Below are 72,089 nucleotides of genomic sequence, written 5' to 3'. Positions count from 1 at the left end.
GACACCATTTCTGAAGTATTGAATATGAATAGTTTAGATTCCTGCGCACTGATTTTCTGTCTAGATCCAGAAGTATATATGTCCAATATTTTCTTAATATGCCTTGCTTCTTGTATATTGTAACAACCAAATAAAAGTGTATCATCTGCAAATAAAGTATGGGTGATAGAAATTGAGGTATTAGGGATGCATACCCCCTTCCAAAGACCCAGACTCAATTGCTTATTGACCAATCTGCTAAAAGCTTCTGCCATGATAATGAAGAGAAAAGGTGATAGTGGGTCACCTTGTCAAACTCCTTGGGTGGCTCGAAAAAAACTAAATGGATTACCATTAACAATAATTGAAAAATGTGCCCCAGAGAGGCAATTTTTGATCCATTTGCACCACTTATCCGAAAAGCCAAACTTTTTAAGCACTCTCAAAAGAAAGGACCAACATACTTTATCATATGCTTTCAACGTATCTAATTTAACTATAAAAGCAGGGGGCTCTGAAGAGTTAATTGAGTGCAAAACTTCATGGGCCACAAGCGTACCTTCTAATGTTTCCCTACCAGGAATAAAACCTCCTTGTTGAAGAGATATTACTTTAGGTATCAAGGATTTTAACCGGAGATAGATAACTTTTGTGAAAATCTTGTACACTGAATTACACAAGGAGATAGGCCTAAAATCTGCAAAAGATTGAGGGTTATTGGATTTGGGGATAAGAGCAAGATGGGTTAAATTGAAGTTCTTGAGAATAAAAGATTTTTGTCTTGACTCCTCCAAAGCCATTAAAAGATCAAAGCCTAAAACGTCCCAACACTTTTGAAAGAATAGTATGGTGAAACCATTAGGGCTTGGAGACTTGTCAGGGGCCATCGAAACTACCACCTCTTGTAATTCAACAAGAGAGAAAAGTTGCATCAGATAATCATTATCACGTTGTGAAATCAAACAAGGAATGGAGTCTAGCAATATGTCGACACTGGACTCCTCAGGAACAAAAGGAGGGGAGGGAGAAAGAAGATTTTTATAGAAGAGTTCACCCTCTTCCCTAATTTCTTGTTCATTAGTTAATTTTACCCCCGAAGAAGAGGCATTTATAGAAAAGATAGTAGATGTAGCTTGCTTAATTTTTGCAGATGCTTGGAAGAATTTAGTATTTTAATCCAATTCTTTTAGCTATAGTTCCCTTGATTTTTGTCTCCAATATTCCCCCTCTCTAGAGCACAATTCTTTCCAGTAGATTTGTAAATGCTTCTATTTTGAGAAAGTTTCTGGATTAATCCCCATAGAAAAGATAAGTTCATTGATGTCCTTTAATTCCTTCTCTACCTTTGTTTTTTCTGAAAAAATATTTTTGAATACTTCCCTATTCCAGACTTTGATATTTGCTTTTACAAACTGCATTTTCATATAAAGTTGAAACATTTTGTTCCCCCTGCAGAAGGGGGCACTCACTCACCATTGACGAAGCAGAGCATGAAAGTGTGGGTGCCGAAACCACATTCTTTCAAACTTAAAAGAAGATCTATGATGAGAAACTTCATGTTTATCTAGGCATAATGAGATAGGAAAATGGCCAAAACCAGAGAACGACAAAATTTTAGAGCTGAAAGTATATTTCTGAAGGATCCATTCATATGAAGTAAAAAACCTGTCCAATCTACTTGCAATTTGAATGGAAGTTCTCCGGTTTGTCCATGTAAATTGACCATTAGAAGGTGAAATGTCAGAAAGGGCATTATCAGACACAAAAGATCTAAAGTCTTCAATCACCTTAGAAGCTATAGGATTGCCTCCTTGTTTCTCATCCTGAGACAAGATGGCATTAAAATCACCTCCTAAGATGATTTTCTGAATTTCCTGTTGTTGAATCTGACAAGTTATAGTATTCCAAAGAGCATGTTTCTCTTGAGGAGCTGTTGGGCCATAGATATTAAATAGAACAAAGGATAAATCAAAATTTTCAATAAGAATAAGATGTCAATTTGTCCCTTGGCTCAAAGTTTTTGATTTGATTGTCCTGGTATTCCACAAGGTTAGAATACCACCGGAAGCCCCTACTGCAGGAATATGTATGAAATCCCATAAAGTTCATTTTTTAAAAATCTTTTGAGAGGCTTCATCTGAAAGCTTTGTTTCTTGTAATAAAATGATGTCTGTCTGGGAGGAATCCAACTACTGCTTGATATGTCCCCTCTTGTTAGAGACATTGAAACCTCTGACATTCCAAGATATGATCCTCATTGCATCCAAGAAGAACAACACGTTCTTCTCGGTCTTGTGTGGGGTGAAAACTTATCTACAATTGTAGTCTGGATACCTGTTGCGATCTCTTCTCGGGTTTTAAGAATCTTTAGCTTCCGACCTCTTTATTTTAGGTGTTTTATATAACAAAGGAGATGAAGAAACTGTTTGAACAAGAGAGAGATGTTGAGCAAAATCAAAGTCAAGCTATGTGGGAGGCTGAAAGCGCTGATATGAATTATCTTCAGCCACAAGGTGTTCAACATGACTAGATTCTAATAAGGATGAGGAAATGGGTGGTGAAGTATTGATAACAAGAAGCATAGCATCAATAACAGGGACTCCCTGAATTTCCAGAAATTCCTCAAGAGCAATTTCATCTATCAAGTTTGATGCAACAGAGATAAGGATATCATGTGCCATTAATTCAATATTTGGAGTATCCGATGAGGATCCAACAATGGGAGGATTGTGATGAATCACATGGAAAGGTTGGCAATTAAACATCAAGCTGTCAATCAGGTTGACCTTTGCATTCTGTGATATATAGATTTCTTGGAATTGAGTATCTGAGGTTCCCACAGAAGTTAGACTCAAAAGAATGGGTTGCCTAAAGAGAGAGGAATCAAATATTTTCTTATACAACCAATCAACCAGGATTGAAGAGTAGTGGATCTTAAAAGATACTTTCTTGTATCTACCCCCAAATTTTTGCATAGAACTTAAACCAGAAATAGCCACTTGATAGTGAGGAGATTTCTTCAAATTGGAGGGCTTTGTTCTTTTTTCTGCTGGAAGTAAAGCGTCGGTCATAGAGCCCAAAAAGGATTGAGAAGGAATCAGAGAGAGAGGAGGAACGTCCTGAAACTGAACACCTTGGAAAGGTCGTGCAATATTATCAACATTGTTCAGAGGTACGGAGCTCTCTGTTGAGTCAACTACACTTGTTGTCCCATTTGGTGTAGAAGGAGATGGAGCAGATTGATAAAGGGATCATTTATGGTAATCAGTCACAAAGTCCATGCAGACCCTAACAATATCAATGCCCAATCCCTGACACTGTGAATTAAAATGACCTAATTTATCTATTCGGTCATCAATATCTCTAGTACCTTGTATGCAAATGTCTTGATTCTATTTCCCTATGGAGGAAGTCATTATAATGGACTTGGGGAGTGGCTTTGTGAGGTTTAGCAATAAGCATACCCTGACAGTTAAATGGGCAAGTTCATATGGGATAAGATCATGCTTGACAAAAATACCCATTTGGTTAGCCAAAATTTCCACAATATCTGGATCACGATATTCAAGCGGGAGCCTCGGGAAAGTAATCCAAAAAGGCATGAAAAGAGGGGGAACTGACTCTAGGCTTAAATTTGGGACCCACGGCAAAGTGATAATACCAACACCCTTACATAACCATCCCTTATATCTATGAACACAATTTCTATGTTCTTTAGAATAAAAAATGGCAATAAAAAAGAGAGACTGCTTATTCATCAAAAAAATATCCTTCAAGCCCAGCCAATTCTATTTAGCCCAAAATGAAAGTTGCATAAAGGAAATAGTAGAATGAAGTTTACCAATGAGGGTTGTGGCGCGTAGCAAATCTATTTGAGGCTGAATAAGGCGGTCTAACAAAACGATCTTATACACACCTTCAGATTTGTCTGATTTTCCAGTATTAACGACAATCTTGTTCTTTGGCGAGACTGGAGCCCGACTACCCTCTTTAGTTGTATCATTTAGACATTGCCCATTACCTTCTACATCCAAATTTTGTGTTTGTGGATCGGAAAAAAATATGCAAGGGGTTTTCTTTCTCCATCTCTATGTAATCTGTTTTGGTTTGAAGGGTGCTCCTTGGCGCAAGTTGTTCATTGGGAAATTGTTTGGGGTTGAAAGAAATTTGGGGTTTATCAACTGGGTATTGTTTGGCCAAGTCACATATGATGGAAGATTAGCAGGATTAGCCTGCGATTCAGATAGAGAACGATATGAGACCGGTGGTGTCCCCTCGCAAATGTCAAACGGGGGCTATGGTGTTCGATCTAGTCGCTATGCAAAACGATGTTGCAAGAATCTTCTCTCTCCCCTTATCCTGAAGTCTGCCTGAAACCTGCTGGACTCTATCAAAAGAGCGTCTATTCTCTGATATATCATCGTATAGCTGCCACGTAGCCCGCCTAACTCCCACAGGTCCAGGTCCTAGTAACCCTGGTTGCATGTTTCGCTGCATCACTTCGAGTTACTCAATGCTCAACTTCCTCTCACCATGCACGATCTCGCTGCCTCACGGTGGAATTCAACTTTAAAGTGCCAATTGTAGTTTTTTGTAAATTTCTAAAGCCCTTCCAACAATAAATCCATTTTGTGCATATCCTACAATTTTGCAGTCGACAATAACAGATCTCTGAGGCATTTTGTCAAACATATCACGTGCATAGTCTTATTGTCATATATCTTGATCTGGGGTATTCTGTCAAACAGATATGAGGCATGCTTTTAACTTGTAGTGTAGTTTTGGACATCTTCCTCCAGTCGGTCCTCCCTTTATCTGTAGCTACTGTTTATCCATAGGCATTCTGTCAAACAGTTATCTCGGAATTAATGTCCTAAAAAACAATTTAACGGGGTAGACAACAGTAAAAGTGACGAAGGCGATGGCGGCAGAGTTTCCGGCACTGAATGGGTTGGGCATGTCAATGGCGGTGCTGCAGTTCCCTGAGGCCGGACTGAATGCTCCCCACACTCACCCTCGCGCTTCAGAACTTCTTCATTTTCATATCTTATGTCAATGGCGGTGTTGCAGTTGCTGTTAAATATGGCGATACTCCAGTGAATTTTACGAAGTGCAAATGACCCAAACCTCGAACAAATTAGGCACCGCTCCTTGCAACCGTTTATGGCTCCCTCCCCCTCTGAAACGATCCAAGCCCTAAAAATCTATGAACCAGTATTGTAAACCCACACCCAAACTCACTACCATGCAGCAAAAATCATCCAACCAGACCGCCATGCAAAAGCTCAAAGCCCTAATTATAAGGCTCGTAGACTTTTTCCTCCCAATATATACATATATAATATTATATCAACTTATAATATTTTATTAACCCATAATTTCATTTGATATAGTAATATGAGGTTAATATTAGTTGAGTAATATGATTGACCTAGTTAGTGTACTGGAATAGATCAATCATCTCTGGTGTCATTGTTGGAGTGATGTGGGTGTTTGAAGCATCACTTGATTTAGTTCTTAACCATAAGAAGGGCCGAGGTGGTGAAAAACGTCCTCTGTCCGACTTAGATACAAAAAAAGGAAAAGGAGTTGAAGTGGCCTTGGTTTTCTTAATGACATAATATTAAGCAAAATTTTGTAATAAAATAGATAGTTACTAGTGATCAATAAATTACTTAAGCTTAATTGTATCCAATTTATCTTTAATAATGACCTATATATGTACCTCTAATACTTTTTATACAATCATATTGTACAAGAGTAAGATTTTTTAATTTATTTTTAATAAATTCATCCATGATTAAATTATTTTCTATATGCATTTTATTCTCTCCCTTATTGAATGTAAGAGGCCACAAATTTATTTATTTGTCAAGTGAAATTAAGTAAATGCAAGGGCCCACGCAGAATAATAATTGTAGTATATAACTATAATATGGTATCCATTGGTAAGTAATTGCATTGAGGAAATTGGTATATATATTGTAAATAATAGAGGTAAATTATTACATAGCAGTTGTTGTTTAAATTATTTTAAACAAGTACCAAAAATAAATAATCTATTAACTTGAAATCATACTATGTCCATTTCATTAGGTTGATGTCATGTATACTAGTGGCCAAAGGTTTGGCAAGTAACATCATTTTGCGTTTAAATAGTTAAAGATCATAATAGTTCAATAGGGTAAACCAAGGTATTTCGATTAGAATGTCATAGCAATAAATTAATAGGGTAAAAGGATCTATAACATCATCACAATTTTTATGTCATTAAAAAAGAGCTATTCAAGCTTTGAGATTAAAATAAAGATATTAAGTCTTGAAATTTTATTAGGTAAATTGTTGCTAGCTAAGTTCAAAAAATTAAACATATTCAAATAAAAAAAAATAGTATAAATTTAATACATTATAATATTCATAAATATTGTCAAGAGTAAAATGTAATAAATCTTTATCTATAAATATAAGATCACAACTGACATAAGAGAAAGTTTTATCTGATTTCTATTGACAAGTCCTAATGATGATGATCCTCAATGTTCACCCACACCATTCCTTTCATCCACATTCTATTAAATACAATTTAGATCTCAAATTAATAACCATGACAACAACAAACAAATGATCTACAAGATGACATACACATTACACATTCCCAATAAACATTATGTAGATCTCATCCTAAGTATCTAGATCACAATTGTCAAACACATAACAATAATATAATTATTGCAAATAATAAATAATATGCCATCCAAATGATAAATTGTAGAAAGCAAAATATTTAAAATATCAAAAAATATTTGATACTTTGGACGACGATGAAATACCAAGTAAAAATAAACCATAAACTAATAATGCTTTAGAAGTTTCACTATAAGTATATCTCGAGATGCAACCTTTGTGGCGAGCTTACAAGTTACACTTCATAAGCCAATCTCTAACCCAAATGCCATGCTTATGAATTTCATAACTCAATAAGAAACAATACAAAAACACATCACCATTGACAACTAATTCAACACACAAAAATAATAATAAAAAAAGCGAATCTCAACCAATAATAATTTAATAATTTGACAATTTGACAATTTGACAATTGTTGTTCCAACTAGAAATAGCTTATTAGATTTCTTAAGAATAAACCACAATAACTAATCATGAAGAAATAATAAACCTTAAAAATAAACATTTAATTTGAATAATAACCAAGATCAATGTCACAATAATATACTATCAATAATAAAATATTCATGATAACAAGTATAATAAACATACAAATACAACAATCATGTAATAAAATATACAAAACATGAATACATCCCATACTACATGACTACTCTCTTTCCTATTCCTCCAAACACTTGCTTACTCAATCATACCTTTGGCTACAAAAAGCTAGGTCCACAAATAAGGTACTCTAAAATTTTAACAAATTTTTCATGATATTTAATTTGATTAATTAGCATGACTATAATGAGTCAAGACTACAAATACATTTAATGTGTTTGATTAATTAACATGACTATAATGAAACAAGACGAGGAATACATAACTCCAAAATTTTACCAAACTATTGTGGACCTAGAATAAAATAAAAAACTTAAGATATTAACACAATATTTTGAAATCTTAACACAAAATATTTTGCTTTGATCAAAGATTTATATAAACTATTATCTACCATCATATTTATTGAAGAATATAAAAGTTTTAAAATAAGAATTTTCATAGTCCTTTGGTTTTTTGATTTGTTTAAGATGAACTGCACTGAATTTTTGTGGGAAGATAAATACTTCCCATCAGAATTTTAGGCCTTATTTTGAATTTTATTTTGAATGATCAAATTAAATTAAAAAAATAAATTTCTAAAAGAAGATGTTTACAGATTTATCCTCACTCTTTTAGCAGTAGTGCATCTGGGGACCATACAAGGTGACTGAGAATATGATGGGTGGGCATGAATTGAAGACATGCAAAAGCTTGGGATAAGAAAGATGATGAAGAAAAGGAGCAGAAGGAAATCTTCTGTGCTAAGCTTTCTTTAAACTTCTCTGTTTATATAAGAAACCGGTATTCAAACAAAGAGGCTCTTGATGTTTATCTTCAGAAACCAAAAAGTAAAGAATGATCCAGTTGTTGACTGCTGTGGTAGTTATGGAGTGCATGATTGCTATGCTTTTGACAACAGATGTTCCACCAATCAGAAAACTAATGAGAAGGATTGATTATGCAAAGAGTAGTAGGTTGTCTGCTGTGATAAAGACTGTTGCAGGTTCAGTGTTTGTAGTCTTGCAGGTACAATGTTTGGTGTCTAGTGTTAGCAGCATTATGACAATACAGGGTCACAGCAGGGTGGTTGGTGCAATTACTCTCAGTGATCAGACTCTCTTGAAAACCCACAAGCTTGAGGCTTCTCTAATGGGTATTTCTATCATCATGCATTCATTTCTCTTCAATTTTCAACTTTCCTCAGAGCAAGTTGTTTTAGAATGCACCAAAAGAGTCTCTATTTCAACGGTTTCTTATGAGTCTTTCTGGTTTTATATTTTTCTTGATCAGTCTTTCTGGTTTTATTAGTATTGTGCACGGAGGTAAAAAAATCCCAAAATGAAAAAAAGTACAATTTTATCGTTTTTGTGTGTGGGGGCTTAAGATTTGGCAGATCTTCAAGTTTTGCAATGTATTTGCTTTGGGCTTTTTACCATCTTCGTGGCTTATTTGTACACAGAAACTACTTGCCATTGGAGTTTTAAGAGTTGACTTGAATAAGTTTAGCATTAGTTTTACATATATATATATATTTTTTTCAAAGTTTTGGTCAACCTTCTTTAACTCTCTTTTTGAACTTCTAAATGTTGGGTGAGTGTGGATTCAGCTTTCAAATCTTCCTTTTCAATTTTGAGAAGATTCTTGTTATGAGGTTATTGGTAATGCTATCATCCATTTCTTGAAGATCAATTTCGTTTTTTTTTACATGGAGCATTTTATGTTTGCTTGTACCTTAGTCGACACTTAGTAGACACAGATATCTCCAAACCTTTTCATGGAGATATTATTTTTATAATGAAGATGGGCCTTGAACACAAATACACAATATCATTTAGAAGTTCCAACAAGATCTAAGTGTGTCAAAAAAATCATGTGAAAAAGATATGCTCTATGGTACAAGATATGTTGACGTATGTAAGAAATCAACCCACAAGATTAAGGTTTTGGTAGAGTTACATTCATCTTTAATATGCGGGCATTTAGGTTCTTGAAGACTTATCATATAACCAAACAAGATTTATGTTAGGAAGGGATCAAAGGGGATGTCAACATAATTCATGACAAAATGCACCCAGTATGTCAATGAATAAGGGGGTAGACAATTAAGACTTCGAGTCTTCTATGATCTTTATATATTTTGAGCCAAAGATGACAGGAGATATCTATGGATTTCATCATTGGTCTACCCAATATGAAAGAAAACTATGTCATAGTTGTTATGAATAGACTCACCACGTTTGTAATTTTTGTTCTTTGTTAGATTTGGATATGTAGCAATTATCGTAGCAACAACTTTTATGGATACCATTTAGAGTTTGCAGAGGAACCCGAAAATCATAGTAAGTGATTGAGATATATTTACTAGTAAATTTTGGATTGATTTATTCTCTTATTGGGGTGCTTAGCTCAACCATAGTTTGTTATATCATCCTCGATTAGATAGTCGAAATGAGCACTAGTACATTTGGGGCTCAATTCTGACGGTAGTTCGTCGGAATTTCGACTACAATTCGTTGGACTACCAACAAGCAACGCCATCAAAAACTTGTAGTCGAACATTTCAACGGTGCTCAAGACCATCGGAATTCCGACGCCATCGAAGACTCTTCCGACGACGACCATGACTGCACTTAGCCATTGGTAAAACTCGATAAGTCGTCGGAATTCCAACGGCTTCCAAGTAATGTTCCGACGATGAACATGACCGCCCATTTGGCGAGAATGCCATCGGATATACACCATCCTCATTGGATGTTTTGTGGGGGTCTATCGGACTTCCAACCATGTCCAGTGACAACCAGGGCATCCACACCGATGATGATGTTGTATGTGCGATGGTTCGAGAGTCGAAATAAATTGGGTGGGCATTGGAATTCCAATAGCCCCCACACTACTTATCCGACGAGGATGTTGTCGGGCATATAGCATCCTCGTCGGATGCTTGGTGGATGGAAATATTTGCATTTATTGACCAATATGATAATACTAAAGATTTATTATTTTGTATCAACCAACCAAACGACAATAAAAACAATTTGACAATCTTAGAAGCATGCGATGGTTCAAGCGTCGGATGCTTGGTGGATGGAAAGATTCGAATTGATTGACAAATACGATAATACTAAAGATTAATTATTTTGTATCAACCAATCACATGACAATAAAAGCAATTTGACAATCTAATCTTTCCACTCGAAGACCAGCCTCAAAAAACCATGTATGATTGAAGAATTGTGTCCCACGTTAAGTTCTTCAATCCCATCAATATCCACCCATAGGTGGCATACCATAAGTTGGCATGAGAGGTATTCCCATTCCACTCATACCTAGCTGAAAGCAACCCCCCATGCCAGGCATTGGAGGTGCTGGCAAAGCAAGGGGAAGAAGCTAAGCATACATATTCTGTAAACAAAATAGGCACATATTTATTTCTGCAGAAGATTTTAAATGTTTATTAAAGAGAAACATAAAATATTCACAGAATCATCAGAGTATATCAAGAACCTGAAGTAGGTATGGAAACACAAAGTCAATCATATTATTCATCCAGACAAGTTCCAAAGCCACATCTGGTCTGATCAAGTCATAGCATATGAAGCAAAGCATTCTTTCTTGCCCTACAATTCCAAATGCAAAAGTAAGCCCCATTTCAATGCCCCATTTCAATGCCCCAATCCAAAATGAAAATTCAAAATATACTTTAGCCCGTGAGAGAGAACAACCAACTATATGCTTTACCAATTGTATACATGTTCCACAAAATAAACCAACAATTCCTCTGCAAGTTCACGATCACCCGATTGAGAACTAGTTTCCATTGCATCCTTGTGAAGATTATCCTTTTTAGACAATGCAACATGTTAGCACATAATTTTTCTGTAATTTCCTTGAAAATGCTATTTTTCTATAATTTCCTTAATTATGCTCTTAAAAATGCTATTTTCTATAATTTCCTTAATAATGCTCTTAAAAATGCTATTTTTCTATAACTTCCTTAATTATGCTCTTAAAAAGACTAATTTTCTATAATTTCCTTAATTATGCTCTTAAAAATGCTATTGGAGGTGTTGGCAAAGCAAGGGGAAGAAGCTGAGCATACATATTCTGTAAATAAAATAGGCACATATTTATTTGAATTTTTAAAAACCGTCAGTAGAGTATAACAAGTGCTCCTTGAGGCTCAATTAAGCAAAATGCATTCCTATTGAGCAACAAGATCTTTCTCTTCTTTCTCCTTGGATTTCTCTTCTTGGACAACCTCTAACTTGTCCTTAACAAGCTCATCAACTTTTGTTGTGTATTCTAGAATGAACTTTGAAATTTTTTTTTTTGAATATTAGCTATTTAATTCTGCAGAAGATTTAAAATATTTATTAAAGAGAAACTTAAAATATTCACAGAATCATCAAAGTATATCAAGAACCTGAAGTAGGCATGGAAACACAAAGTCAATCATATTATTCATCCAGGCAAGGTCCAAAGCCACATTTGGTCTGATCAAATCATAGCATATGAACAAGCATGAAGCAAAGCATTCTTTCTTGCCTTGTAGTTCCAAATGCAAAAGTAAGCCCCATTTCAATGCCCCAATCCAAAATGAAAATTCAAAATATACTTTAGCCTATGAGAGAGAACAACCAACTATATGTTTTACCAATTGTATACCTGTTCCACAAAATACACCAGCAGTTCCTCTGCAAGTTCATGATCACCCGATTGAGAACTAGTTTCTATTGCATACTTGTAAAGATTATCCTTTTTAGATAGTGCAACATGTTAGCACATAATTTTTTAAATTAATTATGCTCTTAAAAATGGTATTTTTCTATAATTTCCTTTTATATATTCAACACTTTTTCCATAAGAATAGTTACTGTTGGGTTTTATGTGTAGGTGCAATCTTGTAGTGACAATCTCCATCCATTTGTGACTTCTCTCCATAGATTCAACCATCAGGTGGGCATATTGAGGGTGGCATTGAGACAAGATGAAGCACTCTGGGTTTCATTGTGAGGTGAGGAGGCCTGGAAAACAAGTTCTTGGGATTGATCAAAGTGCACAAGTAATTATCAGAAAGGGTAAAGCTCACATGTAGAATAGAGTTTTTGTTTAGATTGTATTAAATCCTTTATCAATTTTTGTATCTTAAAGAAGGAGTTGAAAATGATTGAAATTTCACATTATTGGTATAAGTTATACCGATGAGGGCACTTAAACTAACAAAGACCAATTTTGCATCGGGATACCATATATCGATGAGAGAGCATAGCAAGCTGGAGTTGTACTCATCGATAAAAGTTATACCGATCAAGGAGCAAAGTTGAGGAGAATTGATGCATCGGCAAAAACTATACCAATGACCCATCGACATAGTAAACACTTGCAACAACAGTGGAGAATTGTCTTGCCGATAGTTGATGAGGGTATCGGTAAGACTTATACCGATAAGAGTGGCAAAAAGAAGAGTCCATTGGTATAACCAAAGCAATTGGTATGTGTTACTTTGAGCCACCCCAACATCCAAATAAATCATCAGTGAAACATATACCGATGGAACATACTTTATCGGGAAGACTTTGCTTATCGGTATGTTTCATTTCGGATTAGCCCGATACCCGATCAAGGAGCAGACTGGTTGAGCAGAGCGAAGACACTATCGTGAAGACTCATGGCAATGAAGTCGGTTGCATCGGTATAACCAAAGCGATCGGTATGTGTTACTTTGAGCCACTCTGACGCTCGAAGAAATCATCGGTGAAACATATACCGATGGAAAATACTCTATCGGGAAGACTTTGCTTATCGCTATGTTTCATTTTGGATTACCCCGATACCTGATGAAGGAGTGAACTGATTGAGCGGAGCGAAGACACTATCGAGAAGACTCATGGCGATGAAGTCGGTTGCATCGGTATAACCAAAGCAATCAGTATGTGTTACTTTGAGCCACCCCGACGCCCGAAGAAATCATCGGTGAAACATATAACGATGGAACATACTCTATTGGGAAGACTTTTCTTATCGGTATGTTTCATTTTGGATTACCCCGATACTCGATGAAGGAGCGAACTAATTGAGCGGAGCGAAGACGCTATCAGAAAGACTCACGACGATGAAGTCGGTTCCATCGGGAAGAGCTATGCCGATGGTGAAGCCCATCGGGGAAATAATGCCTATTGCGATAACGATAAATGAACTCACCCGATGCCCAATGAGAATATCAGTTTGAGATATACCGATGAGGAGGAAAAAGAATCACCGGCTCAGGGTATCCCGATAAGAGAAAGTAAGATGTCAAAGTAGATAAAGGGTTGTTCAGAGAGCGCCAAAAGGGAAATATTCATCGGGGAGACATATGCCGACGTAGGATCTTTCAATTTGAAATAGTATGAAATCAGTAAGGGATGAAGGCATTGGTCTGTTGTTGATCTGATATAATTAAATGAGGTATTTTCAAAAGCAATCTTCATCAAGGAATCATACTTTTAATTTATACAGGCACAACTTCATAAACATTTATAAGTAAGCATTTCATAATTTTCAGCAAGCAATAAATATAACCAGACAAAATTCAAGAATCATTTGCCTCCTCGAAGGGTCACTGGTTTTTTTGAAAATTCGCTATAAAAAAGCCTTTAACTAGAATTCAAGAAGTTCATGTTTCTCAACCTAATTAAAATTGAATATCATTAGAAAACTATTCAAATGCTAAATTACATCCCACTTTAACTTAAATGAAATAACCAATAGAGAAGTTCCTCTCACCCTCTGAGCAAGCCCTATCTGATCAAAGTTATCGTGCATATCTATAGATTCTCGAAGCCTATCATAATCTTCCTCTTCTACATAAATTTCACTCAAAGCCTCATTATCAACAACTACATTGTTTCTCTGTACTGTAACCATGTATGACTTCACAAGACAGAGATGTCCAGCGTGGATAACAAATACAACAGAACAAAAGATACTCATGATTTTTTTCCAAACCAAATAGCTGCTAAAGAGAACATCTAGAAAAACTTAATACCCAAGTGAAAGACATCTCGGTAATCCTAAAAACAGTAACAGAATAAAAGAGTTGAGAGTCATACCTTACGCATGATGTCAACCACTCATGTGTGGTCTACCCTAAGTGCAAAGACATTCAAGAGGTCATTAATAAGATCTGGGTGTTCTTGCAAATAAAAGTGTACAACTTTGTAGTACAATTCAACATTGGCCACTTTAACTACAACATCTTTGAATTGCATATGATCCCATGCCTCTGGAGAATGGTTCATGATAGTAGTGGCAACATTATCATATTCATCATCTTGAATATATAAATCTGTTAGTTCCTTCCAGTGCTACTGCTCATCACAAACACGGATATGAGTTCATCAAAGTGACCCTTGTTTTGATAGTAATCACTGACTTCTTCCAAGTCATCCACCTGGAGCAAAAAATAAATGTAAGAACACAAAAAATATAAATTTCTCACCTTCACAGTTACACATAACATTGCAGATGAACCTTCCCAGAATATCATGAAAAAAAAACTTAAAAAACAAACCACTTACTTGTGGTGTTGTTGTTCGTGTTGGCTCTGTTGGACCCTGCAATTAAGATTCAATATATATTATTCAATAAGATTAATTGTGCAACATAATGAAATATTGAAAATTTTGTTATCTTATTGAGCTTCACTTAGTTTCGAGAATAGTTTAATATTCTCTACTTAACATGGCCTACCACGTGAAGGTGGAAGCTTATTTGGCCCCTCCCCCCCCTAACATCACTCTAAATTCCCCGTTAACATCTAACATTCATTCATTGTTTCATCCATTAATAAAATATAACATTCATTCATTATCACATAACATTCAATAACACATAACATTCATTAACACGCAACATTCATCAATATTAATTAACACATATCATTCATGAACATTCATTAGCACATAATTACATTCATTAACACATAAAAATTAGTCATTATCAAATAATGTAGATTACAATCATTTTTTATTTTTTTTATTTTTGAAGCTATGTAAAGTCTAAGTGGAGCATCGTTTTCTTCATCATTTCCCCCCTCTTCAGTTGTTCTTCCCTCTGCTCATGATCTCGATGTATGCCTAGTCCTCTTCTAAAGACAAGGACGTTAATGCAAAGGGGGGTCCTCTGCAATAACAAATAAATGGGTTAAATTCAAATCATTTTTTATTTTTGTGACAAGTATTTCATTCATTTAAAGAACATAACCGTGGCGCTCTTTACCTGATGGGGTCACATCATCTTCGAAATCATTTTGTCTAGCCTCAACCTCAACATGTTGAACACCCTCTAGATCCTCTGGATTTGAAATACAAAAGGTTACATTAATCAATACACCAATTGCAATTAAATATGTTTAAAGGAATAGTAGTGGTCCTCTTTACCTGACTGGGGAACATCACATTCCTAATGTTGTCTACCCAGATCATGCTCCACTTGGTCACCACCGACTACATGCTCTAAAATATTAACAAAAAAGGTTACATTAATTTCTACACCAATTACAATTTAAGATGCTTGTTTGTATTAGTAATTACATAAAAAAAATCGAATAGCAAATGAATACCTCCACTACTAGGATGCACATCTGGACCTTCATGTGGAGGTTGTGTTCCACGATTATCAGGTTGCATTCCATGTCATGTGCATTGTTATAATTGCTTGCTTAATTAAAACAAATAAATTCACTTTAAGTATGAACTTAACATCAAATAGATTATTGGTAAAGTATTCAATTTGAAATTATTTTCATATAGCTTATTTATCTGTGTGACGGATGCACCAGAATCTCGTGTTTGCCCACTCAATTCTCATAATCGTTTAGCCACGACTGTATAGCCTTGCTGGTAGGCAATTCTCATGTCATCTTGTGTGGGCGATCTATTGAATTCAGAGCCCTGCATTTTTGCTTTGTATCATGAATTTTGCTTGTATTGTTTGATAAAAAAAAATTGTTTGCAATTTATAAATATTTTGATGCGATATTTCATTTACCGATACTTACAATTCGTACGACAAGTTTCATATAACCACCAGAGTCGAGTCTGTGTTGCCCGTGCTTTTCTTGTCTTGCCTTGGTTGCCTTTGACGTGTCACTCAGTCTATGAAAAGTTTGAAATATGTTAGATTATATAAATATAAAGAGTAATTAGTACATAATTACATTCTTAATAGTATCACATACCTTCTTTTGGCATTTGGTGGTGCATTTCCTTTTTTCCTTTCAATTCTCTCCTTCGCATCCAAAATCAAGTCCTTCCACTCCCTCTCTGGAATCATGGGGGGACGCTTGTACTTTATGTTCTTCTCTAAATGTGTCCTATACTGGTCCCTCACATACTTTAGATATGTGCCAACTTTTTCAAGGAGCTTGGTTTTGTCGAATGTGTCATTTCCGAACAACTCAACCATACAGTTTGTGAGTTCATCTTTTAACCTGTTTTCTTGGTCATTCCACCTTTTAAGAAAAAACAAACCTATTAGATTCAGAAATGAACTGAAGCTAACTTTAATATAGTTCAAGAAATGGATCAAAGGAAAACTATTCTAGAAATGATGTGAAATAAAAATAGTGGATTAGGGTTAGTTCACATATGATGTTCCAACTTTTACATATGGTGGGCCCAAACCTTTGCAATGCAATGTCATTAAGATTTTTATAAAAAATATCATTTCTTGCAAAAAAATCATGGGATAATTAGTCCAAAATGAGTGATCATTAATAAAATTATAATTACACTATATATAATAATAATTTTAAAGTACCTGGAACCTTTTGTATCTTCAAGGGAATCAATTCTTCGTCGCTCACCACTAATGTGGTCTGCAACGTTCCCGTACTAACAATACGGGAAGATCCAAGAAATGATGGCATGTTATCACTAGTATTCCCCTCTGGTGCATCCTCATGTGTATCTCCTGCTGCAGAGAATGAATCCACTATGAAATGCCCCCAAGAAAGAACACTTCAAGGGAAATAAACACATAACAAAAGAGAGAGCAAAAGAGGGATCTACCAACAGTGGGCGGGTCAACATGACAAGCAGTAGAGGACGTCTGCATGCTACCTGTTGCCGACATTTTAGTCGACAATATAGATTGGGATAACCTTGAATGAGGCGACCTTTCCATAGGAACATCGGCAGCACCTGAAGAATAATACATTTAATATATGAAAACTGCAAGAATTGTAAACAAGGATGAACCTTTATTAATATTTTTAAATAAATATGAACCTTTATTAAGTGTTTGATGCTAATCTTAATGATACAATGGTATGAAGGAGAATAAGGAAGGTACCTTTTGATGCAGGACAAAGGTATGGAAATTTGTGACAAGAGGGCAGTGTAAGTGATAAACTAGTATAGTCCTTACAAAAGATAGTCTATGGAATCTATTTATTTAGATTGCTTCAATGTGCTATCTCATGTTGTCAAACTTCACATTGTCTTATTGGTCTTTGTAATGTCCCTACTTTGAAATATAATTTAATAATATTAAATTAAAATACAAGTGATCAGATCAGATCAAATGAGAACTTCTAATTGTGCAACTAAATACTTTATTAATAGTTTAATAAACTATTATTACAATCATATATACACACAAAACTTATTATTATTCATTTTAAAGAGAGAGTAGTAGTATAGACAGGGAAAGGCATGTGTAAATAACACTAGCATTTAAAAAGCAAGTTCACAAGTCCAAAGAAGGAGTAGTTTTAATGTATAGAGCATGTTCATCACTTGCACTACCTGCAATACCCTGATCATGTCCACTAAGTTGATGATGACACATGAAATTCTGTAAAAACAACATGTACATATTTTAGTTAGTGACATAATAGAGTATTAAATATAAACCATTATTGAACTTTTGTTATAATTAAAGCTTTCATTACTACTTACTCGCATGTTTTCTACTGCTTACATCAATTGATTCAACCTATCTGTTATCATCAGTCTGAGGGGTCATGCATACCAAAGCAACAATCTCTTTATTAATTTTTGTGATCGACATTTTTATAACTTCTACAGGGTTTGTGGAAATTGTGTAGTCCTCATCACTTAATACTGTGTTGAGGTGCTGATGTAAGGGAGGTTACTTTCCCTTTCCTCGAACATCCGTCTATAACAAGAATATTATTAACACTATCAAAATTACTCCAAAACACTCGAGAAAATAACATAATAATGTAACTGTTTGCTTCTATCTAATTTGTACAATTACAATGAGGTTTACCTTCTCGGTAGAAGTGTCGGGACCTACATCTCTGTCTGTGCTATGTGACAGATCCAGGTCACCCTGTGACAAAGAAAATATATAAACACCTTAGCGAAACAAAACCAATAGACAACAAAAAAACTTAATAATAAGATGGTATATTGGAGTCATTAATTGGAGGTTGGTTTAAATGGTATATAGTATGTACCACCCCCATGTTAGTAATTTTGTTTGTATCTATACGATTCAAATTGTAATCAATTAGCATCTCTTCCCCTGCACTTATTGATTTTATCGCACATACGAATACACGATTTCCCTTGCGCGCCTCAAATATGCAATTGGGTTGCTTATTAGTTGACCCAAGTCGAGTACTATTTATAAAACCTGCAATATTTCCTATTGCTTTTGGCTTTCCATCAATGTATACAACCACTTATTTACTTTGATCATTATCTTTCTGTTGTATATAATTTGCTAACAGTGCATACCTACGCATACTTTTTTTATATCGAACAATTTGCATCCAATTTTTGTAATTGTAACAAGGTCCGACATACTCCATCAATTCAACAACTTTGTTGTAACAAACCTTTATGTCGTCCATGGAAAATAGGCCCAAACCATGTAACAACGAAGGTGCTATGCGATATATCCTCTCGTTAACACAAAAATTGATGTTTATTGAAGGAAGTTCCTTGGGTACCCATCGTTTCTGTAGATGTTTGTATCTCAAGGGCACCTCGATGTCGCCTTTGGTCTCATCATCATAAGAACATGGCCCCCCTTAAGCAAGGAAAAATTCCATGCATTTATTGAATTTTTTTCTAATCTTTTGACCTTTAGTTGATCTCCCTATTTTAGACCTAGTACATGTCTCACTTTCATCGACTATTCCTACATTTCCCTCACTTGAGGAAGACACATCTGACAAATACCTATTTGGTGGTACTTGCACTCCATCAAATGAGAGAGTTAGTTGGTAATGAGAGAGATATTTTGTAAATGAGGGTAATGTTGATGAAGAAGTTGGCCTTGAAGTTGACGTTGTGATTAAAAATTGAATAAGTCCAACTAGGGCCTCAAGTGTTGATAATTGTATTAGATTTGCTGCTAATGTCGAGGTTTGAAGAACTGAGGAAGTTTGTATTCCTAGTAATTTTTTTAAAATAAACTATTTCTATAGGGTGTATTGACTTATACCTGTCGATCCATGAAAGGATCCTCGTCAAAGGGGTTCAGGTTCCTGCATATGTAATTCAATTATCTTATGTTAGCTAAAAATTACATGATACGTATACTAAAAATTACATAGTACACAACATCAACAATATGCAATCATCATAATCATTGTATATTTTTTTATTCCTTACCTTTACTTTATGTAGACTGTGCAGTATCCTCAACTAAAGGGTTGACGATGTCTATAGTCAATTACCTATTTACACCAAGGGTGGCAGCATCACACAAAATATATACATGAAATCAACACCAACAATTGAGCATCATAAACATTACATTTGTAATTTGATAAACAATAAATACATATGTATCATGAGCATCATAAGCATCACATGTGTATCATCATATATGTAATTGAGCATCATAGGCATCACATGTGTATCATCATAAACATGTAATCCATCACATATGTATCATAAATCACCATCCATCACATAGCTAATAGACAGTCCATATTTCGTAAATAAACACAAAGTTCAAAAAATGTCAAATGTATCATCATAAACATGTAATCCATCACATGTATTTTAAATCACCATTCATCACATAGCTAATAAACAGTCCAAATTCCATAAATAAACACAAAATTCAAAAAATGTCATACATTTCATTCATGTCATTGATCTTCTTCTTCATCCAACTCATCATCATCATCATCATCATCATCATCATCATCATCATCATCATCATCATCATCATCATCATCATCATCACCACCACCATCATCACCATCACCATCACCATCACCATCACCATCACCATCACCATCACCATCACCATCACCATCATCATCATCATCATCTACTTCTTCGATATCTTCTTCTTCCGTCTCATTATACTTTATTGGCTTTCCTCTTGGATCATGTCTAACAACAAATGACCAACCCAGTTTACGTGGAACCTCTGAGTAAAATAACTGCTCACATTGGCTTGGAAGAACATAGGGCTCATCCCCAACTAGCTCAAACGACCTTGTATTAACCATTGTAAATCCATTATCATGTTCAATAACAGTTCTATCAGGATCATTTTTATTCAGTCATAGCCTATACCATTTGACGACGAACATAGCTAATTTGAAGGAATTAAAGTCACACTCAAGTATATCATCCAAAATGCCATAGTATCTATTTTGAGACTCTTGAGGATGTATGTCGTTTCTAGATGAAATATTGGTCACCTCAAAGACTGCAGTTTTCCCAAAATCACAAGTTTTCTTCGTGTCATCCAAATTTTTGATGAGAAATTTATGACCATTGCAGCACATAGCCTTGTGGTGTTTGACCTACAATATGTCTAACATGTTAAAATTATTGCATCGTGAGTTGATAAACATATGAGTGATTAAAAAAATTATACGTACCTGTTTATCTCTTAAACCATATGCTAAATCAATTTCCCTTTGCATAACATTGGAATCTCTATTACGATGAGCTTCTTTAACCAATGAAGCCACACCTTCCCATGTTAATGTGCGACCAGAATGTTGACATTGTTCAATCCACACCATCATCCAATCAAGATTGTTTGCAATATACAAATGTAACACATCCCACTCCCGACCAACTATATAGATAATTAATAGACGACTTACAACCGATTTATTTAGAAGATTAAGAATTAATTAACTACAATAACATCTTATAATTACCTCTCACTTTCCTCAATCTACCTTTCCCCATCAAGTAATCCCCTTCAAATATATTAATGGGGTTGGGATCTCAAATGCGATCTACGTGGATCTCTGCTGCAAACTTAGGAAGATATTCAACAATGTACACCATAGTCTGGTATACCATATATCCCTCCACCATAGAACCCTCAAGATGTGCTCTTTGTCAAACCAAAGCCTTCAAAAATTTCAAGTGTCTCTCAACCATCCACATTGACCTAGTGTGTACAGGTCCACACAATTCAACCTCCTCAACTTGGTGTATGAGGTAGTGTTCTTGTGCATTGAAAAAAGTTGAAGGTAGACACTTTTGCATTTGACACATTAAATGATGAATTTTTCTCTTCCAATATTTAATATCTTCTTTATGGATTTCTTTAGATGACAACCACCTAGAAGAGATTCAAGACACAAAAATATATAAACGAGACTTTAGAAAATAATATACAATATTACATAACAAGTAAAACAAATCACAAATATATTATCTATACAACAAATTGAACAAATATCACTACTTACCTCATGTATTTTCCAAGATCATATATGACTTGCTTGACATTATTGTCAAAGTTGTCTGGGAGAGATAGAGGTAGAACGTACTACAACAATTATCAAATGATCTTTTCATTATTTTATAACATAATACAATGAAAAGTACATGCGCAACATATAAATATTTAGTAAATAAACAAGAACATGAATTACCTTAATGAAGGTATGCCAATCATGTGTTTTCATCCCTGTCCCAAAGTCACTTTTCTTTGATATGAGATTGTTTATGTTCGCAACAAATCTAGTGGGAAATCAATTTTTTCGTATGACTTCTTTTATAGCATTGCTTTGTTGGTTCGTTAATAACCAAGGAAGGGCACTTGCATTAATCTGGTCTCCATTGCTATTTGATTGAATGACATTTTTCATTGCATGATTGGATTCCTGAATGTCACTACAAATTTTGATAATTTTTTCTTTGCCACACCTTCCCTCCAATATTTTCCATAATGTCTCTGTTATATTCTTTCCAATATGCATAGTATCAAACAAATGCACAATTTGTAGTTGCTCGTACTAGGGAAACCTACTAAATTGTCTCGGATAACTTTTTAGTCCCTTTGGAAGATGGTCATTAATGCCTTGACTACCTTCACAATCATCAATTACATCATTAGTAAACAAAACACAATAGAAAAATAGAAATTACAAACATAAACCATTAGATGGAATGACAATACCTTGACGATTAATTCTATTATATTCCAACTTCCATAGGCAAGGTGTCATTCTTTGTGGCTTTGATGTAGTCTCTTCTTTCCCATTGAAAATATGTTTTTTCGGTATTTCAATACTTATGGTTTCTGTGGAGGAAGTGCATATACTCATCAAACACCTGCTTTCCTAAACTTTTTGAATGACGGGATTTCATCTTTGGACCACAAACTGGACATGCAAATTTTCCCTTTGTTTGAAGACCTACAAGATAATGTATAATTGGATTAAATATGTTAATTTTTATAATTATAATTATAATTCTCAACTTGAACACTGCAACATACCACAAAAATGTGTTAGCCTCGGGGCATCATGTATTGTCCATACAAGCATTGCATGGAATTAAAATTATCTTTGTCTTGTTGGTCTAGAGACGTCATACATAGTGACACCATTCCATAACTCCAACAACTCATCAATAAGAGGCTCAATATATACATTCATATCTTTGACTTGGTACTTACCTATTTGAATGAACAAAAACATTACATAATTATTATGACCATTTTACTGCAATATTTATAATTAAATGTAGATGACTATTAAATGATAAAATACGTGGAACAATCATCACCAACATTATGTGCTCCCTTTTTATTGACATCCATGGAAGAATGTTATTGTGGATAACAAAACTGGCCACATCGAGTAAACATATCTCATCTCTCCAAATGGATTCACATCGTCCACTGCCAATGAAAGCTCGAGATTATGAGGTTCTTCTTTTAAGTGTGGCCACTTTTCCTCCATGTCCATAAATGTTGAACCATCTACAAGCATTCAAATAATGTCATCTCTACTTCTATTGCATGCATGGTAATCCATAAATTGTGCCAAGCTAGTGCACCTGAATAATCGTTGCATATGTGGAATAATGAGAATATAACAAAGAAACTTGTGAGGCACCTTTTTTGTTATTTGATTTGTTCGATATCTATTGATATGACATTCAAGGCATTCTGTTGCAAATTCATGTTGTTTATGATACATAATATGATCATTGGGACAAGCATCTATTGCTTGATACTCCATTCCAATATCTTTCAGAATGGAAGATAATTCTCGGTATGAGTGAGGTAGAATATTTGATGGTGGTAACAAAAACTCACCTATCAATCTACAAAATATTTATTTGTTAATATAAAGAATATTAATGGTACATGATTCACCCTTTATTAACTAGAATAACATATACGACATACCTTAACATACGTGAGATTGTTATGTTGGATAAACCATTCATAACCTTGAAGTTCACCAACAACAATACAACAAAGAGAAGAGTTGTTTGGGATCCTTCATAAAGGGGCTTGTATGCCTTCTCGAGTACAGGTAAATCATGAACAACATCAAAGTCATCTTGATCATCACGATCGGCTGTGCCAGTACTAAATGTGTCATGGATCAATGTATTTGTACCATCATCTTCAATTGTGTTTTCTAGCGCATGATCGTCATCTTCCATGGGATCATTATTTTCAGCTTTGATATTCACACCTCCACGTTCCTCCACTTCAAAAAACATATACTCCGGGCTATGTTGGTCCATATCATGTGCCCTGGGGAGCTCGACCTATATAAAAATGATCAACATAAATAAACCATGATCACAATCTCATCATGAAGTGATTTATTATGTATATAAATTTTTAAAATGATATAATGAAAAACTTACCAATGGATGATAATCATGTCCCCCTTCAATGTGACCATGTTGCCTACAAGGTTTCTTAGTTGTTTTGATTATAAGACTTCTAGTCTTTAAGCCCTTACAAATTTTGCAAGGACAATAACATTTTCCATCACCTTTTCTTTTCAATTTAGACCACAATCTATCAATTGTCTCCTTATTTTGTTCTTCATTGATATTTTCTGACATGGTCTTTCTTCACATGCAAAAAAATCGGGCTATCGAAACTTCGGTGTATAACCTTCACAAACTACGCAAAAGGATATCGCAAGTACGCAAGTCTTCTTAGAACTAGTTATATAGAAGTTGAAATGTTACTTAAACTTAGACTCTCTTCAATTATGAAGACTATTTTATTTAGATAGTTTTCTTGGTTGAAAAAGAAGCTTGATTTTGGCAAGTTGATGAAAAATATTTGAGTTTTAAAAAAAGAGAAACCTTTTTATTGTGTCATCTAATAGAATCAACTTAGGAATGATGAATTTACGAAGAATTCAATCAAGTCATTCATAATGTATTAAGGTTTTAATTCGAGAATTTTAAGGTTTTATCATTCATAATGTGGTTTTGAGTCAATGGCATTTAGGCTCATTCCATATTTAGCCTGGTAGGGCATAAGATTTCTTATAATTTATACAACCAATCAACATGAAACCAACTTCATATGAAAGAGAATTGAATTGACTATTAGAATCCAGAATATGAATAAACTTGAGTGGTTACATTAAGAGTTATAATCAATTATTTTGTTGCAACCCTGTCAACAAGGGTTTTATGACATTTTTGACAAAAACCATTAGAACTTTCTTTATAATCCATGGATGACCTTCAAACCTGTCTTTAATTGAAGATAACTGTTCATTATACAACCTCAAACAGGTTATTAGGGGCCAAATGCAATCCAAATCTTATTAGGAAAAACATCTAAAGCAACAAATAATCATGACTCTAAAAAACAACAGTTAAAACTATTGAACAAAATATCAATTTTCTCATTGAATATTCATCAAAAACATTTTCCAATACATACTTTATATCAATACACATCCTTCTTATTTATCCAACAAATAATTACATGGAAGTTTTACTTTCAAACTGATATACAACCCTGTAACTGTCATAACCCTACAGAATTAAGTGACAGTCATAGGCTTTATTTGATCTAGCCTTACAAGACTTTCCTCCAACTCTGTCACACACACTTAATCTGAATAAATGATGGATTTTATATCCTCTCATGGTTCTATAATTTTTCCAACTACCCTTAAGACTGAAATGTACAATTTGACAATATTTTATGCATTGTTGCATTACAACTTTTTAGTGACACCTTGACAACTTTTGCCTTTTGACATGAATGACCACTAAACATTACTTAGATACTTTGAACACCTTAGAATGGAATAAAAAAAACATATTAAACCTTTATTAACCTTCCATGGGTACATTTACATTATTTGAACAATCAGGATCTGAATAGGACTATTTGAGAACTTTTGACAAAATGGCTCAGTTAGCCTTACACATTGATTTCAAGCTTGACAAGTTTGTTTATTTCTCATTACTCATGATGAGTATGCAACTTCTTAATATTAGTACCATTTAGTTCTCCATTTTCTTTAAGAAACAAGAGAGTATGGATGTCTTTAAGTATGGATGTCTATAAGTGGAAGAGAAATGGAAGAAGTCCATTACAATTCCACAAGTCTACAAAGTAGAAGTTATTGAAGATTGCGGGGCTGTAGAGAAGGATGGGAGGTCGCAAGATAGACAAGGATGGGAAGAAGTTTGGATGACCTCTGAAAGTCCACAAAAGGGAAAATGGAAGAGGAGCAAAGGCTTGCGAAAATTGGGAGCAAAGAAAGACCAAAGGTTGGGATGAGAAAGGGAAGGATGAGCCCCGAAAGTCTGGAACTATGCAAAATGGATGAAATGGTAACATAAGAAAGTAAAGTTAGAAAATGAAAGAAAAGTTTGGAGTACATGACAATGCAATGATTTAGAAGAGAATAAAATATTGGGACAAAGAGACAAAAGTCCAGATGTTCGTTAAAAATCCACAAAAGGAGGAAATAAAAGAAGATGAAGAGAAGAAAAACCCAATATACTTAGCAGAGCTTCTGTTAGCACATAATTTTTCAAATTATTTATGCTATTGAGATACTATTTGCTTATTGTTTTAAACAAATATTTTTATCATGAGAATAGTTACTGCTGAAATTTCATGTGCAGGAGTAATCCTACAACATCAATTCCCATTCATATGTGATCTGTCTCTAGTGAGTCAACCATCAACCGGGCAATTGGGGGGTGGCACTAAGTAAAGATAAGGCTTTCACTTTGACAAATTTAGCCAAAGATGCAAGATCTACGTGATTTCTCAGAGGTTGATCTTGTGTGAGGTTTTGTTCAATTTATATGTAAAAAATCATAAACATGTGTATTTAATTAAGGGGAGTACATTTTATAAGCAAATCAAACCATCAGTGTAGCCTACCCTGAAGAAAGCACCCTAGCAAAGCCAAAGGTCATCGGGAAGTGATTAACTATTGCTAAAAGGGGATAGGAGTTATCCTGATACCCGATAGACACGTCAAGAGGATATACACCGACCGAGTCATTACTAAAGTATCATCGACGTGACTCTCGCTATCGGAACATGAGAATAGTTGTCTTGCCGATAGCCGATAAGGCTATCGGTAAGACTTACACTGATAGGAAGAGAAGCCTTAGTCATCGGTACAACTTAAAGAGATCAGGGTGTAACATTTCAAGCTATCCCAACGCTCGATGGAAACAATAGAGTAGGAAATTCATCGGGGAAAAAATAACTATTGACAGAGGCTATTCAAGGTTATGCCGATACCCGATGGAGGGCTCGGAAAGACACACACCGATAAAAAACAAAGCGACTTAAGGAATGAAATATTGTTGATGGTGTCAAGGGACTAATTCGTCATGAAAACATATATCGATGAGTCGTTACAAATACAATTCAAAACTAAAACCAAAGCAGTCTGTATTTAATGCGTGCAATTGAGTAGATTGATGGCTCACACGAGAAAAATTAATAACCAAACACAGGTTGTGTCTTGGTAAAAAACACACAAGGTGAGAATTATTGCTCACAATTCATCACGCATCATGGAGGCTACAAGTTAATTAGGAAGAAAGAGGAGTGCTAAGGGCTCCAAATCCACGTCTAAAAAATCCAAAACAATGGAAGTCCCTCCTGCACGGAAACTGAATCAAGATATCATTGATCAATTGCAGTCCCCAGGCCCAAAATCAAGGAGGCCCAAAAAAGACCAACTTGAGGACAAGTTTAAAGGGGTTGGAGATGTGTGGACAAATGTGAGAGTTTATGAACTCTTCTTGTTTCATTTTCTGAGAAAAGACAGAGAAGTGCCAATTTGTAACCCGTGGATAACCAACTTAGGTAAACTAGTTGTTCCAAATGTTTTCGTAAATATCAAATTGATGGAAGTCTTGGTAAAAAATTACAATTCTATGAAGAGATGCATTTAGTTTCCAAATGGCAAAGTGTTTATCAGATTTAGCCATGGCACCATAGATGGAGTTTTTAGCTTAGACCCTAACCCTGATGTACCCTTGTCGTTTGAAGAACTAGAGGAGGAATTTGTTAAAACGGATACTACTTATAAAGGGTGGAACTTAGCTTTCCACAGGGTTGAGAAGGGCATTCTAACTGAAGAGGATGGTCACCCATTCAACATGGACATTTTCAGACACTACTTACAGTAAACCTATATGTCATGCAGACAGGTTGGAGGTATAGAGGTCCCTGATGTAGCTAATATTGGGTTGCTGGTGTTAGCAACAAATGTACAGATGTATGAGCCAATACCCTTTGATTATGCCACTTATCTTGTAGAAAAATTACATGAAGGTTTCTCGAACCTCAGAGATAATAGGGAGCCCACTTTCAAGTTTTACTTTTTAATGCATTTGATTTGATTTTATGGAAGATTTAGGGGTATGTGGCCAATAAATTTAAAATTGAACACAGTGGATAGAGTAGGTAAAGAACTACCAGTACAGATGTGGACATCAATTTGGGATTCACGATATGTGAAATTAAACTACATCAAGTTTGAAGAGCTAATAGTAAATCCATTATATCAGATGTATGGTGTCCCGTGTGAAGGATCTATTTCCACTAAAGTTAAAAGATTTCTTAGGCCTGTTGTTTTTTATGAAAGAGGTATTGTCAATCACAACTGGGGTGATTGGTTTGTTCACAAGGATTTTACTTGCTTAAGGATTTATGGTTTCGAAGGAATCCCATATCTGTTGCCAAAACTTGTACCAGACAGAATTGCTTATCTGGAGAGATTGTGAGATAGTTAAGTGTTTCGAATGCCAAACATTTTGGAGATATGCATAAGCAGACTTTCTTGCCTAGGACTCTTAGTTTTGGGGATTTTATCATTGCATTGACAAAGGCTTATGAAGCCATTGATAGGAAACTGATTGAAGAATACAATTTGTTCAAATATGTTGCTAGGGTCAATTATGATCCTAAGGGATATATTCACAATTGCAAGAAAATTCAAAATCTGGGAGATTATCTTCATGCTTACTTGGAAGCAGAGGACATGTTTAGAAACATGGGGGAGGAAGAGGCCCAAACGACCATTGATGAAATAAACAAGAAATTAGAAGAAAAGAAAAAGAGATTGCAAGAAATGGAAATTGAAGAAGAAGAGAGTGAAGGTGAGTCCGAAGAAGTTGAGGTGGTATCTAGGAATTAAGCACAAGACACAACAGAAGAGCCAGACTTGCAAGAGAAAATTGTTACCAGGTTGAACATCCATAGTGATGCAAGATACGATGAGTATTCTACCTTTGTGTCTGATGATGTTTTTATTAAGTCAAAAGAATTTAAATCTTTTTTATATAATTTCAAAGGGAAAAAACTGAGAGACTCTATCCCAAATGTTACCCATGGAAAAGAATAAGAATTGTTGGGGAAACTTGTTACCGCGTCATTTATTCCTCATGGCAAGAGTGGGTCATCTTTTCCTTTTTATGTTGGAGTCCTAGTTCATGCCATATTACCTTGTTTCAAGTCTTTAATGCGTCCTCAAATCCTTTTTCTAGTCATTTAAGTCAGGTTCAGACAATTAATTGAACTCCTTGAACACGTCGAACCATTCTGAACTGGGTTCAACGGGTTCATTTAGGTTCAATAGGTTCCAAGGTGTTCAGAAAAAGTTTTTCGTACTAACATTTTCTCTAAGTGTTTTGCAGCGGCTCTTCCAAAAAGTTTTTCCTGTTCGGTGATATAACATTTGTGTTGAACTCATTGAACTGAGTTCAAAGGGTTCAAATATGTTCAACGTGTTCGACACAGCAAGTGGTCAATAGTTTGACGCGGCGTACATCTTGAACTACTTGAACACTCGAGAAGTAGGTTCAAGATGTTCATCTGGGTTCAATGTTGGTGGGTCCCACAGTTTCTAATGTTTTGGGAAGTGCATTCATTGCTAAATACAGAGAGGCAGAACCATATCTTAAAGTGATGTCATTCTTTGGCTTTTTCGAAGTAAGTGAATGTTTCGGGAACTGGCAGTTTCTTAAAGCACGCCGCCATGCATTCAATGCATGCGTGCGAGGGTCTAATCTACCAACTTGCCGCGTCCAGACTGAAATTGTGAAATCATTGCATTTAATTTATCTGTATCATTACCTTTCTCAATAAGGTATGAAAATCATTTGTGTTCTGCATTTGTTACTTGCTGCTGGACTTATGTTTATGTTATCCCTGGATAGAAGTCTTTCTTGCTGCTAGCCGTCGTCCGATTATGCAACTGTGAAGGTGAGTCTTTCCTTATTTTCTCTAGTGTTTTCCCTTGCATTTTCTCTCATACAGAAGGTTTCACTGCAATCAAATTTAGGTTTCTTGTTTTGAAGTTATGAAGTCCACTCTGCATTTGTTTGGAAACGTATTTAGCTTGGCATCCACAGAAGCCATAGTTAGTGATACTGACCTGAAAGGAGAGAACCTTGAAGACTTGAAAGAAAGGGTGTTCAAGGGTATTGATAAGTCTTTTTGTATAGAGATTTTGAGTAGTGGACTTTTAGAAGCCGCAACCTTTCCTCCAGCAATTCCTTGTCTAGAGTTGGTTCGGGAGTGTATTGTTAGATATGACCCAGTATCTGAAACTATTAAGAGAGATAATGGCGAAACCCTTCTTGCCATTAACCGTGAGGTGATTGCTTCAGTTTTCAAGATACTGGATTACCAGTTTTCTAATTTCTCTCCTGCCCAGTCAATCAGTCAGTTCAATGCAAAAAGAGCCGGACACCGAAATAATGTGGTGAAATTATGGTTGAAGGTCCCTTAGAGAGGTGGTTCTAGGTTACCCAAAAATCCTAACAAGAACCACATGTTGCCACATATCCATGATGTGATGCTCCTGTTGCATCGAGCCAGAGGTTCTGCCGAAGCTTATAGCTTTGATGATTGGATTTATTGCTATGTGCAATTAGTTCTGGAAGGAAAACAATATTTGGATTGGGCAAAGTTAATTGTTGATTCAATGAGAGAGCAGTTGAGTCTAGCCAAGCAGTTTCAACAAAACTTCTTCATGTCTTCATATCTCTTGTATTGTCTAGCTTGTGTTAAAGAGTTAACGGGTATACCAAAGCAACCCACTGAGGAGGATGTTCCCGTGTATGAGTTCTATCCTATGCTGCAAAAAGACAATGCCCTACAAGATTTCAAAAGGATACACAATGCATTCCTGGGTGATATGTGTCATGAACTGAAGGGTACAAAGGCTAAACAGATTTCAGATGATGCACAGACCTTGATTAAGAAGTTCGGTAGTTTTTACATCCAATTCCCACGCTTTTGCTATATACGGGTAGGAGGCTTTGAAGAGGAACCCTTCAAGCTCCCCCACTTTTGTTCTGATTGTTTTGTTCTAGCAGAAGTATGCAGGCAACTGACCTATGTGATCAAGAAGGCACAGCCTAAGGACAAGTGGGAAGGTCATTTTCCAATACAATTGGGAGTGTTGTCTTGTAATTCAATGTCTGATGCACTAAGTATAGGAGCAGACCTTAGGAATTTTAATTTCTCTTAGTATTCTGAAAGGAAAGGGTTTGACAATAAGGGATTTTCTCGGAGCCTTGGCTTAATGCCTTATCTTCCCATGCCACAGTTAGAAGATTTTTGGGAAGACTGTACAGATGAACTTGAAGTTTTCAAAAGGGAAAACATGAGATTGGTGCTAGAACAAGTTGTCTCTTTGCAAATAAAGTTAGACATTAAAGGGCTTGAAGAGGATTATCTTGAATTGTTTGAACCAGGATATTTAGCCCATGCAGAGACTGAAACGCTCCCAATTAATTGGGATGAGGAGGAAAATGATGACATACAATTGAGGACCGAACGAGTTCTAGAAAGAACCATGGCATGGGTGGCTAAAAAGAAAGCAATAAAGTCAAGTGCAAGTCCCTTTCTGCAAGAAATAATAAGGATTCTCTATCTTCACCAAAACGTCCTTCTAATAGTGCTCCTGTTCGTGCAGGTGAGGATACCAAGTTGTCTCAGCCTAGACGCGGGTCTAGCCCAACTCTGGATTTCAGTACCCCTCGGCATACTTGACCACGTAGTGTCGCCCAGAGGAAGATGGACCAGGTCAAGGATATGGGAGTAAAAGAAGTCGTGCTTGAGGCTCAGATTTTTGAAATTGAAGATTTGGATGGTGAAGTTGCTTGTACTCTAGACTCCCAAACAGTGACTGTGGCAATGACGCCACCACCAAAAATGATTGAAGGAACTACTCATTCCGCTGTGACCCCTAAATGGTTAACAACCTCAATGAACAAGAAAAGGAGCTTTCTTCCTGTGACCATTCCGATTCAAGAAATGGTTGCTAAGTACTCCGAGAAGAATCCAAAGCCAAAAAGGTTCAAGACCACTGCTCACCTAAACAATGACGAAGAAACTGGAAAATGGATGGCCGAAATTGCCTCATACAAGCCGAAAGATGAAAACTGAGAGGCTGGTCCTGATGATTTTGAGATCACAAAAGTAGAGTTGGGAAAGATGAGCATAGATACAGATAACCATTTTTTCCAAGTGTCAGCAAAGAAAATGCTTACCCGCTCAGAGAAGGATGGACGGGAGAAAAGAGAACTTAAAAGACACATAAGTGTTTTGGCTCAGTTCATCAATAGTATCGGTTGCCTTGGAGCAATTCCAATATCCCATGCCACTTAGAATTTTGACCCAACTTCTCCGGAAAACAAGAAGTTGATGAAGCAAGTTCAACGAGCTAAGAGCATCGCTGAAGCGATTGAGAAGTGGATTGAACAAATAATCAAAGACGGTGAAAAGTACATTACCGACTCCCGAAAATTGTGTGATGAAGTACAGAGCTTGATTTCTAAAATCCCAAACCAGCTTGTACCATGGGAGAAAGAAGAGCACAAATGGCAAAATGTCTTGCCTCTGTTTGCCAAAATCGAAGAATATGGGACAACCAGGTTTCTGACAGAACATTCAATTAAGCTGGTGGCCAATGAATGCCAACTTTTCGTGTTGAAGAAAACTATAATGTGGCGAGTGCTTACCTTTCAGTCGGTGATCACGGATGCAAGAACCTCTGTCTATGAACTCCAGGATTTGCAAAGTAGTATAGTCAAGGATAATAAAGTGGTTAATCCCGATCATGACTAGGAGTTAGGAATCTGCGGTTCAAACACACAGGAAGCAATCAAATCTTTTTGGTTGAACATGGAGAAGATCAGAGTCAAGAGTAGCTTCACGTCGGAGGATATAACCAAGGTGGCTAGGATCGAATCTATGGTTTTCATTGGGAATAATCAGTTGCCGAAACACTCAGAGAAGATGGTGCAACATAAGTGGAATAAAGAGGTGGCAAAGGCGAAACTCAATGCAATGAAAGTCCCGAGCCAATCCATGGTTCAAGAACTCACAACTGCTCATGACGCATGTGAAGACGGAGAAGATGACAATGATGGAATATGACATAATGCATCAATTTAGGACTAGTTTCCTTTATTTTTAAAACATTTTTTTCATAGTTGTGCAAAAAATTCGAGACATCTGTCCCAAAATACTTTTTGTTGGTTTCGTAACTGTTTTATCGGGGAGTGGTCGAGTTTTCAGGGAGACCTCCCCTGTTTAGACTATAAATAAAGTAAAACAGATGGTAGACGGGTTAGATTTTAGTAACTAATTTTGTGAACTTCGACTGAAGTTTTTGTTTTTGGTATTTTCTGTTCTTAATCAAGGAAGAATCAGATGATTGGGATCTATTTTGGAAAAAGATTGGCAGATATATTTTTGTGCCTTTGTTGCATAAGGATATATATATGAAATCTGATCATATTGTTTTTGGGGAGAAGAAAGATTTCTGTATTTTGAATCCAAATAGATAACATGTCTTTGCATATGTTCATCCGATCAAGTAACAGTAATTGATCATTTCATTGCAGTATTTCATTATTCCTCTGATGTTCTTTCCTTTGAATGTGTTGTTTACTCTAGAAAAGATTCATGATTGAGGGCAGATTTATTTTCCTTGAATTTGTTCGTCTTTTATTAGTTTAGGTGGAAGAAGTATATTGAACTTTGTTTCAGTTGCTGTAGTTACATGCTTTGAGAATTAAGGAAATAGCTTTCATTGTTTATGAGACATGAGAAAATTTGCAGCCTTTCATCCAAGAATGAAATAGGCGGCCTTACACACTTTCTAGTTAAAAGCTTTCATTCAGATATAAATAAAAATAAAATACATTTCATGAAAAACCAAGATAGGGAGCTATACCCATGCAAAAATTCAGAGGGAAGTGATTTGAACAACACTTAGCCAACTGTTCAGTGAATCATTTGTTCTTAGAATAAGGTAACAGAGTATAAGATTAATCATTTAAAAACAAAGAGCAAATATGTTCACTAACAAAACTAAAGGAAGAAATCGGTTTAGAATTGACTACTATAACCCCTCAAAGGGGAAGAGAGGCTCTTAGTGAAGCAGGCATCATTATCTTTTCAGGATGGGACATGAGTGCATCATTTATTTTTTATAGCATGTTACATTCTGAGAATAAGGATTTTAAATTAGACATTCAAGGGGTAAATAATGTGTATGTCAGCTCTAGATTTGACTAGAATGAATAGGCTTTTCTTTTATGGGCTCTTTACCCTCCAAATAAGAGGCCAAAAATCATTGATGTGGATAAAGCCTTTGGTCACATGATGAAATTGAAAGTTGGTGAAGTAGATCCCATTGTTACTGCTGACATGGGTATTGATATTTCAAAATTTAATAAAGCACAATTGGTCAAAGTGATCAAAGAAAGAGATCAGTTAAGGGATTATATGAAGAATTGCTAAAAAGAGGAGGACAGCCTGTGCCACAAATCCATGATGGGTCTCAATGGAAAAAGAAATGTGAGGAAGTGCAACTGGAAAATAAAAATTTGAAAAGGAAAATGCAGAGTGTGACGGCTGACACAACCTCTGTTTTATTGACTAAGAGATTTGAAAAATTGCAGGGTTTCCTTGGAGATTTATGGGTTGTTTATCAAAAGAATATGGATAATGAAATATCTCACAACCAGATTTATAACAGACTAGTAACTTTGTTGCATGATAAGACAATGGCCAATACAAATGTTGAAGTCATTAAAGGAATACAAAAGCTATTGAAAAAGCATGAAGACTTTGACACAGAATTGCAAAATGAATTTAATGAATGTAAGGAAATAGTACAACATGGTTTTCCAAAAACTGAAGATCAGAATGGACAGATTATGGATAAGGATAAATGGATTGTGGAGTGCCAAAGTCTTCTCAGTGCTTCCCTTAACATTGCCCGGTTTGATGTACTTGACATGACAGAGACAATCGAGCAGATGGAAAACTTCATCACTTTGGAGATTGTGGTCAGAGATATTATCTATGATGTAGATACCTACAAATCAGAGGGATATTTGAAGCACATTTAGAAGTGCGATCAAATTCTTGGAGACCAGCCATAGATATCAAAAGATGTTTAAAGATGTGACATTGTATTTTATAGTTTTAGTTTGTTAGGGCAGTTTTTAGGTAGTTAGTTTCTAGTGAGTTTTTTGTTAATTTTAGTTTAATGAAAGGGTATGCCCTTTCATTTTATTTTTCAAACCAAATCCTCATCTATATGTGGAGGATCTTTTAGGAGAGACAAATATCACAAGTTTATAGGTTTTTTTTATCAAGACAATCTCTATTTATGTTCTTATGAACTTGTTGTCTGGAAGTACCAAGTTGATGGAGGATATGCACTGAAATCAACTAGTTTAAGTATTTTATTTTCAATATAAAGATTCAAGTGTTTCTCATTCATGGTGGTATCTGTATTTTCAATAGATTGATTAGTTCCTTGGATAAATCTATTTACATAGGTTGTTTCATTGTGCAATCTTATGTTGTTGTACTTCAAATTGATTTTCAGTTTGAATATCTATTTGAAGGATTGGTTGGCAAACTTTGAATTGTCTTATTGGTCTTTCAAAGTAAAGTTAAATTCAGTAAGACTAACTGGATGTCACATTTTAATTGCAATTCTTATGGAAGCCTTTGAGATGATGATCTTGTTTTATTAACAAGTTATTCAAACTATCTCTAAGGTTAAACGTAGGATTTTTCATTTGAAATGATATGAAACCAGTAAGGAATCAAGGCACTGGTCTTTTATTGATTTTATATATTTGAATCAAGTATTTCCAAAACAAGTTTCATTAAGGAATCATATTTTTCATTCATACAATCGCTACTTAATAAACATTCATTAACAAGTAAGCAGTTACAGTTTTTCAGATAATAAGATTGGGTTTAGGAACAATTGCCATCTTGAAGTCACCTAATTTCTTAAGTTCTCTATATAAAAGTCTTTAACCTACAGTTTTAGGTTTTAGATATAGGTTCACCCGCCTTGGTTTAGCGAAGCCTGAAGTGTAGGGGAATTTGATCTATCGATCATTCCCGTTTGTTGGCCAAGTCTGATTCAGAATTCATCAAGAGAAGTGGCAAAACTCTTTGATTTCCAATATGTGGTTTTGGGAACCAACAACTTCCATGTGGGACTAACAGTTGGAACTGGATATTAGACAATTAGAATAAGTCCAATAGTCAACAAAAAGTCTGCAACTCCAAAAAAAGTGAGAAAAATGACTAAAACCTTCCCGGACAAAGAATTGTTTGGGCTTTTGCAACTTTCAACATATGATAATAGCAGGTGGAATGAAGAGGAACGACACCAAGACAAATTTGATCGAGGGGGATCCATTTAAAGATTTCTCAAACCTATTATATATGATGGGCAAAATAAGGCTATATGCACAAGGGGGCATTCAAGCAAAATTTCCAACTGTTAGATTCAATCCCAACACACTCTACAACTGGTGCCAAATTGAACTATGGAAGATTCAAATGCTTATCACCTTATTTGATTTTAAAAGATTTTTCTGTGGATTTGAGAAAACTTGGAAGTTGAAGTCTATTTTGTAACACCACTTAGATAAATATGTGGACATCACTGCTGCTTATGTCCCGATTCTGGTATAGTAAATAGGGTTTACTTATTTTTTAATTTTTATACAATACTTTTAGCCTTTATCTAACATAATCGATAATTGGAAAACTTTTCAATAATTAGGAACTGCAACATTAGGAAAGTAAAGAAAAACAGATAAATGAGAACATAACGGTAGGATGAGAAGCTCAAATTTACGAGACACATACTCTGAAATGAACTTGTCTGCAACCAACTTTACATGATTCAAACACACAACCTGCAAGTCCACAGGAATTTACAGGCATGTGAAAATCTATAGGAATTTCGCCATTTCCAATAGTTCGATACCCTCCAAACTAGCTACTCAATCCTTCGATATCACTTGCTACACAACCCAATTTTAAACCAGGAAAAGATAACCAGACCAAGAAAAGATAATTCATATAGATGCCCTTGAAGTGATAGTCTTGTTCAAGAGAAATTTAAAACCAAATCCTTCTATATCCCTGCTAGGCTTTAAAGATAACAAAACACTCAACTATAAATCTATTGTTGTTAATTAGGAAGTCAAGAGTTAAAGGGAGAAGGACACGTCAAACCCAATTTGTAGAGGCAGAGGAAAAGGAAGAGGCAAGAGAAACAAAGGAATTGGCAGAGGTAGAGGAAGTCGAGAGTTAATTCAATCCATCACGCGTGGTTTTCAAATGAACCCGCACTTTTTTTTTTTAAATAATGCCTGTGGTCGTCGAAATTTCGACTAAAACGGGCTTCGTCAGAAAATGTCATTGGCATTTCGACGTTATTAGGCATTTAAAAATAAAAATAAAAAAATTGATCACAAAATGCCTTGTCTATCGGAAACCTCTGTCGGAATTTGAGGCCAAATGTATTAGTGGAGGCATTCAACAAGTGTTTGGAGGGTTATCTCTATTGTTTTTATTCAAATAAATAGGATAGATGGATACAATGGTTGCCATTGAAAAAGGGGTGTATAACACTTCTTTCCACACTTCATCCAAGATGTCTCCATTTTTGTGCTATATGGGTATCATTCACCATCCATCACCTCCTCTACAAGGATATATAAAATTGTATAACAATTGAAGAACACATTCAAAACTAGCAAGATGTAATGCCTAGTCTTAGGGAGAACTTGGCAATGACATACAACAAATTGAAGTAAAAATTTCATGAGAACCATAGTGAAATAAATTTTGAAGTGGGATAATCAATCTTTGTGAAATTATAATCATACAAGCAAATGTTAATAAAACAACTAAAGAAGGATAACAATATTTTACTTAAGTATTATAACTCTTCTCATGTTTATAAAAGAATGATGGTATAACATACAAGTTTGAATAATTTTGGAACATGAGGGAATCCTTAAGGCACACAATAAGAAGTTGTAGACATGGACGAAATTAGATAGTATTTGATCAAGTGGAAGAATTTGACCAATGCAGATGTAACATGGGAGGATGAAGCATTCTTGCATAAGCATATTAGGAGCATCAGAATTAAGGATAATATTGATTTTAGAGGGAGAGACATGTTATTCCCTTAATTCATAACATACATTGGGATATATGTGGTTGACTTCTGAGTAGCATAACCGTTAATTAAGTCATATAAATTCTATAATTTTATATTAGTAGCAGGATTAGCCTAGGTAGTTTTCATAACATTAGTAGTGTATATATTGGTGGTACTTATTTGTATATTTTTATCTATTACAAACTATATTCTTATTGAATACTTTTGTGGGTTACCTCCAAAAGTTTCTTATTATTATCAAGGATTGACAAGTAATTTATATTATATATTATGAAGTATTTCTTATTATATTCTCTCTTGTGCAAGTAATTTCATTGTGAGGAAAGAAAAATTGTATAACATGTGGAAAATTTGTGGTCAAGCAATAACTACATAGCTTCATCTCTTCTTTCCGTATACATTTGACATGACATTTGAAATTTCAAAATCCTTAACTATGGTTGCTCCACTATTTTAAGAGAAGGTTCACACTTATGTATTGCGCTTATTAAAAAAATAAAAGGGACCACCTAAATTTTAAAAAATTAATAAACAATTGTATATAATTATACTTTTAAAAGATCATAGTTTAATTGGTAAAAATGTTGGAATATAAGAATAAAGCACAATGGATGAGTGAAAAGAAGATGAATGGTTGTGCTTATTATAACTACCAAGATGTATCTTTATATTTCTCACACACACATATCAATAGGTTATGATTATTTTTTCTAAGAAATATAGCTTCTCAATTAAGCCTTTAGTGTTGTAGTCTTCTCCTTTCTCATGTTCTAGTTAAAAAAAAAAAAATCATTGTTTGGATTAGAATTTTTTTACACTTTCAATTTTATATAATCATGTAAAATTTATGATTTGAGTGACTATATTTAGCTACCAATAAGCAATAATATATATTAATTTGGTTAAATTAATGCCATAAATATTCAAAACTAAAATCTTCTTAGAGTTATTTTACCCTAGTCAATGTTGATATATTGATAAAATATTATGGTTTGAAGATAACTCTTGAAAGGTTATGTTACAACTCCCTAAAATACTTGACACTTATAACATAGTTTCGTAGGTTTCATAGATTTTTTTAGTTGGTATTACTCAAAATTCTTTGGAGATTTAATGAGACTAACAATTTTATGATTTTTAATGCTCATTTTAGATAATTGTCAAATTATGAATTTTCATAATTATTATATTGTGGAAGTAAAATTTAAAAGGAAAGAGAAAAAGTTAGGGAGGACAAGATATACAACCAAATGACTTCAAATCTTAAACTATATAGTTGTTCCACTATTTTAAGATGAGATTCTCAAGGCAAACCAGGTCAACTACTCCATTTAAGGACCATCTAACCTTGCACCAATGGATCTTTCAAATATGAACCTTTTAAAAGTATTATAGAAATTAATAAAATTAACTTATTAAAAACAATTTTATTTGGTTAACATAATTTCATAAACATTGCATTACATGCTAGGCACAAGCCTTGAATTGCAAACCAAATATTTTGATATCACTTTGTGTGTTTCTTCCTTCTTCTTGATCTTGTTCAACTTGTCATCATATGCCTCATTCCCTTTCCTCTAATTCCTATACTGCTTCTCTATCTCCCTCTCTCTTTCCATGTCTTCCTTGTTTCTATGTAGCCTCAAATCATATCGGGCCTCTCTTTGTATAGAAGATGTAGAATGAAGTGTGATAGGTGAAAACATGATATACATCCATGGATTAATGTGATATGGATCAAAGATTGAAAAACCAAATATTTTTCTCATCAACCGACCTTATAAGTCTACACACCATCATTGTGTTGCATGCAAGATTGCTAGTAATGTGTAGTATTATCCCTTTCAATACACTTGGAACTAGAAGTCCTCAAATTTAATGGAGATTCATATATAACCTCTCTTAAGACCTATAATGAAGTACATGTGCAACCTTAAGAACTAGTGCAAGTTTTAAATGCTTGCCACATTGTTCGGATTAGTTCCTAATATACAATAATTAACTTGGTGCTAGCCCCAACTAACTCCTCAAATAAAAACACACATGTGATGATTAAGAATTCATTAAAAAAGAATGGAACATTTTGGAGACATGGTGTGACCTATAACTCCAACTCCAACTAATAGTTATAAATTGTGGTGCCTTATGGTGTCACTAATTGCTTTAGTATGCATGCAATTATAGATATGAACCTCTAAACTTAAGAAAAACGTGGTGATATGAAGTACTTCAAACCTGATTCAAAATATTGAAAATGTTTGGAAAATTAAAGAAGTGCCTACAAAATAAACAAACATTAAGAAAATATTTTCACTTGATGTAAGATGCTCTTACACTCAAGATGTTCAATTCCAAATCATTATTCCAATTTATATAAAAACTACACACTAAAGACCATGTAAGTTTTAAAAAATATTTAAATAACAACATAACAAATGATTACAATATAACATATAGAAATACTAACATACTTAAATATATATTTTTTTTATAAAAATTTAAGATTCACCATAATATTTTAAGACGATTTAATTGATGATAATGTCCAACTCTCAAATAATTTAGTAAAAATCTATTTATGTGGTTCTCTTGGAGAGGAGATAATGTAGCTTATCCCCTAGTATCTTATTACCAAACTTTAACAAAATTTAAGTTGAAGGACATTTAGTGTAATGGCATAGTCATATTGTAGGCACCTATAAGATGTTGAGTACAAATTTCCTCAATAACAAAATAAAAAAGTCTCCCAATTTATTAATAACGATCTAAAAAACTTCAATTAGTGAAAAATAATTGAAGTTTTCTGAATGACTTAGGAAGAAACAAATATTAAGAACACATTTTTAGTTGGTATAAGATTGCTCTTACACCTCAAATGTTCAATTCTAAATCATAATTCAAATTTATCAAAAAACTACATACTGAAGACTACCTAAGTTATAAAAATGCTAACATACTTAAAAACAAAAATTCTTATCAAAATTTAATTTTACCCTAAAAATTAAAAATGATGGTTTAATTGATGAGAATTCCCAACTCTCAAATAGTTTAGTAAAAATCTATTCCTATGGTTCTCTTGGAGATGAGATAATGTAGTTTATTCCCAAGTACCTCGTTAATTAAGTTGAAGGGCATTTGGTGTAATGACACTGTCATGTTGTAGACACCTATAAGATGTTGAGTTCAAATCTCTTGAATAAAAAAATTAAAAAACAATTTCCCAATTTATTGATAATGATCTTAAAAAAAACTCACTTATTGATAAGAACCTTGAATTGAAGTTTTCTAATTGTTGACAATGATGAGATGTAAAATTGATAAGAGTTTAATTTTTCAATTATAATCAATTATAAATTTTATTCAATAAAAAAAATAAAACTATTCATCACTTTTCAATAAAAGTGCAATATATTAAATTGTAAAAAAAAGACTTTCACATAGCATTCTCCCCTCATTCTGAAGCAAAGAGCAAGTGGGGCCATACAAAGTATCTGAGAAAACAGAGAGTCGGCAAGAATTGAAGATAAAATTCAAAAGCTTGGAATCTCAAAGATGAACAAGGAAGGAAGCACAAGGAAATCTCCTGTTCTAAGCTTTCTTTATTCTTCTCTCCCAATATAAGATACTGTAATTCAAACAAGGAGGTGAATGGTATTGTTCTTCACTCTCCAAAACCCCACAGTAAAAAATGATCCCACTGTTGAGTATCATAGTAGTTATGGAGGGCATTGTCGCCATACTTATGACAGTAGATGTTTCCCCAGTCAGAAAAGTGGCGAGGAAGCTTGATTATGCAAAGAGCAGCAAGAGGACTGCTGTGATAAGGACTCTTTCAGGCACCATGTTTGTGATTCTGGTGTCTAGCATTAGCAGCATTATGAAAATACAAGATCGCAGCAGGGAGCATGGTGCAACTACTCCTACTGATCAGATTCTCATGCAAACCCATTTGCTGGAGGCCTCTCTAATGGGTATGCCTAGATCACTATGCATTCATTTCACTTCAACTTTCAACTTTCAACTTTCAGTATGGGTGTAATATGAATTGTTGTATAGATATTTTCAACAAATTCTTTAGTAAATTGTTTAGAAGTTATGGGGAGATTTTTTTTGGTTTCACGACAAATTAATTTAATAGTCATCCATATAGACATAATTTGGTATGAGATTAAGTATCACAAAGTTTAGTATATGTAAGTTTCAAAATCTATGAATTATAAAGCATGTCATGTAAAAATGTAAAATCATATAATACAAATGGAATGCATTAAGTTATGCTTGAGAGCATTATGTCGTCTACTTTGAAGGTCTTGCTAAATCATTCTCTATTTTTCTCTATTTATCTTTAGATGTAACAAACTCCATCTCTCATCTTGTAATGTTGGCCTCCTCATCTCAATTGTTCATTAATGAGTTGGGTTAAACTTATTGAGTTCGATGGTATCCATGATCTTGATTTCACCAAATTGTTTATAATGGAGTCTATGATTGCATGTAAACTAGATCGATCTTATTCTCAAACATAGGCATAATCATGTCAGGTTAAGTATTACATAATCATAAATACATCAATTGCACAAGTTTAGTAACTAGGCTTCAAGGTCTATATACACAAACTTAATTGCATGGACTATAAAGCATGCATAAAAAAAACGTAAAATCATATAATACAAATGACATGTTTTAGGTCATGATTGAGTGCATTATGTCTGTGTTTCAAGGTTGAGCTAACTCATTTCCTATTTCTCTCTCGATCTAACAAACCCAATCTCTCATCTTGCAATGTTGGCCTCCTCGTCTCAATTGTTCATTATTGAGTTGGATCAAACTTATCCATTTTGATGGTATCCATGATCATGATTTCACCAAATTGTTTATAAGAGAGTCAATGATTATATGGAAACTACATCAGTCTTCTTCTCAAGCATAGGCATAATCATGTCAGATTAAATATTGCGTAATCATGGATACATCAACTGTACAAAGTTTAGTATGCAGGCTTCAAAATCTGTATACAAAAATTAAATTGTATAGATCATAAAGCATGACATCAAAAGAATTATAAAATTAAATAAACAAATGCCATTCTTCTAGTCATGATCGAAAGCATTAGGTTCTCATGCTTGAAGGTCTTGCTAAGTCATTCTCTATTTCTCAGTAGATCTAAAAAACTCATTCTCTCATCTTGCAATGTTGGCCTCCTCATCTCCATTGTTCATCATTGCATTGGATCAAAATTGTCTAGTTTAATAAAATCAATGATTTTGATTTCATCAAAATGTTTATAATGGATTCAATGATGCTTGTAAACCAAATCAATCTTCTCCTCAAAAGCTTAAGTGTCCAGTATTTTTTTGATTGCACGTGATCATCATCAAGCACATTTCAATTAGGATGACATACATAAGCACACCTATACACTTTAGTAGTAAATTGCATTGATAGCACCATGCTTCAACAAGCGAGTCCGAAGAATCAAACTCAAGACCTTCGTATCAACACAAAGTTGCAACACCGTTGCATTGAGGGGTCATCCCCAAATCTTTAATAATATTATTCATCTTTGTAATTTTGTTATTTAGATCAGCTTGTCGAACAATCAAACACCGTTGCACTACGAGGTCATTTATCCACCATTTGATGCACCTTGATTCGCAAGACCAGCCCATCGAACAATCAAACACCAGCGCCTCATCCGTGTCGACATTGATGGGGATATGAACACCCCTGCGTTGGTCATTGTGCCATGTCACCTAGTTAGCGGACACCTACATGACCAAACTGCATTGGTACCACCATGCTTCAATAAGCGAGTCTGAAGAATTGAACTCAGGACCTCTGTATCAACACGAAGTTGCAACACTGTTGCACTGCGGGGTTATCCCCAAATCTTTAATAATGCTATTCATCTTTGTAATTTGTTATTTAGACCAGCTCGTCGAACAATCGAACACCGTTGCACTGCGGGGTCATTTATCCACCGTTTGATGCACCTTAATTCGCAAGACCATCCTGTCGAACAATCGAACACCAATGCCTCATCCGTGTTGGCATTGATGGGGATATGAACACCTACGCGTTGGTCATTGTGCCATGTCACCTTGTCAGTGGACACCTGCACGACCAAACTGCATTGATACCACCATGCTTCAGCAAACGAGTTTGAATAATCAAACTTAGGACCTCCGTATCAACACAGAGTTGCAACACCGTTGCACTGTGGGGTCATCCCCAAATCTTTAATAATACTATTCATCTTTGTAATTTTGTTATTTAGAAAGATGATCATATTTGTAAAACAACTTCAAGGCAAACAATTAATTATTCTATCATACATATATACTCAAGATAAATAATCAATCTTTGTATTAATTATAGTTGAATATATAAAATATATTTGAGGTAAATGATTTAAGTCTCTCATTCTTTTTAGATAGTTGGGTGTTTAGTAAATTGTTAATTATAAAATCATCTAATTGATTATTATAATTCATTTCTTTTGTTTAATGGTTGGCTTGTGCCTCTTTATTATTCTATCTAACTTGTTGAAAGAGTGTTCTCACGTTTAATGATTGGCTTTAACTATTTATTATTCTAACTAACTTGTTGAAAGAGTGTTCCCACTTCTTGTACTAGAGTGTGGTCTCTTCCACAAACATAAATATCAAGATATTATTTTCTCTTAAATTCCTCATCAAGGTCTCTTTTCTAATTCTAAGATAGATATTGACATACAAAAATTATAACTTTGATTGACTTGTGGTGCAATGCCACTACTTTCACATGATATGTTCATCTCCACCATCAATACTAGGGCCTCTCCTAAAATGGGTGGATGTATTATGATATCTTAACCCATCTCCAACTATTTCACACAACTCATAATATGATTAATATCAATCATATTATATGTAATTAATCTACAATACTTGAAAAACAATAAAACAAAAAAAAAAATCTAACAAAAAACAAACAATGATATTTCTTGTAAACAGCAACATATCTTTTCCCTTTCTATAAATAATATATATTATTCTTTCATTAAAAAAACACATTGATAATGAAACTAACAATAAATAAACATCTTATAAAGATCTGGCCTCTCAAGACTGAATCTACACCTTACACTCTTCGGTGATCTAAGCACCTTAGGGAAGGCATTATATTCAATAAAAACCTTTTGACTAGTTAAGTTACACCCGGTAAACAAAACTTTTTATCTTTGACCTTGAACACAAGAAGTTAAAAACTACCAAACAGATATTTTCAGAGCCTTCCCCATTCATTTTGTAGCAGCTGAGCATGTGGGTCCATCCAAAGTGGCTGGGAGAATGGAGGTTAGGCAATGAATTGAAGACAATTTAAAGCAGGGAATAACTAGAAGTAAAGAAACAGAAGGAAATCTAATCCCCCCTGCTAAGGCTTCTTTATTCTTCATCTCTTTAGACAAGAGATCATTATTCAAACAGCGAAGCTCATGGTCTAGATCTCCAGAAACCAAAACAGTAAAGAATGATCCAGTTGTTGACCATGGTTGTGATTGGGGAGGGCATGGTGGCCGTGCTTGTCTCATTAGATCTGCCCCCAATCAGCAAAGTGGCAAGGAGTATTAATTATGCATCAAGCAGCAGATTTACTGCTGTGATAGGGACTCTTGCAGGCACGATGTTTGTGATTTTGGGTTCCAGTATTACCAGCATTATGAAAATACAAGGTCGCAGCAGAGAGCTTGGTGCAGTTACTCCCACTGATCAGATTCTCATGAAAACCCACATGCTTGAGGCCTCTCTAATGGGTATGCATAATGCCTTTCACTCTGTATTCATTCACTTCAATTTTTTGTTTTCCTCACAGCAAATGCCCCAAATTTACCCAGAAGGGAAGGATTTGTGTTTTGTTTGTTCAGCCATTGGTGCCTGTATTTCAGAATTCTCTGATCATTTTTAATGATACCACTGATGTTTTTCAGATTTGATTTGATGGTTGTTGAGAATACCTACTATCTTTGCTTTAATGGATTCTTAATTTCATGATTATTGAATTTGTTATTATAATTTGTTGTTTTTGTGTAATGGTTGATTTTTACAGATGAAAATAGATATTTGTATTTGGTTCTTTGGTTGTCACAATTTTTTCCAACTCTTTATGAATTTTTTATTAAGATATTTTTTTTCAAATATAGTAACGTGTTTTTTCATTTTTCATATCTATATATTAATGTATTGATTATCCTTTCATAAAAAGAATAAGTTAGATAAATACCTAACAATAAATAGATATCTTATAAACATTTCATTTATAAGACTATATACAAAAATATTATTATATGATATAATCTTACAATGTATAGATCTATCACAATATCTCCATTTCCATCTTAAATATCAACAACTTTAATTGTCCGTAGCCAAAGAACATCCCTCTAGATTATCTAAATTCCTTACTATCTCTTTACTACCTTTTAAAAAAATATCACACTTCAAATAAAATTTATATTTTTAAATAAAAATAAAAATAAATTAATTCTTTATTAAATTTTTTATAAATTAAACATCAAAATTGAAAAGAATAATTTGTGTGACTAAATAATAAAAAATAAAATAATTTTCTAAAATTTCGTTAGAAAAACTAACATAAAAATCCAACAAATTATAGTCAAGAAAACAATGTAGACTATCCCCTCCTCCCTTTTATTTAAAAATTAATTATTTAAATTTTTTTTTTTTCTAAAATTTCATTAGAAGAACTAACATTAAAAAACCAAGATATCATTGTCAGGAAATCAATGTAGATTATCCCCTCCTCCCTTTTGTTTAAAAAATAATAATTTTAAAAGTTTTCCAACTTATTCATACAACCCTTAAGAACAGAAGCGTACAGTGGCTACGGGACGGTAGAGATGTACTCCAATATCTCCGGAATGAATCTGCACCTTACGATGTTCGGCCAGCTGGTCTCCTTCAGTGTACGTCTAGAAACTTTGACTAGTTGTGTTGCACGTTGGTTAAATTAAATCTTCCGCACTTGATCCCGAACCAAGAAAAAAGAGGGAAAAACAACAAAAGAGATTCGGTACTTTCAGAGTTTTCCCCATTCGTTTTGGAACAGCAGAGCATATGGGGCCATAAAAAGGTGAAAGGGAGAATGGAAGGTGGGGCGAAAGGAAGCTGACCTTGAACAGTTTCAAAAGTGTGGAATAACTGAACAAGAGAAGCAACATGTAATCGCCGTGTTAAGGCTTCTATATTCTTAGTTCCTTATACAAGAGATTGGTTTTCAAACAGGGAGGTTTATGATAAAGATCTCCAGAACCAAATAGTACAGAATGATTCAGTTGTTGTCCACGGTTGTAGTTGCCGAGGCCATCGTGGCCGTGCTAATATCAATTGATGTGGCCCCAATCCGCAAGGTGGTGAGGAGGATTGATTATAGAGCGAGCAGCAGGATGTCTGCTGTAATAGGGACTCTTGCAGGTACAATGTTTGTGATTTTGGGGTCTAGTATTAATAGCATTGCGAAAATACAAGGTCAGAGCAGGGAGCTTGGTGCAATTACTCCCACGGATCAAATTCTCTCGAAAACCCACATGCTTGAGGCTTCTTTAATGGGTAGGCCTCTGACCATACGTTCATTTCACACTTCAATTTTATATTTTCCTCGGATCAAACTGGCGTTTTAATAAGTACACAAATAGGGAATATTTGTCTCTTGATTCTTCAGCAATGGGTGTTTGTATATTAGAATTTTCTTGTCAGTCTTTCTGGTATTATTAGTATCTTTCAGAGTGGTAAAAGGCTTTCCATAACTTTAAAAAAAAAAAACACTTTTTTTTCCTCTTCTTTGGAGGAATGGCTATCCAGCCTCTAGAATGTATCAAACATTTATTTTAATGTATTTATAATATGCAAAGATTAACGATGCCTCGGTGCATTCTAGAGGCTGTGGAGGGTGGTCTGTTTGTTCTCTATCTCCATGCTTATCAACTTTCACATCTTAAATGCAAAATTCTATATAAAGGAAGTTATTTTTATAGTGCATGCTTTGGGTTTTGGGGCATTTGTTTGAAATTTTTTGTGTCAATTGTTTTTCCTCTCTTTACCCCAAATAATCTCTCACAAAATCATTTTTAGATTTTTTTTGAACCTCTTGTATTTCATATTGGAGGCAAATAACTGTTGTAATGAGATGTCATTGAGAGTGGGAACTTTAGTCAAAATGCCTGTCTTACATTGGGATGCATCGCCATCCCTCAAATCCCTGTCCCTGCCCCCCTTGGGTGTTTCAGGGACTGGGGGATCGCCTAGCTGGCTCCTCCCTTCCAACAATCAAATCCAAGAAATGTTTAAGAACACATACCCATTTTAGGGCACGACAGGAAATGCTTAGGGGACGCTTGGTTGTCTCCTAGGTGGCCAGGGATGTCTCATGTCCCTTGACCATTTTGGCGATGACCAAATGCCCCCTATGGAAATGATTGATAGTTTAATTTTTTTAATAAAAGGCACATGGAAAAAAATTAATGTGTTTTAAAGGGGGTGTGGGGTTGTTCCACACAAACCCTCCCACACCCCTTATTCACCCTAATGCACAAAGAAAACATTCAATGTGTTAAAATTATTCAACTTTTGTTGGAGGCTGTTATTTTCCTTCGATACAAAGAAGATATCATTTTTCATCTGATTCAGTAGCAGCCATTTGGCATTAAGGTATGTTATTTTGGCTGTTTTTTTTTATAATTTTTTTTCATTCATAGGTTAAATCTTAAATAATAATAACAATGAGCTTGTTAGGGAGGGTTTGCAATTAGTTTTAATATGTTTTAATTTCAATTTGTTGTCATACAATAACACTACAAATTCTACACTACTAACATTAATGATTGTGAATCAGAATGAGATGGTGTAATGTCCCCATTTTTAATAAAGTGACTTAATTAAGCTAATTAATTAAGTGGTCCTAAATTTTAAATAATATCATAAGGACTTATTTAATTAATTAATTTAATTACTAAATAAAGGGCCCAAATTAATAAAATAATAAACTTTTGGTGTCGGTCGTTTGTAACCTTTCAGGAAACTTCCCGGAGTCCATTTATAAGGCCGAGTTTGGCATAGTTGTAGGTAGGATGCGAATTTGGTATTTTCTTGTATGTGCGAATTCCAGTTGGAGTTCAGTTGTCTGCCATTTCGGAGGTGGAAGATCCTCCCTACTTGACATCCACAATTTTGGTGGGAGTAACTCCTCACCCTACTTTGCTCTGGCCTCAGTTTGGGATTTCTTTTGTAATCTGAAGTTCTATCATTATTGCATTTGAATTTCTACTTGCATGTCTGGTGTGTTCATTCTTGTGCCAAATTGTGTTAAACTAATCATATCGTCCAACATATTACGAACCATCTTTTTGAGGCCAAGATTGTTAGTTTCGCACAGGAGAGTCAATTGATCGAAGGCAGGAGCGTACGGGTGGAGGGTCATACGGTGGAGTTGTTGGGTGTATGAAAAGGAGGCCACACTGTGCCAGTTGTACGGTGTTGGTGTTGATCGTACAGGGTGGACCGTACGGTAGAGTGGGTTATCCGTACGGGGAGGTTGTTGACCGACCGTACGGGGTGGAGAGGCTGTGCTGCCATACATTGCAGTTGGATTGTCCGTATGGGGTGGAGAGTTGTGTTGCCATACACTGGGTTGTCCGTACAGGGTGCTGTAGTACGTGTCCGGGTACATTACAGATGGGCAATGAAGAAGTTTAAGTAAACAAAATGGATCATTATTTTGAAAATCCAAACACAAGTTCTATTGGAACTCTACAAGATTGTTTTGCATGCCCTTAAGCCACTCTTCAAAAATTTGCAAAATACCCTTACAACCCTCCAAAACCCTTTTGTACTTTGCCACCAATTTAAGCATTAATAAGGGTAAAACATAGTAGGGAGGAGCAAGCATTGTTTGTGCCACATTTGCAAAATTGATTATCATGGGAGTTGTAGTAGGTTGCACACCGTTTAGTGTAAGGGTAAGCATAGGTTAGGGTTTGTAAAGATATAAAATTGGAATAATAGGTTTAAATGTTAAAGATGGTTGGGGAGAATTGTTGAAGTATGTAGCGTTGACAAGATCTTCTTCTTGTTCGTATGCTCAGAATATGTGTGTTTGTGCTGGTGTATCCTTTCATACTTTTACGATGTGATGACTAAGCCTAAATGATTTGGCGTTTTCTTATTATCTGCCGATATCTCTTACTCTTCATGTATCATGTTGATTTTTGAAGGCTTCCATTAGCCCTATTTCATCTTCTTTGCTTCGTTGGCTTCCGTTTCAAATTCGAGATGCTTCTATCGTTTATATGAATGCTCATGGCTGTTTGTGTAATGCCTATGTGGTTGTTGGTGGTGTATATGTGTCTATATGGTTGTCGGTGACCTTTCCTCTACCAGCGTGGAGTCTTTCCCTTTGCTATTCGATATATTATATATATCGTATTTCTATGTTTGTGCAGTTTCTTCTTTTCAGCAGTTTGTTTTATGTATGCAAGGTTATTGTTCCGTTTGAGCAAGTTAATTGCTATTATACATGAGTGTAGGTCATTGAGATTGAGCACGTACTGAGTTGTATATTTCAGACTTGTCATTATCTGAAGTGTATTGTTTGATTCCCTTGAAGTTATGTATGTTTTCTATTGAATGGGAATCATATGTGTTTTAGGACTTATTGATGATAATCTGAGAATTATCAATGCTTGTAATTAATTTTGAGATAGAAATAAAGATCATATTTGTGTGGGTTGGGTTTTTCACCCTCAGGCGGAGGGGTTTCTTAGGATAAGTCTTTTGTGTCCTTGTTATTCTTAATTTTTGTGATTTCTTTTATATATTTTGGTTCAAATTTAACATGGTATCAAAGCGGGTCTATAAGATAAATCCAGAACCAAAATCTTGTTTTAAGTACCTTATTTCTTTCAGTTGTTTTTCTAAGTCATTCATTATGGTGAATGGATTGGAAGTAGAATATAGACTAGATGGTTTGTCAAATTTCTCTTCTTGGAAATTTAGAATTTTGATTACTCTAGAAGAGAATGATCTCCTTGACTATGTCTCGAAAGATGTAGAAGAACCTTTTGTTGATGCAGAGAAAGTTCAATGGAGAAAGAATAGGACCATGGCTAAGAAAATTTTGATTGATTCTTTTAAGGATCATTTGGTTCCTATCATCTCTAAGTTGGATTCAGCTAAGGAAATGTTTCAAACCCTAAAGGATCTTAATGAATTCAACAACACTAGCAGAGCTCTAACCCTGAGGCATCAATTGTTGCATGTGAAAATGGCTAGAGGAAAATCTGTTGCTTCTTATTTCATGAAAATTTCAGAGTTAAAAGGTCAGCTTAGTGCAATTGGAGACTTTTGCTGACAAAGACTTGGTGATGCTAGCTATGAATGGATTTCCAACTTTTGGGAATCCTTCATTCGAGGAATTAGTGGAAGAGATGAACTTCCTAAGTTTGATAGATTGAGAGAAAATTGCATTCAGGCATAATGCAGACAAGAAGCTAGAGGCAATGGTCGCAAATCTCATCATGCAGATGATCATGTTCTAGCTGCTCACACATCTAAGGGAAAAGAAAAGAAAGGTAACTTCAAAAGATTTAGAGATAAGGATTTTGAGTCTGCCCTTGATGCTAAGAAAAAGAGGAAGGACCTTTCTAGAATTCAATGCTTCAGATGTGACAAATTTGGTCACTTTGCCAAAGATTGTGTATCAAGGTCAAAGCCCCAAGCAGTTGCTGCAGATGTTGAGAGTCCTTCTCCTCAAAGAGAGTCAAGTGAAAATTTTGAAGGATTCTTGTTTATTTCTGCACTTTCTAGTAATGTTCCTACTAACAGTGATACATGGTTGATAGATAGTGGAGCATCTCGTCATATCACTAGTTATTGTGAGCATCTTTCAAACTCTAAAGAAAAAGACTCTCATCTTCAAGTTATCATTGGTGATGATGCTTGCTATTCTGTGAAGGGTGCGGGTTCTACTTCTTTTCAGTTGGACTCTGATATTCCTCTTCATTTAAGTGACGTACCGTTTGTTCCTAGTATTAAGAGGAATCTAATTTCTACTTCTGCATAAGAAGACAAAGGTTATCATGTTGCTTTTGCTGATGGAAAAGTACTTGCATGGAAGAACTCAAGTATTCAATCAGCTCGTGTTATTGGTGTTCGTCATGATATATATTTGTTGGGCTAGTTGGGGGGCCCACCCACTCTTTTAGGCATCTACCCTTGTCTTTTGTGTCCTTGTTATTCTTAAATTTTGTGATTTCTTTTATATATTCTGGTTCAAATTTAACAAGAATGAGGGAAAAAGTGCTAGTACTACTAAGAAACATTATCTAGAATGTTGCATTCTATTGATGACTTTCTAATTTATTAGTTGGAAAGAGTTATGATAGAGGGAATAGAAAAGCCACTTCAACTATAGGTGGGAAAACAGTAGCAAGGTTAATGAATTTGCAAAAACATGAGCAAGCCAATGATTTAGTGACCAAGTTTTGTTATGTCCATGCCATCCAATTTCATTTGGCTATGTTGCCTTGTTTCAAAGGTATGTTGAAAGATGCAATAGCAATTGGGCACTCTTATGCCCCTCAGGAGAATAGAGATTGTGTACCTTCCTCCTCGACAAACAATATTGCAAGGTGAAAATATTGATGGAGGAGATGAGAGAAACATCTATGAGGACTAGTTGTTTGATTGCTATGGATGGGTAAATCGATATTTAAGATCAACCACTCATTAATATTATTGTTACATGTCTTGTTGGTTCATAATTTCTTAGGGCCATTGATTGCTTTGGGAAACGTAATACTTCATACTTTCTTAGTGTTATTGATTGCGCTGGAAAATGTAAGGATGTTGATTATCAGCTTGCCCTTTTGAAGGAGGCCATAAAGGAGGTTGGGTCTTCTAATGTTATGCAAGTTGTTATGGATTTGGCTTTTGTTTGTAAGTTGACTAGTTTGATGGTTGCGAGTGCTTGCAAACATATTTTTTGTACTCCATGTTGTGTACATGCTTTAAAAGACATTGACAAAATAGATTGGATGAAGATAGTAGTGGCCTAAGCTAGAGACATACAAATATTTGTATGTAACCATCACACTTCACTTGCATTATTTTGATTTTATTCAAAGAAAGATTTTTTCGGACTAGTTGAGACTAGATATACCAGCTATTTTATTTTATTGGAGAAGATGTTGGAGGTGCAAGATGCTGTACAATGACAATCCATGGTGGTTTGTGGAGAGTGAAAAAAGTGGGTTCAATCAAAGACAAAATAAGGGAAGAAGGTGAAAGAAAAAGTGCTTAATGACACTTGGTGATCCAATATAAGGTAAGAAAATTTTATATAATAATTAAAAATTTCTACTTTGTTTTCGTTTTTAAATTTTAATTTAAAATTTAAATTATTAATAGTGTTAATTTGATCAAATGAGGCAAACAATTTGTGACAAGGATGGATAAAGTTAGGGTCTTTGTGTCAAACAAAGTTCGTAGTAAACAAACTGTTTCTTTAAAAGAAAAAGTTCTGTTAGGATGAATGCCAGTGACTTTGAATGCATTTAACTTTGTCGTAAGTCAACTAGCTTCAGTGATTCTTAAGATGGGTGAAGATAGATGTATTAGTTTGTTATGTTCTTTTCCAAATTCATGCTTGATAATCTTGTTATTGGTATGGCTAGGGCATCATCTAATTTAAATCTCAAGGATTGAGTCCCATCCTTGTTATTAGAAGAGATGAAGTGAAATTCCATGGAAGAATCTCATAAACAATGCCTTATTTTTTATAGTTTTCCCATCTCTAGAGAAATAAAAACAGGTTAGGGGACAAACATTCAAAGACTAGAGGTAAATCTAAATCTCTACGATAACACTTGTGAAGAATGGTTGGTTCACAATAAAACTGGGCATTTCAAGTAGTGCAAATTTAAGAAGCTTGACAAAGGTAAAGTACTTGGTGATATTCCTTCCACAGAAATAAAGATCTTCATTGAAGTAGGAGATGCATACGAGGCACCTTCAAGCATGCAATGCAATTGACTTAGGTAGTTCCATTCATGACTCTCCTGTTGATTTTGGTGATCAGATAATATAGATAAGAACTCACACAATTGAACTGCAGCAAGTTTGAGGATTGATGTATAATGATCTCTTCTTAATTGACTTTTCTTCTATATCGATTGATGTCCTTTGTTGAGAAGAACACGCTGATGGAGAATAAACTCGATCTTGCTGAAAGAACACGAACTGCTGCTTATGACTTTCTCACAGACTGCAAAGACTATAATATTATCGCTGTCTATCTTCCTTTACCAAGGACAACGTATTGACAGATATATCATTTCTAAAGTCTCCAATAGAGTCATGACTTTTCCACAAGGAGCCACGAAGACAATACACTGTTTAGTTAATGCAGACCGATTTATATAATTGAGTTGAATATAATCAAATGAACTTGGCATAATCGATAACAATAATTTACTAACAATTAACTAACCCGATAATAGAAGCGGTGATAGGCATAATCGATAATCAACATAGTTGATTATATGATTGGTTTTTAACAAATCGTGTTATGGATTAATCTAACTGTAATTAGACAAGAGTCGATATGGTTGGAATATGATAAGTTTAAATAAGATTAATTTATAGATCAAATGTGAAAGGCCGATAGGCCACTTTCACATTTGATCTGGGATTCTGACCGAAGCTATTCCTTCAACATCTCCACAAGGAGTGGTTTTACAAATATAAAAGATATAATGGAGGTGAAGTTTCTTTAGGAGACATTGATTATATAATTTCATAGGATGTAGAAGAATAAGGATGATGTTTAAAGGTGGAAGGGTCAAAACCCTCATTAAGGTTTTATATTTTCTGGTGTTGGATAGAAATTTGATATTTTTAAGTAAAATAAGTGATGTAGGTAATACTTAATGAAGATAGCTGCAAGATGGCTCAAGGAGCAATAGTATTGGCAAACGGAGTTCACATTGGAACATTGTTCAATTGAAAGGCAAGTGCTATGAATGATAGATGCAGTAGCTTCATTTTCCTTAAGGTTAGCAAGGAAATGGACAAAACTTATATGTTGCTTGTTAAAAAGACAATGCTTGGCACAAGAGAATGGGACACATTGGAGAGAAAAGGCTTTGAGCTTTCCACAACAAAGGCATGCTTGAAAGAATTTTGGTTGGCCCCTTAGGTTTTATTCTTGTGAATAGTGGGAATATTGTAAACAAAATCAAGATAAATTCTCTACTAGTGCCAGCAGAGTAGATGAGACATCGGAATATGTTTGGACCTATGCTTGCTCCATCATTGGGAGATTCTTTGTTTTATGTTTTCTTTATTGATGATTTCTTTAATAAAACATGGGTGTTATTTCTCAAGTAGAAATATGAGGTTTTCAATAAATTCAGGAATTTTAAGACCCTTGTAAAAAACTAGAAATAGAAGAAGAAAGATGTTGATGACAAATAGTGGCAAAGAGTTTTGCTCAAATGAACTTGAGCAGTTTTGTAAGTAGTGTAGAATAACAAGACAAAAGATAACTCTATACGCATCACAATAGAATGGAGATGCACAAAGAATTCATAGATGCTAATTGAAAAATCAAGGAGTAAGCTCATTTTTGCAAGCATATAATATAAATTTGGGACAAAGGTAGTTAAGATTGCATGTTACTTGTTCAATTGCCTACATTGGCCTTTGTTGATAAAACTCTGCTAGAGAAGTGGATTAGTAAGAAATCCTCTCTTTGATAGCTTAGAGTTTTTATAAAATAATGTTGAAAGGTGACCTAGCCTTGCTTTTGTTTGGGAAAGTGACATTTAATTATGAACTATCTCATTCGCCAGAACATCTAACATGATATGCATTTGGTATGTGTGGATTAAGTAAGGAGGTGACTTTAACTGCTTTTTGATACTGTTAACTAGCTTTTGGATTCGATTGTGTGGTGCTTTTTGATGGCTCACTTTAATCATGAGAACTCAAACTTGTATTATTTTTTGCTATTGTTGAAGCTTGCTCTCACTTTTTCTTAGCATACAATCAAACCAAAATTTCATCTATATATAGAATAGAGGAAATGTTGTTTAAGGGGGTAGTTACTAATCTGTGCTTGGGAAATTAATTTCATTATTCAATCAAAGAGGTGTCGGGCTTAGGTTAATTGGACACGAAGGTACAAAGAATGGTTTATACTAATACTTCTTCCATATTTCCTTTGAACTTGTTGGATTTCATGTAGAATAAAGGATTGTTGAGTGCCCTTAGTACACTTTTCTTGAGGAAGGAGTAAAGAAGAGGCCTTGACAAAGCCCTTGGGTCTGCTAACATTTGTAGGAGTTGACTTCTTTTGATGGTGGGCAATGAAGTTTGGGGTTTGGTTTCAATGGGCTCCTTTATGGAGGCGGGGGCATATTTCTTCACCTTGGTTGAAGAAACTGAGAGAATGCAAAACTTTATGGTGAGAGGAGAATGGGATGATTCTCTTGGCTTGTATTTGGTAAAGCTAAAAGCATCATTTAAGGCTTCTTCTCAATTTAGCAAAGTTTCAGGCAGAAAGGGAAAAGAAAGCCATCAAATTTATGTTGAGGGTTGTGGGTGTGAAACAATTAGATGAAGAAGAAAGTTCTTCTGGAGCATCACCTACAGAATTGATATTATATATAAACTAATAAGTTTAGTGTCTAATATCTAGATAAGGATTATCAATAGGCATTTTGCTTTTTACCAAATTATCAAGTTGGGAGATTGGGATCTAGTTACACCATATATGGTGATTCAAGCAATCTCATATTTTTATTTTGGTAAATATATATAAAATGGGTGAAGACTCTAGACCTTTATTTCACATATTAAAAAAAAGTTTAAAGCTTTAGAGTGTAGAAACAAAGAAAACCATGTACAATCTTTATGTAAACTTTAGAGAGGTTAAAAAGCCTCCAAAGCAAGAAGAATAACCAAGAAAGGAAGAACCCAAAAAATGTGCAATTTGAGTTTAGAGATGAAGAATTTGTGTTCCTATAGGAATCGATAGAAGAAAGTGGACTAGATGAGGAAGAATTTCAAACCCTCGTCTTGAGGAGATTGAATTGAGAACAACACAACCAAAATAGTATTGTCCATCGAATTTTTGTTCTACCTTCATCCTATTGATGATGATCCAAGAACTGTTGGGAGACACTTCATTTAGAGGAAGATAAATTCTAGAAGAAGGGCATGGATGGAGAAATGAAGGTCTTGGATAGTTGACATGTGATTTGCTCAAGTTTTCTACTTGAAGAAAATTGGCTGGTAGCAAATGGGTGTTCAAGGAGTTTAAAGCTAAAGCTAAAGTAGAGAAGTATAAAGCTCAATTGTTAGCGAAAGGATATTGCCAAGTGGAGGTAATGAACTTTCAAGAGATCTACTCTCTTGTTTCTAATTGAAATTCCTTTAGATTTCTTTCTAGTATTGTTTTTAATCTTGAAGTAGAACATACAAATGTAAAGACAACATATCTACGTGAGGATCTCGAAGAAAAAATCTATATGTTGTAGCCAAATAATTTAGTTCAAAGAAAAGAGGACTTAGTTTGTAGGTCAAAGAAGTCCTTTTATGGCCTAAAGCAATCAACAATGATATGGTATTAAAAGTTTGATGCTAATCTGTCATGACTTGGATTTGTAACCACAATTGGTCACAAAGTATATTTTAAATAGGGTGATGACCATTTTTGTTATTGTGATATATGTTGATATGTTATCAATTCAAAACGAAGAATTGGTCTAAGATGTTAAATCTCAGTTGTCATCTTTGTGTGATAAGAAGTCTCTTGGTGTTGTAGACATTATTTTGGACATGTAAATTAAAAGGGATTATTTAAACAAAAAACTTTGCTTGAATTAGGGGAAATATCTAGAGTTGATATTGCAAATGTTTAGAATGCAAGAATGTAAACCTTTAATATTCCCATTCTTGTTGGTTTAAAGTTATTTGTAAAACAGTCTCCCTAGAGTCTAGACACAAGAAGACATTGATGACATGTATCATGATCTTTATGAAAGTGTTGTTGGAAGTCTAATGTAGGCCATGCTTTGTACTATAACAAACATTGCCTATTCAATGGGCACATTGAGCTGATACATGTCTAATGTAGGGAAAGAGAATTGTGCTATTGTAAAGAGAGTTTTTAGATATTGACATGTGACTTTAGATCAGTCAATTTGTTATCAAGGAAGACATATCTACTTATGTATGTTATTAGATATACAAGGTTTTGTTGATGTTATCTAGCTTGAATATTTTAATTTTCAAGAATCTTCAAGTGATTATGTGCACAACTTTTTTGGTAGAGTAATCATCTAGATGAGCAAGAGATACGTAGTTGTTACCCTCTCAACTATAAAAAGTTGAGTACATGCAGCCACTCATGTATTGAAGGATATAGTATGGTCACAAAGGCCCTGTTTAGATGTTGGTTTTAAAGAAAGCTGTAAGCGTAGATTGTGACAGTCAAAGTGCAATCTGTTTGGCATAGAACCCTACTTATCATGCTTGAACAAAGAATATTGATGTGTAGCATCATTTCTTTTATAGACATGGTTGGAGAGAGGTGTTGTTGGAGAAGGTTGATACCTTGGAGAATGTTGTGGACTTATAATGAAATTTGTTAGTATTAATAAGTTTTCTTGATGACAAAATCAATGGGCCCAAATAGCTAAGTATGTATATTTATGGTTCCCTATTCAAAATATTCTACAAATGAGAGATTACAACGAGTTATTTTTCATAGTGCATCAACTTATGATGTTTTATCAAGATTCATTGGTGTAGTTTTTGAGTCAATCTCATTGACCCATATTTCATGAATAGTGGTTCGCATGAACCCATCTCTCATGAGCATGAATGGTTCACTTAGCACTTATTGCATCTAGGTGATGCTCACATGGGTGAAGCATTATGAATTTTCTAGAGGTCACCCATCCTAGTACTGTTTTGACTCAAGCACACTTAACGATAGAGTTCCTCCTAAGATCAAATTGACTTAGCTTGCTACCCCATTTGCAAAATCTTTTAGCATGGTTCATTTGAAGACTATTATTTACTGTTCAACTTGGATAATGATATTTCAACATTCGATAGCACAATTCATCAATTTTCCATTTACTGTATCCTCCACTATGAATGACTCTTCCAAGGTTCACTCATCTTGTATTCTTGTTTTTTTCATAATTTTGTTGAAAAAAATTAAAATCTTACTCAATACACTTCTAATTTTAATTATGTCAAATGTACTGTTTTAATTCCATTTAAAGAACAACATCCTCAACCACCTCTCCAATGAAATTCTCCAACACACCTGTTGCATTTCCTAGTACTCATTGTATTAGACATAGATCTAACCATAATATTCTAAGTTATGCAACCTCAATCTCTCTTTTAACCATTAAATAAGTATGTTCTAATTCTTCTATCTAAATGCAATTCAAGAGTCCATTGTGTATTCATTCTCTTTATGTTGATTGACTTAACTCTACCAATTTCCTATTTAGGCTTTCCTTATTTCCTAACTCGTTTTCCAAGGCAATCCTTAGACTTGGTACCATAAATTATATTAGGATTGTTGTTGGTATATTTAGAACTTCTTATGATTTGTTGATACTTGTTTATTTGACCTATTTTTTTTAGTTTCTTGTTGGTTATGGATAGCTTTTCATATTTTGTTTTTAGTGGTTGCCAAAAGTTGTGGTCTAATTGGCAATTGTTGGGCACTTAAAAGGCATTCTCATAGCGAAGGAGTGGTCTGATTTGTTTCCACCAAAAGCAACAATAGAGATTGGAAAATAGAAGATGCAAAGGGGTGGGGCAAGCTTGTGAAAATCATATTATCCATAGGTAATGTCCTTAGTACAGGCAACAAATGATAGCGAGTAGGGCTGGTCTTTTACAGAGCTGCACTTCGACCCCCTTAACAAATTTTTTGTTGTTCCAATTTTCTAAATACTCAGAATAAATCACAATAATATGTTGAGGCCTCACACATTATGCTACAACATGACATATTTTATATGTTAATGATTAATGTCTATGAGCAATGTACATATATAAGACTACGAGGAGTGGAAATAGTTAAAGCCAAAATGTTTGTAACCATCAATACACAAAGATTTCAATTAAATCATCCCAAGTTATTTCAAGACATGTGAAAAACATATTACCATTTGCTAGCATATCAAAACATGTTATTTCACATTCTTTTATCTTATTTTTATGATGTACCAATCCAATCAAGATATATACGAGAGTTGATATAGGGTTTGATCTCCATGGCACTCTAGTCAAGCATATAGTTTGAGTGTTTGAGTAGTAATAAGGTGGGGGTTACACTTGTATGCGTGAAAGATGGCTTTAGAGTTTCAATGGTCCTCTTAATCATTATGTGGGTGCCCATTTTGGAAGGCCATGTTTTTGAGGAAACCATAGGTGGTTTCCTAGATGACACAACAACTATAAATATAAACCTTGGGATATAGGTTTGGCATTTGATTGGATGGTATTGCAAATTTAGAGTATGGGGTTGGCTATTGGCATGCTTTCAAAGTGGTGATATTGATCCTACATCATTTGTGTGGGGTCTTCTCATTGTATTGTAAAACTTGTTCAATGTTAATATAGTGAGGTCAACATTTCAGGTTGGGTTTTCCCAAGATATATGTTGCGTTATTCTTCTTCTTGCTACTTCAATTTTTATTTTCAATTTTTATTTAAGCTTTACTTCTGATTGCACATATGATCAATTGAAGACATATTTATTGCTCCTAATTGAAGATAACTTGAATATTTAACAGAATTCAGTTTATAAGGTGTGCCATGTATACTAAATGGTATTAATTTTGCTTGAATTTGAAAAGTAGAGAGAAACTATCCAATCTCTCACTCCTACTCTCTGTCTTTGTCTACCACTTGGTAAAAGTGTTGAAGAAAAAAGAAGAGAAAAGAATGCTCCATGTTGTCTCCTAATGCAAATTTTGCATTTCATGCTTGCGAGTGTTGCCCTAGATCCTTGTTTTTTCCCCATCATAGATTACCAATCCAAGACCTCACAAATGGGCCATCTTGGTCGAGTCATGTTCAGTTTTTTATTGTGCACCTATCTTATCTGTGTGTTCTCATTTGTTGAAAATTCGAAGTTTTGGGGGGCCTTTGTTTAGTTTACATGTTTTGGTGGAACTTTAGAGTTTCCATGTAAGTTTGCAATTTTAGTAGGTTGTTCCCTAACCTCCACTTCTTGCTCTCTTTGTTGCTTGTAGAACTTTAGACCCCACATGCAAGTTTGTAATTTTTTAAGCTACTGGCCAACCTCCACTTTTTACTCCTTTTGTTTCTTGTAGAACTTCAGACCTCGTGCAAATTTGCATCTTGCTTCCCAACCTCCATTTTATGCCTCTATTGCCTATGGAACTTTGGACAATGGGTTAAAATTTGCAACTTTTGCAAGTTGCTTCCTAACCTCCACTTCTTCCTCCCTTTGTTGCCTATGAAACTTTGAGCCATGCATGCAAATTGACAACTAGCGCAAGTTGCATCCCAAGATTTTCACTCCCTTTTGTTGTTTGCAGAACTTCAGATACTATGATACCCCTAACAGTTATTTTAAGAAAATAAATTGCAGATTTAAATAATTAACCCAAAACTTACAAAAACCTAGATTTCTTTATGATTTTTATATTAACATTAACAACCTGGATTTCAAATGAAGTTGGCAAAGACACATAAAGTCTCAAACTTTTCTTAATATTATTGAGATATGAAATACATTACTATATGTTGTAACAATAGTAGATACAACAACATTAAATTGCTATGCTTGAATCCCACAATAGATAACATATTATATAAACTCAATGTGGTTAAGACTTGCAAAGCATTTCCCAAATCTTATTTATATCTAAGTTTGACAATTCATTACAAGATGTTGCTACATCAACAACAACAATAGTGGACATGCAATGCATAAGCTACAACAATTACAAATCAAATATAAGTGATAAGTTGAAGTTTGCAACTGATTACAAATCACACGAACTAGATGAAGTTGTGATTTGCCACTATGAAAGCTCAAATACAAACTTGAATGTTATCATTCGTTCAAGTCAAAGGGGTTTTGTCCCGTGACTCATGAAATCAAAGGGGTTTGTCCTTTAATCTTTGGTAGACTCAATGGTTTTCGTGCTTGAATTTGGTTGCTTGAATACGAGTGCTTAGAGTAGGTTTTCGGTTAGGTTTTTTTGTAGAATAATGCATGATTCTTGAATGAACATGCCCACCCATAATAACATTGAATTCGATGGTTGATATGAGATCCTACCCAAAAAAAGGCTAGATGTATGCAAGTATCAAGGGTCATTAATGGCAACCACCAAATCAATGAAGCATGACCATCCTCATCCTCCAATGTCACACGCACATGCAAATCCACACCCTTTTTATCTAAACAATGTTTTTGGGGTAGAAAATCCCTTCTAGAGTCATTGTAGTGTCAAAACTAACTACTAATGGCACTCTAGGTCATGCTATGTGGCAGGTTAGGTGAACAATGCAATAAGGTAGGGATGTCAAAGTTTAGGGGTCGAGGATACCTCATGACTCGTACCACAAGTCAGGGATCGAGGTATGCTGATGAGAGAAAGTTTGACTCTTTGACAAAGGTTTGGGTAGGAGTGGGTTTTGGCAGAAAGGGATGATAGGATGGAGAAGTCCGATATCTTGATAGAAATGAAGGAAACACCAGAGTTGGATGGAAAGGCATGTCAGGATGGGAAGGTTTGATATCTTGACAGAATGAAGGAGAAAGACAGAGTTGGGTGGGAAGGTATGCTGAGATGGGAAAGTTCGATACTTTGATAGTAATAGAGGAAAAGGTGGAGGTGGGCAGAAAGGCATGCCAGGATGGGAAATTTTGATACTTAACAACATACATGCACTTAGAAGATTTGACATTCCACCACCCATAGAAACTTTAGGTGCCTTGGGCATACACATGGCGGATGGAGAGGAAGAACAAACACAGAAAATTGGACCAGGTGAGATGCTAGAAATGGGGATTAGACTTTAGTTCCACAAACATGAATTTATTGAAAAGGGGACATTACATACATTGTCTGCAATTTTGCAAGTTGCTTTCCAACCTCCTCTTCGTGCTCTCTTTATTGCTTGTGGAACTTTGGACCTCGCTTGCAAGTTGCTTTCCAATCTCTACTTCTTGCACCCTTTGTTGCTTGTGAAACTTCAAACTCCACATACAAATTTGCAAGTTGCTTCCTGATTTCCACTCCTTGCTCTGTTTGTTGCCTATAAAATTGTGGACATTGTGTCCAAGTTTGCAACTTTTCCGAGTTGCTTCCCAACATTTGCTTCTTGTTCCCTTTGTTGCTTGTGGAATGTCAAAACCTACATGTAAGTTTGCAACTTTTGGAAGTTTCTTATTGATCTTCGCTTTCTGAGAAGTAGTCTTGGCAAAATTTTCACCCCTATTTACAAATAGCATCCTTGCTTCCGAGCTCCATTGTTTTGCTATGCACACACCCCACAAACTTGTGGCCTTTCCTTGCAATTTGCAAGTTGCATGCCAAGTTCCTATATTTGCCAATTTATATTGTGGACGTCCTAGCCTCCTATGCAATTCACAAACCCTAACTGCAAATACACTTTGGAGCTTTGATATTTGAATATTGTTTCTCATCCACCCCTTTCATCTCTTGGCACACCAAAACTGATCCCAAATAAATGTGACAGTGATTTGCAGATGTCAAAATCAATCCTAAGTATTGTTTGACTTCTCAAGGGTGTGGATCTAGATGCAAGGCAATATGTTGTTGATGAAATGGGCTTCGACGACTTGCATGTTATTATGGAATGCTCACACTTGTAGGCCTATGAATTGGTGCTTGGTGACTTGTTTGAACGTGGAAAGAATGTTTTCTTTTCCCTAGGGTACCTATCTACAAATTAAAGAGAGATTTCTTGTGTAGATGGTTGTGTTAGTGAATGATATATGTTGACTCCAAGAGACTTCTACAACCTTGTCCTAGGGACTTGATGTAATGTAACTGAAATGCTCAATAAATTGATCTTTGAGAAAACTTTCTGGCTGTATTTGTCTCAGGTTGTTTGAAGGCATCAATTCATGTGAGTCAAGTCTGTAAGAGAAAAGGACATACTTTATAAATTTTAGGGAAGGTAGTCAATTGAAGTTGTCTGTAAAGTGTAAAGTAATTGAATGTCTCCATGGTAGACTATAGCAACTCAAGGGGATCTTTGGACATAGTTGATCTCCTCTTGCCACACTTGATGGTGTGATTGTAACATGAGTTAGATGATTGTGTGACAATATTTTTATACATTGCAAAACTTTTGTAATGGTCTTCTCTTGTTTCATATGGTTGTTGCAGCTTTGAGATGGATTGTTAAGCATGGTTAGCTATAGAAATCTTTTATCTCTGATTTGTGTGTGTATGCAAGTCTAGTTCTATTTATTGTTTGTAGTCGTGCTCTCTTCTTCCCTGCAGGCCGTGGCTTTGAAGTAAGCACTGGTATTGTAGCCCAAAGACCAAAAATATTCCAATCACACTATCTCTTGTCTTCATTAGCTTAGGAGTAGAATTAGGTCCCACCATACTTGTATGATCAAGTAATACAATTCACAATGTACCGTATGCTGTCCTAAAACTGGTAGATATTTTACATTGTACAAGTATGCTGATTTTCTTGCATGTGTATGTGAAACTAAGTGGATTCACTAGGGAATAGTACTGCTGTTTTGTTTGGGTACATGTGCAAGAAAGTTCTTTTCTGCTCATTTGGAGATCGTAGTAGTCTGGTTGCAGCCAACACTGACATGAAATTTAGTGACATTTTACGGTTCATATTGTATTTGAGATGGCTGTTAGGATCTTGAGTTTTCCATTCATTTTTCTCTAATTGTACCATTCTTAAAGACATCAGGAAACACTCTCATTGGCCAGGCAGAGCCTAAACTAGGAGTTACCCATTCTTATTACTTGGCCAATTGTTGTCTCTGCCTACTCATAAGCCACAGGCTATCCACCTTAAGTTGGCATCCATGGCATTTGGATATTGTTTGGCTTTAGGGAATTGGGATTTCACTTCTGGAGCTAACACTCCAAACATGAGGAATTTCATGTGGTGTGTTTTAACTGCACATGTATTTTGAAACTTTGAGTTCCTTTCAAGTACATAGGCATACAAGCTATTTTAAGTTAAGTGAAACAAGAAAGCCTGCCCTCCACTTCCATATGTCTAGGAATGATGTGGACAATGACACATTGTTTTGAACACCTAAAAATAAAAAAAGTGTTATAAACTGATTTAATCTACCATTTGAACATGCTAAAAGATTCTCCATCCATGTGGTTGTGTCTTTCCTTATCCACATCAAGGATCTTATGTTAATTGCTGATTGAGGAAGAGTAAACTGTCACAACTAACCAAGTCAGTGTTTAGGAAGTCTGTGTTCTCGAAAATGACTCGATCTTTGTAGAAAGGAAAAGTTATTGTGGTCAAGAAGCAATGTACAAATCATAGAAGCAGTTGATGCTCCTTGGTTGCAAGATTTGGTTGGTTGTTTGATCTTCCTACGGAAAGGTGATAGACCTCCTCTTGATGAAGCTTCTGGCTGGGCCCTTGATGGGGATATCTACTTTGTTTCTTCAGACTCTAGGTTGATACCAGAAAGCAGTGAGAGTTGGGGCCCAGTGTACTATGCTCCAGGATAAACAGTGAATCATAACTACCTATGACAAGGATGGATGTGATTGAAATTTTTGTGCAACATATGATCAAGGATAGTTTGGGTGTTATTTTCAACGCACATGTGGCTTGGGCAGATGTAAGTGATTGTAGTGCATTTGATGAGAATACCATAAACTTGAAAAGTTAGCAGCTGAGGCCACACTATCTAAGGCCCAGGCGATATCCAGATTTTATGGACAAAAATGATTTGGTTTCTTGTAGGTCAGAGAAGTTATTAGGTAAACTGTATTGCAAAGTGATGGATATGTTTGGAGAAGAGGTGGATAAACATAAATCTTGCATTGATCTTGTCAATGCATCTGAAACATTGCCTTATAATAATGATTTAGAAGTCAATGGATTCAAAGAATTTGTTGAAGAATTGCAATGCAAATGTTTGTATTACAGACAATTTCAGGCTTTGTTAGGTGAGCTTAACTTTAGGAATGAAAGGGAGGTAGTAACTGGACAAATTGCTTTCCTCAACTAATACAATTGAAGGGGACATGTGGAAATCAGGAAGAGGGTTCAGCATGCATACAGAGCTTTGCGTAAAGAGTTCCAGCTGATTTTTGAAGGAAAATAAATTGCCAAATGCTGGAGCCTTGTGAGTAGTTCAAATACAAAGCCAAAACATCTGCACAGTACACTATCTAACATATCATACAACATTGGTGCAGAAGACCCAGTTGCTGCAAAAGCTTAGGTGCTACACAAGACTGGGTTTTTGTAGAATGTTATGCTGCTGTTAAGGAACCATGACATAAGAAGCTGTCGTAGAGCTTGACAAGGAACTAAAAAAGTGATATTAATGTTCTATTTCTATATTGAGAATAGATGGGTCTGACCTTGTCGTTTATGTTAAGCAATTGACTTAAGTTGTCCTTCAAGTCATTTCAGGGTTATGTTTTGTTGTTAATGGATACAGTTAGTTATGAAGTGGTTATAAAGTAGCTATTCCTTAAAGCTTGTTAGAAAGTTATAAAAGGGAGGAATCCTTCTCATTTCAACATTTTCTGACCGCTAACACTTTAGAGTTTTGGGATTTTGTATTATGTAAAGAACATTTTGGAAATAAATGAAAACACCTTGGAGGTTTTTAGGCCTCTAAGGACTTGTTTCTTCACCTTGGTTTTGCAGATTCTCTATATTATCTCTGTGAGATCAAGTTAATAACTATTGGTTTCTTTAAAGATCATGTACATCCATGATTCTCTATGCTATTCTGGGTGAGCTTTTATCACGTGCAAATGTAAAAACCTAAGAAAAACTATTAACACTTTTCTTTTGAAAGTGTTTTTGTTTTGTTTTGTTTTGTATTAAGTTGGTTTGTAGTTGCTTGGAACAATCAACTTTCTCTTTCATGTAAATACGTATAAAAATCTGTAAATGTCAGCATTGTACATTTCTCACCACGTGTTCAAGAGAACCTTCCTGCAAGGAAGAGGATGTACTTAGGTCCTGCATACCGCCTCTTATTAAATTGCCTTCACAAATCTTACAAATAATAGATGGTTAATCCACATTCCAACAAATCCTGTATTTAAGGAGTACCTTAGCTCATTTCTAGAGCCACTGAATTGGACCTGGGAAATTGTAGCTGCATGATCTTAAATTGAGTAAACTGTTAATGGTTCTGTATTTGAATGTCCAGTTTATTTCCACCTCAAGCCTGACTGGAGCCAAAATGTTTTATTTTTCTCCTTACTAATTTAATATTATCTTTTTTATTTTATAAAAAGCCATGCTTCCCAAAACTTTAACACTTAACAGTATTCATTCAAATAATAATATTCAAAACATCACAAATGCAAGAAAATGGCCAAAATTGTTTTATTTTTCTCCTTACTAATTTAATATTATCTTTTTTATTTTATAAAAAGCCATGCTTCCCAAAACATTAATACTTTACAGTATTCATTTAGATAATAATATTCAAAACATCACAAATGTAAGGAAATGGCTGAAAATTTTAGTCTAGCATCTATTTTTAGAAGAATCAAAACTTAATGATTATTTGACTAATACATGGAATTCAGCACATCAGCTGCAACATGGGTGCTGAGAAACATTAGAATCTGATGGTTTTCAATTGCTTTATGTTTCAGATAAATCATGTATTTGCATATTTTCTGCTTTTGCTGTGGTTGATGGTGCTCTAGTTACATCATTGGCATCATTTGGGCTTGCTCAGTAGTTCTGCCTACAAATATTTATACCTGTCCCATCGTGTTTTTTGGTAATTTGGGATATTTTTTTCCTTCTTTGTCCAACAGAAAGGAACTTGGAGCAGAGAGTCCATCTTTCAAATACACGAATATAACTTTTCTCCAAACCTGCTCATGATATCATTAGCTAAGGCAGAGGAGGCAAGCCTTTTCCCATATTACTACAGACAATGAGTTTCTTCTCCTTCCAAGTGTTTAATCTCTTTAGCTCAGCCTTCATTCTTCTTAAGAAAGCTTCTTTAGTTGACTCTGTCTACAGCTCTCTTCAAATTGATCTTCCATTTACTTCGGTCTGACCTGCATGTTAAATTGGCTTTAGCATTCTCAAGAAGCCTTTCAGTAGTAGATTTCTTTGGGATGGTCCTTTCTATGAGACTTTCATTTATGCTTTCTAGCGGCTTCAACATCTTAAGCTTAAACATCACAATGAGATAAGTTTAAAACAATTTCTGGTTTGTGGGAAATGCTTAAGCAAATGTTGATAACACTTTGTTTCCCTGATATTTTTTTGACTTCCTTTTGATGTTCCTTATTCCTTTGTAGATTTAGTTTCCTTCTTTCTGGTATAGATATATTAATCAAGGTAATCTGTCGCTGGTTATGTCCATCTGCCAATGATATTATCACCAACAATTTACCTGAAATTTGAACTGGCCTGCATGAAAATTTGGAATATAATGTACTTGATTGTATTTCTAATCACTTGTTTATTTCCTAGCCAATACCTGCGTATCCTTGCATACAAGAGAGGTATTAAGTCTTCCTATGGATGTTGACTAATTTTCCAAGGCAAGTAGGGATATGCTAGCAACAGCAACAATTTAAACAACTTTAATGTGCTACTATCTGTGTTGACATGACACATCAAGATGTACTTGTTTCCTTGTGTAGATATGATTGCCTGTTATGCCTCAAGTGTATGATGAGCAAACATATTACTTTCTTCTTTAGTTCCCATCTACTTTATTTTTCTATCCAAGTCTGTTGCTCTTTTCCTAGCTTCACTGGTAAGGTGATAAGATCAATGGTCACTTTGTCTAAACTGCAGAGCTTTGTTTAGCTCAATGGAAGCTTTGGATATCTGAGTCCTGTAAATGCCATTGGCAAACAGTTCACACTGTGAAGGCCAATATCTATGCCTCAAATGGTGCCCTATTGTAAGGTGTTCAAATCTTTCTGAGAAGTTGAAATGTGTGTTGCAAGATAAATGTAGCAGCCAATATCTATTCCTTGGGGTCTCGGATCTCTATGATGGGAATTAATGTGGAGTTTGGATTTCATCTGTTTGATTTTTGTAAAGATGCCTGATTCTACAGATACTGTGGTGTATGGAAGATGTAATCAACTCTATCCATGTGCCCCTTGAACTTGTGATAGAACCTCCACTCAAGAATTTAACAATAAAATTTTTTTCTTATAATGATTTCTAATTCTCAATATAGTCATCCTGGTTTTATAATGTATTGCTCTCATAATTTAATACAACCATCAGATTGTATTTGCATAAAAGACTAATAATTGTAGTAGCTTTTTCAATTTGTCATTCTGAGTTTACTCAAGTTGTTTGAGAGGATACTACTATTTATTATTTTCTTTTCCACATGTAAAGGAATTTATCTTATCTTCTTCTGTCACTTGCAATTACAGGATATGCTCTTTTACTTGGTTTTTTAATTGACCGCCTGCACTACTTCGTTCGAAGGGTAGATGCACTTAAAAAGGAAGTTAAAAATACTCGGACACCTCTCAACGAAGAGAAACAAAAAAGCAGTTCAAATACAACGAAAGTGTTGAAAGATGAAATTGCTGAGCTGAAGCACAAGTTACAAACGCTGAGTTTAGATTCCGAGTCAATAGAAAAGCAGGCAAAGTCAGCAGAAGCAAATGCCAAGGCTCTTGAGGAACAAGCTCAGGGTTTCCTCCTCAAGTATGATCGTCTGGAAGAGGACAATCAAAAACTTCAAAGTGAGATATCAGCATTGAAGAAAACATCTCCCAATGTACATAGCAAAAAAGATGCATAAATAATCTTATCAGTGCGCAAAAGTGAAACTTTATTATTCAACTCTTATCATAGAGAATTATCTTTGATTATAGTGATACTTAAAGAGTTTTTTGGAATAACTGAAAGAATGAGATCTGTTGAGGTCTTACCTTAGAGAACTAATTTCTAACAAGCTAAAACATTGTAGTATGTTAGTAAGATAGATTTTGGGATTATGTGTGATTGAATTCAAGGTCAAAATGTCTCGGGTTAATTTCTTGATCCATCATCAATTGGGAGTCGATTTGATCAACATTCCTAAATAGGTTACTATTGTACAAGATTGATTATATTTATGTTTATGGCGGTCAGCAAATTTATTAGTCTTAATTATTAGGAAATATAGATATATTAATGGTTTGGGCTTTATGTTAATTAGGTAGGTCACTTTAATATTCCTGATTCTTTTTTGGCAGTCAAACATTAGTTAGGTGTTCCCAGATATAGCTTGGTTTGAAGCCATCCTCTTAATTACTCCTATTTCTCAATTTTCACAGCTCCCCTAAAGCCGAATTTTTAACATAAATGTGGTTGGTAGTGATTGTGCATCCTTCAGATCTATTTTGGAATGCACATTTAGTTTGATCAATGAAGAGACATACGCAAGAGAAAGGAATTTCGGGAAGGTTTTTGATAAAAGTTTATTTTTTGAGAGTTCTAAGAAGGGAAATTGTTCTTAAGCTTCAAGAAGTAATCATTCTGATGGTGCCTTTGATATATGAAAGAACAATTTGGCATGATGTTTTTGCTTAGTTGAATTATGTTGGTTATTTATTATAGAGTAAGGATTGTGGGAAGTTCTCTTAATTTGTATATAGAAAGAGCAATTGTTTTGGAAGGCCCTTCAACACATGAGGTTCCTTAAGGTGGCATACTGTAAACGTATTTGAATCATGTAGTTTGATTCGTGTGAATTTCAGTTGGCAAGGCTTAGGGCTCAAATACAGTTGCACTTAATTCCACGATTTGAATCAACCGTATCTTCCTAGAATTGGATTCCCTTATTGTTGGATGTCTTTATTGTAAATACATCCTCAGAACTAAAGGGTACCGACTTCAGAACAGTGGCCGTGGCGTGTCTTAAACTTACAACTAGTGCACATAATTTATTTACACCAATTCTGCCTCTCTGGAGGGTTCTATATAAATGACAATATGACAATTTTAAAGAAAGAGTTGTGTCAAATCATGTAGGAAAAAAAATGAAGCTAACACAATACATATAGCAACTTTGAATATATACCCAAGTAGTTATAAGAATAGAGTTATCTTTTGAATATGTTGGAGACTACCAATGGAAGTAGAAAGAGTTTTTACTTTAATAGACACTAGTAGGTTCCATTTCCATCTCCATATACAAAAAGCGAGAGATTGTGTTTTATGTTTGACTTGGGTCCTGCAAAACACTTTCTTTTCTTTTGTTTTTATTTTTTTAAATCAGTGAAACTTTTAAAAAATATCTCCAT

The 72,089-nt window shown here is 34.8% G+C and overlaps 1 protein-coding gene across 3 annotated transcripts; it reads left to right on the top strand.

Moving 5' to 3' along the window:
- Nucleotides 1–42,158: 42,158 nt before the first annotated feature.
- Nucleotides 42,159–70,856, top strand: LOC131044702 (uncharacterized). Of its 3 annotated transcripts, none has more exons than XM_057978084.2 (2): nucleotides 42,159–42,474; nucleotides 70,227–70,856. In XM_057978084.2, exons 1-2 carry the CDS (start codon nucleotides 42,192–42,194, stop codon nucleotides 70,601–70,603), a joined length of 660 nt encoding a protein of 219 aa, XP_057834067.2. In that variant the 5' UTR covers nucleotides 42,159–42,191; the 3' UTR covers nucleotides 70,604–70,856. The 3 variants fall into 3 exon arrangements, with proteins under 3 accessions (XP_057834067.2, XP_057834065.2, XP_057834066.2); XM_057978082.2 differs by lacking the exon at nucleotides 42,159–42,474 and adding an exon at nucleotides 45,795–46,298; XM_057978083.2 differs by lacking the exon at nucleotides 42,159–42,474 and adding an exon at nucleotides 47,430–48,111.
- The last annotated feature ends 1,233 nt before the right edge of the window (nucleotides 70,857–72,089 follow it).

Source organism: Cryptomeria japonica, chromosome 3 (genome assembly GCF_030272615.1).
Source record: "Cryptomeria japonica chromosome 3, Sugi_1.0, whole genome shotgun sequence".
Taxonomy (NCBI): Eukaryota; Viridiplantae; Streptophyta; class Pinopsida; order Cupressales; family Cupressaceae; genus Cryptomeria; species Cryptomeria japonica.
Note: the sequence above shows the minus strand (reverse complement) of the source record. Positions and strands in the feature narration are given on the sequence as shown.

Coding starts and splice junctions, on each gene's coding strand:
- LOC131044702 (XM_057978084.2), top strand. CDS start 42,192: ATGATCCCACTGTTGAGTATCATAGTAGTTATGGAGGGCATTGTCGCC. Junction 42,475..70,226: donor GCTGGAGGCCTCTCTAATGG/GTATGCCTAGAT, acceptor TTGCAATTACAG/GATATGCTCTTTTACTTGGT.